Source organism: Eucyclogobius newberryi, unplaced genomic scaffold (genome assembly GCF_026437365.1).
Source record: "Eucyclogobius newberryi isolate DKJ021-1_F unplaced genomic scaffold, fEucNew1.0.hap1 SCAF_2, whole genome shotgun sequence".
Taxonomy (NCBI): Eukaryota; Metazoa; Chordata; class Actinopteri; order Gobiiformes; family Gobiidae; genus Eucyclogobius; species Eucyclogobius newberryi.
This window is the reverse complement of record NW_027315834.1, coordinates 1,775,597-1,847,685: the sequence shown is the minus strand read 5'-3', so window position 1 is coordinate 1,847,685 and position 72,089 is coordinate 1,775,597.

The following is a 72,089-nucleotide window of genomic DNA, read 5'->3' as shown; positions in this document are numbered from 1 at the left end:
TGAATGGTTTGGACGCGAATGCGCTAGACTGATGGTGTGGACGTGAATGGTCTGGACTGATGAATGGTTTGGACGCGAAAGATCAGGACTTATGAATGGTTTAGACGCGAATGATCTGGACTGATAAATGGTGCAGACGCGAATCCTCTGGACTGATGAATGGTGTACACGCGAATGCTCTTGACTGATGAACGGTGTAGACGCGACTTTTCTGAACGGATGAATCGTGTAGAGGCGAATGCGCTGGACTGATGATTTGTGTATACACAAATGCTCTGGACTGATGAATGGTTTAGCTGCGAATGCTTTGAACTGAATGATTGTGTAGAGGCGAATGCGCTTGACAGATGAATGGTGTAGACGCGAATGCTCTGGACTGATGAATGGTGTACGCGCGATTTCTCTGGACTGATGAATGGTGTTCGATTGAATGCTCTTGACTGATGAATGGTTTGGACGCGAATACTCTGGGATGAAGAATGAAGCCTGCGTAAGTTCACCTGGAAGACCTAACCTAAATCTGCGTCGGCCTCCATGGATGGACCCCTCTCCCCAGCGCCATCATCGCACTCAAGCGGGCGTCCGCCTGTCCGTCTGTGAGAGTCAGATCCCTCACTTCACCATGGACTCTCCCAGGTTTCTGCGCTTATCCCAAAGAGGTTATGCAGTTTTTCCCGGCCAAGAAGGATTGGTAAATGGACGGGGGACGTCCGCGTCATGGCCCCTACACCTGCTCCTCATCCCCAATCAACGCTCAGTCACTCCTCCCCGCTCCAATCAACGCACAGGCGGCAGCATTTAAGCGCTCAGGCTGATGGCTCAGTCGCTTCAAACCGTATCTGCGACCCACTACCTCCCCTGCTCCTCCTCTGCATCTATTATTCTTTCTACCTTCTCTCCACATCTACCACCACCAGTCTCCAGGCTCCGGGGGGGAGGTGTCTAATTCCACCGGGGTCTGAGCGCCAAATAAACTTTGCAATAAAGTTTGCTAAAACATCTTTTCTGCTTTTGTGTCTGAGTCTCTCCAGGGTGAAATGCTGTAGACGCGAATGCTCTCGACAGATGAATGGTGTGCGCGCGATTTCTCTAGACTGATGAATGGTGTACGATCGAATGCTCTGGACTGATGAATGGTGTACGCGCGATTTCTCTGGACTGATGAATGGTGTTCGATTAAATGCTCTTGACTGATGAATGCGCTAGACTGATGGTGTGGACGTGAATGCTCTGGACTGATGAATGTCGTGGACGCGAATTATATGGACTGATGAATGGTTTAGAGGCGAAAGATCAGGACTGATGAACTGTTTAGACGCGAATGCTCTGGAATGATGAATGGTGTGGACGCGAATTATATGGACTGATGAATGGTTTAGAGGCGAAAGATCAGGACTGATGAATGGTTTAGACGCGAATGCTCTGGACTGATGAATGGTGTGGACGTAAATGGTTTGGTCTGATTAATGGTTTAGACGCAAATGATCTTTACTGATTAATGGTGTAGACACGAATGCTCTGGACTGATGAATAGTGTAGACGCGAATGTTCTGGCCTGCAGAATGGTGTAGACGCAAATGCTCTGGACTGCAGAAAGGTGTACACGCAAATGCTCTAGACTGATGAATGGTGTAGACACGAATGCTCTGGCCTGCATAATGGTGTAGACGCAAATGCTCTGGACTGCAGAAAGGTGTACACGCAAATGCTCTAGACTGATGAATGGTGTAGACACGAATGCTCTGGCCTGCATAATGGTGTAGACGCAAATGCTCTGGACTGCAGAAAGGTTTAGACGCGAAAAATCTGGATTGATGAGTGGTGTATTCGGAAATGCTCTGGACTGATGAATGGTGTGGACGCAAATGTGCTGGACTGATGAATGCTGTAGAAGCGATTGCTCTGGACTGATGAATGGTGTGGACGCAAATGTGCTGGACTGATGAATGCTGTAGAAGCGATTGCTCTGGACTGATGAATGGTGTGGACGCGAATGGTCTGGACTGATGAATGATGTGGAAGCGAATGCTCTGGACTGATGAATGGTGTACGCGCGAATTCTCTGGACTGATGAATGGTGTACCCGTGAATGCTCTGGACTGATGAATGTTGCGGACGCGAATGCTTTGGACAGATGAATGGTGTACGCGCGAATGCTCTGGACTGATGAATGTTGCGGACGCGAATACTCTGGACCGATGAATGGTTCAGACGCGAATGCGCTGGACTGATGAATGGTGCAGACGAGAGTGCTCTGGACTGATGAATGGTGTGGACGTGAATGTTCTAGACTGATTAATGGTGTGGACGTGAATGCTCTGGACTGCAGAATGTTGCGGGCGCGAATGCTTTGGACAGATGAATGGTGTACGCGCGAATGCTCTGGACTGATGAATGTTGCGGACGCGGATACTCTGGACTGATGAATGGTGCAGACGCGAATGCGCTGGACTGATGAATGGTGCAGACGAGAGTGCTCTGGACTGATGAATGGTGTAGACGTGAATGTTCTAGACTGATGAATGGTTAAGACGCGAATGTTTTGGACTGTTGAATGGTTTAGACGCAAATGCTCTGGACTGATGAATGGTGTAGACGCGAATGCTCTGGACTGATGAATGGTGTAGACGTGAATGCTCTGGACTGCAGAATGGTGTAGACGCGAAAACTCTGGACTGATGAATGGTGTGGACGCCAATGGTCTGGACTAATGAATGGTGTGGACACGAATACTCCGGACTGATGAATGGTGTACACGCGAATGCTCTGGACTGATGAATGGTGTACACGTGAATGCTCTGGTCGGATGAATGGTGTAGACGCGAATGCTCTGGACAGATGAATGGTGTACGCACAAATTCTCTGGACTGATGAATGGTGTACACGCGAATGCTCTGGACTGATGAATTATGTACGCGCAAATTCTCTGGACTGATGAATGGTGTACACGCGAATGCGCTGGACTGATGAATGGTGTACACGTGAATGCTCTGGTCGGATGAATGGTGTAGACGCGAATGCTCTGGACAGATGAATGGTGTACGCACAAATTCTCTGGACTGATGAATGGTGTATACACAAATGCTCTGGTCTGATGAATGGTTTAACTAAGAATGCTTTGAACTGAATGATTGTGTAGAGGCGAATGCGCTGGACAGATGAATGGTGAAGACACGAATGCTCTGGACTGACTAATGGTGTAGACGCGAATGCTCTGTACTGATGAATGGTGTGGACGCGAATACTCTGGGATGAAGAATTCCGTAGACGCGAATGCTCTCGACAGATGAATGGTGTACGCGCGATTTCTCTGGACTGATGAATGGTGTACGATCGAATGCTGTGGACTGATGAATTGTGTTCGATTGAATGCTCTCGACTGATGAATGGTGTAGATGCGAATGCACTAGACTGATGGTGTGTACGTGAATGCTCTGGACTGGTGAATGTCGTGGACGCGAATGTTATGGACTGATGAATGGTTTGGACGCGAAAGATCTGGACTGATGAATGGTTTAGACGCAAATGATCTGGACAGATGAATGGTGTAGACGCGAATGCTCTGGACAGATGAATGGTGAAGACGCTAATGGTTTGGTCTGATGAATAGTTTAGACGCAAATGATCTTTACTGATGAATGGTGTTGACGCGAATGCTCTGGACTGATGAATGTTTTAGACGCGAATGTTCTGGACTGATGAATGGTAGACGTAAATGATATTTACTGATGAATGGTTTAGACGCGAATGATCCGTACTGATGAATCGTGTGGACACGAACGTTCTGGACTGATGAATGGTGTAGACGCGAATGGTCTGTACTGATGAATGGTTTAGACGCGAATACGCAGGACTGATGAATGGTTTGGACGCGAATGCACTGGACTGATGAATGGTGTGGATGCGAATACTCCAGACTGATGAATGGTGTGGACGCGAATGCTCTGGACTGATGAATGGTGTGGAAGCAAATACTCAGGGCTGATGAATGGTGTACGCGCAAATTCTCTGGACTGATGACTGGTGTAAAAGCAAATGCTCTAGACTGACGAAAGTTGTGGACGTGAATGCTCTGGACTGATGAATGGTTTAGACGCGAATGGTCTGGGCTGATGAATGGTGTAAACCCGAATGGTCTGGACTGATGAAATGTGTATACGCAAATGCTCAGGACTGATGAAAGGTGTGGAAGCGAATGCTCTGGACTGATGAATGGTGTACGCGCAAATTCTCTGGACTGATTAATGGTGGAATCGCGAATGCTCTGGACAGATGAATGCTGCAGACGATAATGCTCTGGACTGATGAATGGTTTAGACGCGAATGCTCTGGACTGATGAATGGTGTACGCGCAAATTCTCTGGACTGATTAATGGTGGAATCGCGAATTCTCTGGACGGATGAATGCTGCAGACGATAATGCTCTGTACTGATGAATGGTGTGGACGCGAATACTCTGGGATGAAGAATGCTGTAGACGCGAATGCTCTCGACAGATGAATGGTGTACGCGCGATTTCTCTGGACTGATGAATGGTGTACGATCGAATGCCCTTGACTGATGAATGGTGTAGATTCGAATGCGCTAGACTGATGGTGTGGACGTGAATGCTCTGGACTGATGAATGTCGTGGACGCGAATGTTATGGACTGATGAATGGTTTGGACGCGAAAGATCTGGACTGATGAATGGTTTAGACGCAAATGATCTGGACTGATGAATGGTGTAGACGCGAATGCTCTGGACAGATGAATGGTGAAGACGCTAATCTTTTGGTCTGATGAATAGTTTAGACGCAAATGATCTTTACTGATGAATGGTGTTGACGCGAATGCTCTGGACTGATGAATGTTTTAGACGCGAATGTTCTGGACTGATGAATGGTAGACGTAAATGATATTTACTGATGAATGGTTTAGACGCGAATGATCCGTACTGATGAATGGTGTGGACACGAATGCCCTTGACTGATGAATGGTGTAGATGCGAATGCGCTAGACTGATGGTGTGGACGTGAATGCTCTGGACTGATGAATGGTGAAGACTCGAATGCTCTGGACTGTTGAATGGTTTAGACACAAATACTCTGGACTGATGAATGGTGTGGATGCGAATGGTCTGGACAGATGAAAGGTTTGGACGCGAATGGTCTGGACTGATGAAAGGTTTGGACGCGAATGGTCTGGGCTGCTGAATGGTTTAGACGCAAATGCTCTGGACTGATGAATGGTGTAGATGCGAATGCTCTGGACTGCAGAATGGTGTAGACGCGAATGCTCTGGACTGATGAATGGTGTAGACGCGAATGCTCTGGACTGCAGAATGGTGTAGACGCGAATACTCTGGACTGATGAATGGTGTGGACGCGAATGGTCTGGACTGATGAATGGTGTGGACTCGAATACTCCGGACTGATGAATGGTGTACACGTGAATGCTCTGGACTGATGAATGGGGTACACGTGAATACTCTGGTCGGATGAATGGTGTAGAGGCAAATGCTCTAGACTGATGAATGCTGTGGACGTGAATGCTCTGGACTGATGAATGTCGTGGACGCGAATATTATGGACTGATGAATGGTGTAGACGCGAATGCTCTGGACAGATGAATGGTGTAGACGCGAACGCTCTGGACAGATGAATGGTGTACGCGCAAATTCTCTGGACTGATGAATTGTGTACACGCGAATGCTCTGGACAGATCAATGGTGTAGACGCGACTTTTCTGGACTGATGAATGGTGTAGAGGCGAATGCGCTGGACTGATGAATGGTGTATACACAAATGCTCTGGACTGATGAATGGTTTTGCTAAGAATCCTCGTTGGTTTGGGGCAGAATTCATGGTACCTGACACGTCTTGGTTGGTCTCACGTCTGGCAGGCCTTGGTAGAAACGGTTGAGCTGGTGCGCACTGGGATGCTGTGGTTAACTGGGCAGAAGATACTCCTTTCCGAGCGTTGAGATACTGCACGGCCAACTTAGCAGCGGTAAATCCATCGGCTGGCTCATGTTCCTTCACCCAGGTCCTCACTTCAAAGGGAAACACCCGCAGAAGCTGCTCCATGATGATCGCTTCACCAATTTCCTCCTTGGAGCGTTCATCCGGTCTTATCCAGCGGCGATAGAGTCCTCGGAGGCGATGATAGGTCTCCGTAGGGCTTTCATCATGCGGCAGAGTGCTGGAGCGAAACTGCTGTCGGTAAGTTTCGGGTGAAATGTTAAATTTCGCAAGCAGAGCTGCTTTCAGGTCCATGTAACAGTGGGCTCTGTCTTCATCCATAGCAGAGTAGGCCTCTAGTCCCTTTCCAGTCAATAAGGGTACAAGACGACACGCCCACTCGTCCTCTGGCCACCTCCAGGTTCTAGCTATCCGCTCAAAACGTAGCAGATAATTTTCCATGTCCTCACCACTCTGAAACTGTGGTATTTTCGGCTCATTGTAATGTCTCCACTCTGGTCTCGGCCTGTCCTCAGCTTCCGGTACATGGCGCTGCGGCTCAGCATCATCATCGATCTCCATGCGGCTTCCATGGAACACCAATCTCTGGCCACCAGGGGTTGGCGACTCATGATGTGCAGGCAGGTTTGGCGCTGGGCGAGGTCTCCGAAGAGTCGGCTGCGAAGGGGATGCAGGTTGAGCCCTGCGCTCCACAACAGTAGGAAAAGAGGCTCTCAGTCCCCGGAGTTCGGCCAGCAAACCCTCTTCGCGGCGTTGCTGTCCCGCTAGAAAATCTCTCATCAGCGTCACCATGTCCTGACCTGGTTCAGATGATGGCCCGGGCTTCATGATGGCCCGGGCTTCTGCTCCCACTCTTCATCCTCATCTGTCTCCCATGCTGGGTCTGGAGCTCCTGCCCCCTCTGGCTGTCGATCACCGCCTTGTGATCGCAAACCTGTGCGCTTTGGTTGGCGAGAAACTTTCTTCCGACTTGCCATATCCCACTTCTGACACCAAATGTAGCGGGGCTCTCCCTCAAAAATATGGCGAAGTCAGATTTCAAGTGCTCAGGTGGATTTATTGTGCCAAAACCGAAGTGCAAAAATAGTGCACCAGTGCAAAAATATATACAGTGAGCAAAAAGGTCCAAAAATCCAAAAACATATATTTACAGAGTTCCAACTATGAGTTCAACTTTAACTCGTTCTCTCTTTTAACTCTCTCTCTTTTACTCTCTCTCTCACACTGTTACCTTCTCTGTTGTTGGAGACAGACTCCTCCCACAGCCAAGAGCGGCTTCCTTTATTCCTCACTTGCCCCTCCCACTGAGCAAAATAACTATATAATTCAAATCCCAAATAAACTGACAATAAACTGTTGTGGCCTCTTCCTACAACATAATACATCATTAATTATATACACATGTTCAAAATAAAGCAATATAAACACATAGAATACCCGGTGTCACATGGTCAGCACCACGGCGCGAACAACGCGCATTTAAACTTCCAGGAAGTCCTGGCTCGGTTTCGACCCAACGCGACGCATCGGCGGAGCGCGGCTTCGTGACAAAACAGGAAACAATTGGCGTGTGTGTGCTTAGACTTAACCTAACGCGCGCAAGTGTGCACCCTTGGCGGATTAGTGACGGAGGAGTGCGGGGAAAGATGCGTGTGTGGCGTCTGATGCGAATGAATGAAACAGAGGGAAGCGCGGGGAGCGGGGAATGTATGAGTGTGTGTTGGAAAGTGCTGCTCAGCAAATAAGCGCCGACACCAGTTAAAGACGGACTGGCTCCGTCACAGGACAGAAGCGGCAGTCCACATACCAGACGCCGGCGTTGCTCTAGCCCAATCAAGACGTATTTGAGTCCAGTTTTGTGACCAGATCGCCCCCGTCTGTGGAGCGGGGAAAGCAGAGAAACGGGGCTGTACCTTGGTTGTATGGGGCTGCTTTTCTCCGGGTGGAGCCGGTGCCCCGCTCTCCGTGTCTGCTCCTGTGGCGGGCTGGGGCCACACCTTCGCCCAGGTACAGACCTCCGGGGCTCGTGGCGGTGCGTGCCGCTTGTGGTGGAGCCGGTGATCGGGCGTGGAAACGCCGGCGCAGCGGATGCTCTGGGCTGATGAATGGTGTGGAAGTGAATGCTCTGGACTGATGAATGGTGTGGAAGTGAATGCTCTGGACTGATGAATGGTGTAGACGCGAATATTCTGTACGGATGAATGTTGTGGAAGCTAATACTCTGGACTGATGAATGGTGTTGACGCGAATGGTCTGGACTGATGAAAGGTGTGGACGCGAATGCTCTGGACTGATGAATGGTGTGGAAACGAATGCTCTGGACTGATGAATGGTGTGGACGCAAATGTGCTGGACTGATGAATGCTGTAGACGCGATTGCTCTGGACTGATGAATGGTGTAGATGTGAATGCTCTGGCTGCTGAAACGGTGTACACGCGAATGCGCTGGACTGACTAGTGGTGTAGACGAGATTGCTCTGGTCTGATGAATGGTGTAAGCGCGAATTTTCTGGACTGATGAATGGTGTACGCGCGAATGCTCTGGACTGATGAATGTTGCGGACGCGGATACTCTGGACTGATGAATGGTGCAGACGCGAATGCGCTGGACTGATGAATGGTGCAGACGAGATTGCTCTGGACTGATGAATGGTGTAGACGCAAATGGTCTGGACTGTTGAATGGTTTAGACGCAAATAATCTGGACTGATGAATGGTGTAGACGCGAATGCTCTGGACTGCAGAATGGTGTAGACGCGAATGCTCTGGACTGTTGAATGGTTTAGACGCGAATACTCTGGACTGATGAATGGTGAACGCGCGAATGCTCTGGACTGATGAATGGTGTACGTGCGAATGCTCTGGACTGATGAATGGTGTACACGCGAATGCTCTGGACTGATGAATTGTTTAGACGCGAATACTCTGGACTGATGAATGGTGTGGATGCGAATGGTCTGGACTGATGAATGGTTTGGACGCGAATGGACTGGACAGATGAATGGTTTAGACGAGAATGATCTGGACAGATGAATGGTGTAGACGCGAATGCTCTGGACAGATGAATGGTGTACGCGCAAATTCTCTGGACTGATGAATGGTGAACGCCTAATGCTCTGGACTGATGAATGGTGTACGTGCGAATGCTCTGGACTGATGAATGGTTTAGCTGCGAATGCTTTGAACTTAATGATTGTGTAGAGGCGAATGCGCTGGACAGATTAATGGTGTGAAGGGGAATTCGCTTGACAGATGAATGGTGTAGACGCGAATGCTCTGTACTGATGAATGGTGTGGACGCGAATACTTTGGGATGAAGAACACTGTAGACGCAAATGCTCTCGACAGATGAATGGTGTACGTGCGATTTCTCTGGACTGATGAATGGTGTACGATCGAATGCTCTGGACTAATGAATGGTGTAGACGCGAATGTTCTGGACTGATGAATTGTGTAAACTCGAATGGTCTGGACTGATGAATGGATTGGACGCAAATGCTCTGGACTGATGAATGGTGTGGAAGTGAAAGTTTTGACTAATGAATGGTGTTGACGCGAATGGTCTGGACTGATGAATGGTGTGGACGTGAATGGTCTGGACTGATGAACTGTTTAGAAGCGAATACTCTGGACTAATGAATGGTGTGGACGCGAATACTCCAGACTGATGAATTGTGTGGACGTGAATGGTCTGGACTGATGAAAGGTTTGGACGCAAATGCTCTGGACTGATGAATGGTGTGGACGCGAATGGTCTGGAATGAAAAGGTGTAGACGCGAATGCTCTGGACTGATGAATGGTTTAGAAGCGAATTTTCTGGACAGATGAATGGTGTACGCGCGAATTCTCTGTACTGATGAATGGTGTACACGCGAATGGTCTGGGCTGATGAATGGTGTAAACCCGAATGGTCTGGACTGATGAAATGTGTATACGCAAATGCTTTGGACTGATGAAGGGTGTGGAAGCGAATGCTCTGGACTGATGAATGCTGCAGACGATAATGCTCTGGACTGATGAATGGTTTAGACCCGAATGCTCTGGACTGAAATGGTGCAGACGCGAATGCTCTAGACTGCTAAATGTTGAGGACGCAAATGCTCTGGACTGATGAAAGGTTAGGATGCGAAATCTCTGAACAGATGAATGGTGTAGACTCGAATGCTCTGGACTGATAAATGTTGCAGAAGTGAATAGTCTGGACTGATGAATGGTGTAGACGCGAATGCTCTGGACTGATTAATGGTGTAAACTCGAATGCTCTGGACTGATGAATGGTGTGGACGTGAATAGTCTGGACTGATGAATGGTGTAGACGCAAATGCTCTGGACTGATTAATGGTGTAAACTCGAATGGTCTGGACTGATGAATGGTGCGGACGAGATATCTCTGGACTTATGAATGGTGTAGACGCGAATGCTCTGGACTGATGAATGGTTTAGACGCGAATGCTCTGGACTAATGAATTGAGTGGACGCGAATACTCCAGACTGATGAATGGCGTGGACGTGAATGGTCTGGACTGATGAATGGTTTAGACGCAAATGCTCTGGACTGATGAATGGTGTGGACGCGAATGGTCCGGAATGAAATGGTGTAGACGCGAATGCTCTAGGCTGATGAATGGTGTGGAAGTGAATGCTCTGGACTGATGAATGGTGTGGAAGCGAATGTTCTGGACTAATGAATGGTGTAGACGCGAATGTTCTGTACTGATGAATGGTGTGGAAGGGAATACTCTGGACTGATGAATGGTGTTGACGCGAATGGTCTGGACTGATGAATGCTGTGGACGTGAATGGTCTGGACTGATGAATGGTTTGGACGCAAATGCTCTGGACTAATGAATGGTGTGGACGCGAATACTCCAGTCTGATGAATAGTTAGACGCAAATGCTCTGGATTGATGAATGGTGTATGCACAAATGCTCTGGACTGATGAATGGTGTGGACGTGAATGGTCTGGACTGATGAATGGTTTAGACGCAAATGCTCTGGACTGATGAATGGTGTGGACGTGAATGGTCTGGAATGAAAAGGTGTAGACGCGAATGCTCTAGTCTGATAAATGGTGTGGAAGCGAATGTTCTGGACCAATGAATGGTGTTGACGCGAATGTCCTGTACTGATGAATGGTGTGGACGCGAATACTTCAGACTGATGAATGGTTTGGACGTGAATGGTCTGGGCTGATGAATGGTTTGGACGCAAATGGACTGGACTGATGAATGGTTTAGACGAGAATGATCTGGACAGATGAATGGTGTAGACGCGAATGCTCTGGACAGATGAATGGTGTACGCGCAAATTCTCTGGACTGATGAATGGTGAACGCCTAATGCTCTGGACTGATGAATGGTGTACGTGCGAATGCTCTGGACTGATGAATGGTGTATACACAAATGCTCTGGAATGATGAATGGTTTAGCTGTGAATGCTTTGAACTGAATGATTGTGTAGAGGCGAATGCGCTGGACAGATGAATGGTTTAGAGGGGAATTCGCTGGACAGATGAATGGTGTAGACGCGAATGCTCTGGACTGACTAATGGTGTAGACGCGAATGCTCTGTTCTTATGAATGGTGTGGACACGAATACTCTGGGATGAAGAATGCTGTAGACGCAAATGCTCTCGACAGATGAATGGTGTACGCGCGATTTCTCTGGACTGATGAATGGTGTACGATTGAATGCTCTGGACTGATGAATGGTGTACGCGCGATTTCTATGGGCTGATGAATGGTGTTCGATTGAATGCTCTTGACTGATGAATGGTGTGGTTGCGAATGCGCTAGACTGAAGGTGTGGACGTGAATGCTCTGGACTGATGAATGTCATGGACGCGAATGTTATGGACTGATGAATGGTTTAGACATGAAAGATCTGGACTGATGAATGGTTTAGACATGAAAGATCATGACTGATGAATGGTTTGGACGCGAATGATCCGGACTGATGAATGGTGTAGACGCGAATGCTCTGGACAGATGAATGGTGAAGACGCGAATGCTCTGTACTGATGAATGTTTTGGACGCAAATACTCTGGACTGATGAATGGTGCGGACGTAAATGATTTTTACTGATGAATGGTTTGGACGCAAATGATCTGTACTGATGAATGGTGTGGACACGAATGGTCTGTACTGATGAATGGTTTAGAAGCGAATACGCAGGACTGATGAATGATTTAGACGCGAATACTCCGGACTGATGAATGGTGTGGACGTGAATGGTCTGGACTGATGAATGGTTTGGATGCAAATGCTCTGGACTGATGAATGGTGTGGACGCGAATACTCCAGACTGATGAATGGTGTGGACGTGAATGGTCTGGACTAATGAACTGTTTAGAAGCGAATGCTCTGGACTCATGAATGGTGTGGACGCGAATACTCCAGACTGATGAATGGTGTGGACGTGAATGGTCTGGACTGATGAATGGTTTGGATGCAAATGCTCTGGACTGATGAATGGTGTGGACGCGAATGGTCTGGAATGAAAAGGTGTAGACGCAAATGCTCTGGACTGATGAATGGTTTAGAAGCGAATTTTCTGGACTGATGAATGGTGTACGCGCAAATTCTCTGTACTGATGAATGGTGTACACGCGAATGGTCTGGGCTGATGAATGGTGTAAACCCGAATGGTCTGGACTGATGAAATGTGTTTACGCAAATGCTTTGGACTGATGAAGGGTGTGGAAGCGAATGCTCTGGACTGATGAATGGTGGACACGCGAATGCTCTGGACAGATGAATGCTGCAGATGATAATGCTCTGGACTGATGAATGGTTTAGACCCGAATGCTCTGGACTGAAATGGTGCAGACGCGAATGCTCTAGACTGATAAATGTTGAGGACGCAAATGCTCTGAACTGATGAAAGGTTAGGATGCGAAATCTCTGATCAGATGAATGGTGTAGACTCGAATGCTCTGGACTGATAAACGTTGCGGACGCAAATGCTCTGGACTGATTAAAGGTTTAGATATGAAATATCTGAATAGATGAATGGTGTAGACTCGAATGCTCTGGACTGATTAATCGTGTAAACTCGAATGCTCTGGACTGATGAATGGTGTGGACGTGAATAGTCTGGACTGATGAATGGTGTAGACGCGAATGCTCTGGACTGATTGATGGTGTAAACTCGAATGCTCTGGACTGATGAATGGTGTGGACGTGAATAGTCTGGACTGATGAATGGTGTTGACGCGAATGCTCTGGACTGATTAATGGTGTAAACTCGAATAGTCTGGACTGATGAATGGTGCGGACGAGATATCTCTGGACTTATGAATGGTGTAGACGCAAATGCTCTAGGCTGACGAATGGTGAAGACAAGAATGTTCTTTACTGATAAATGGTGTGGAAGCGAATACTCTGGACTGATGAATGTTGTTGACGCGAATGGTCTGAACTGATGAATGGTGTGGACATGAATGGTTTGGACTGATGAATGGTTTAGACGCGAATGCTCTGGACTAATGAATGTTGTGGACGCGAATACTCCAGACTGATGAATGGCGTGGACGTGAATGCTCAGGGCTGATGAATGGTGTGGAAGTGAATGCTCTGGACTGATGAATGGTGTGGAAGCGAATGTTCTGGACTAATGAATGGTGTAGACGCAAATGTTCTGTACTGATGAATGGTGTGGAAGGGAATATTCTGGACTGATGAATGGTGTTGACGCGAATGGTCTGGACTGATGAATGCTGTGGACGTGAATGGTCTGGACTGATGAATGGTTTAGACGCAAATGCTCTGGACTAATGAATGGTGTGGACGCGAATACTCCGGTCTGATGAATGGTTAGACGCAAATGCTCTGGATTGATGAATGGTGTATGCACAAATGCTCTGGACTGATAAATGGTGTGGAAGCGAATGCTCTGGACTGATGAATGGTGTGGAAGCGAATGTTCTGGACCAATGAATGGTGTTGACGCGAATGTCCTGTACTGATGAATGGTGTGGAAGGGAATACTCTGGACTGTTGAATGGTGTTGACGCGAATGGTCTGGACTGATGAATGGTGTGGACGTTAATGGTTTGGACTGATGAATGGTGTGGACGTTAATGGTCTGGACTGATGAACTGTTTAGACGCGAATGCTCTGGACTAATGAATGGTGTGGACGCGAATACTCCAGACTGATGAATGGTTTGGACGTGAATGGTCTGGGCTGATGAATGGTTTAGACGCAAATGCTCTGGACTGATGAATGGTGAGGACGCGAATGGTCTGGAATGAAAAGGTGCAGACGCGAATGCTCTGGCCTGATGAATAGTGTGGAAGCGAATGCTCCTGACTGATGAATGGTGTGGACGCGAATGGTCTGGACTGATGAATGGTTTGGACGCGAATGCTCTGGACTGATGAATGGTGTACGCACAAATTCTCTGGACTGATGAATTGTGTACACGCGAATGGTCTGGGCTGATGAATGGTGTAAACCCAAATGGTCTGGACTGATAAAATGTGTATACGCAAATGCTCTGGACTGATGAAGGGTGTGGAAGCGAATGCTCTGGACTGATGAATGGTGTACGCGCAAATTCTCTCGACTGATTAATGGTGGAATCGCAAATTCTCTGGACAGATGAATGCTGCAGACGATAATGCTCTGGACTGATGAATGGTTTAGACGGGAATGCTCTGGACTGAAATGGTGTAGACGCGAATGCTCTAGACTGATGAATGGTGTGGAAGCGAATGCTCTGTACTGATGAATGGTGTGGACGCGAATACTCTGGGATGAAGAATGCTGTAGACGCGAATGCTCTCGAGAGATGAATGGTGTACGCGCGATTTCTCTGGACTGATGAATGGTGTGTGATCGAATGCTCTGGACTGATGAATGGTGTACGCGTGATTTCTCTGGACTGTTGAATGGTGTTCGATTGAATGCTCTTGATTGATGAATGGTGTAGATGCGAATGCGCTAGACTGATGGTGTGGACGTGAATGCTCTGGACTGATGAATGTCGTGGACGCGAATGCTCTGGACAGATGAATGGTGAAGACGCGAATGCTCTGTACTGATGAATGGTTTGGATGCAAATGCTCTGGACTGATGAATGGTGTGGAAGCAAATACTCTGGACAGATGAATGGTGTACGCGCAAATTCTCTGGACTGATGACTAGTGTACAAGCAAATGCTCTAGACTGACGAAAGTTGTGGATGTGAATGCTCTGGACTGATGAATGGTTTAGACGCGAACGGGCTGGGCTGATGAATGGTGTAAACCCGAATGGTCTGGACTGATGAAATGTGTATACGCAAATGCTCTGGACTAATAAAAGGTGTGGAAGCGAATGCTCTGGGCTGACGAATGGTGTAGACGTGAATGTTCTGTACTGATGAATGGTGTGGAAACGAATGGTCTGGACTGATGAATGGTGTGGATACGAATGGTCTGGAATGAAATAGTGTAGACGCGAATGCTCTGGGCTGATGAATGGTGTGGAAGTGAATGCTCTGGACTGATGAATGGTGTGGAAGCGAATGTTCTGGACGAATGAATGGTGTAGACGTGAATGTTCTGTACTGATGAATGGTGTGGAAGCTAATACTCTGGACTGATGAATGGTTTAGACGCAAATGCTCTGGACTGATGAATGGTGAGGACGCGAATAGTCTGGAATGAAAAGGTGTAGACGCGAATGCTCTGGGCTGATGAATGGTGTGGAAGCGAATGCTCCTGACTGATGAATGGTGTGGACGCGAATGGTCTGGACTGATGAATGGTTTGGACGCGAATGCTCTGGACTGATGAATGGTGTACGCGCGAATTCTCTGGACTGATGAATTGTGTACACGCGAATGGTCTGGGCTGATGAATGGTGTAAACCCGAATGGTCTGGACTGATGAATGGTGTGGACGTGAATAGTCTGGACTGATGAATGGTGTTGACGCGAATGCTCTGGACTGATTAATGGTGTAAACTCGAATAGTCCGGACTGATGAATGGTGCGGACGAGATATCTCTGGACTTATGAATGGTGTAGACGCAAATGCTCTAGGCTGACGAATGGTGAAGACAAGAATGTTCTTTACTGATAAATGGTGTGGAAGCGAATACTCTGGACTGATGAATGTTGTTGACGCGAATGGTCTGAACTGATGAATGGTGTGGACATGAATGGTTTGGACTGATGAATGGTTTAGACGCGAATGCTCTGGACTAATGAATGTTGTGGACGCGAATACTCCAGACTGATGAATGGCGTGGACGCGAATGCTCAGGGCTGATGAATGGTGTGGAAGTGAATGCTCTGGACTGATGAATGGTGTGGAAGCGAATGTTCTGGACTAATGAATGGTGTAGACGCAAATGTTCTGTACTGATGAATGGTGTGGAAGGGAATATTCTGGACTGATGAATGGTGTTGACGCGAATGGTCTGGACTGATGAATGCTGTGGACGTGAATGGTCTGGACTGATGAATGGTTTAGACGCAAATGCTCTGGACTAATGAATGGTGTGGACGCGAATACTCCGGTCTGATGAATGGTTAGACGCAAATGCTCTGGATTGATGAATGGTGTATGCACAAATGCTCTGGACTGATAAATGGTGTGGAAGCGAATGCTCTGGACTGATGAATGGTGTGGAAGCGAATGTTCTGGAGAGATGAATGGTTTCGACTCGAATGCTCTGGACTGATAAACGTTGCAGACGTGAATGCTCTGGACTGATGAAAGGTTTAGATGCGAAATCTCTGAATAGATGAATGGTGTAGACGATAATGCTCTGGGCTGATGAATGGTTTAGACGCGAATGCTCTCGACTGAAATGGTGTAGACGTGAATGCTCTAGACTGATGAATGGTGACGAAGCGAATGCTCTGTACTGATGAATGGTGTGGACGCGAATACTCTGGGATGAAGAATGCTGTAGACGCGAATGCTCTCGAGAGATGAATGGTGTACGCGCGATTTCTCTGGACTGATGAATGGTGTACGATCGAATGCTCTGGACTTATGAATGGTGTACGCGCGATTTCTCTGGACTGATGAATGGTGTTCGATTGAATGCTCTTGACTGATGAATGGTGTAGATGCGAATGCGCTAGACTGATGGTGTGGACGTGAATGCTCTGGACTGATGAATGTCGTGGACGCGAATGCTCTGGACAGATGAATGGTGAAGACGCGAATGCTCTGTACTGATGAATGGTTTGGATGCAAATGCTCTGGACTGATGAATGGTGTGGAAGCAAATACTCTGGACTGATGAATGGTGTACAGGCAAATGCTCTAGACTGACGAAAGTTGTGGATGTGAATGCTCTGGACTGATGAATGGTTTAGACGCGAATGTGCTGGGCTGATGAATGGTGTAAACCCGAATGGTCTGGACTGATGAAATGTGTATACGCAAATGCTCTGGACTGATGAAAGGTGTGGAAGCGAATGCTCTGGACTGATGAATGGTGTACGCGCGAATTCTCTGGACTGATGAATGGTGTACACGCGAATAATCTGGAGAGATGAATGGTTTAGACTCGAATGCTCTGGACTGATGAATGGTTTTGACGCGAATACTCTAGACTGATGAATGGTGTAGACTTGAATGCTCTGGACTGATAAATGTTGCAGACGTGAATGCTCTGGACTGATGTATGGTTTTGACGCGAATACTCTGGACTGATGAATGGTGTAGACGCGAATGCTCTGGACTGATTAATGGTGTAAACTCGAATGGTCTGGACTTATGAAATGTGTATACACAAATGCTCTGGGCTGACGAATGGTGTAGACGTGAATGTTCTGTACTGATGAATGGTGTGGAAACGAATGGTCTGGACTGATGAATGGTGTGGATACGAATGGTCTGGAATGAAATAGTGTAGACGCGAATGCTCTGGGCTGATGAATGGTGTGGAAGTGAATGCTCTGGACTGATGAATGGTGTGGAAGCGAATGTTCTGGACGAATGAATGGTGTAGACGCGAATGTTCTGTACTGATGAATGGTGTGGAAGATAATACTCTGGACTGATGAATGGTGTTGACGCGAATGGTCTGGACTGATGAATGGTGTGGACGTGAATGGTCTGGACTGATGAATGGTTTAGACGCAAATGCTCTGGACTGATGAATGGTGTGGAAGTGAATGCTCTGGACTGATGAATGGTGTAGACGCGAATGTTCTGTACTGATGAATGGTGTGGAAGGGAATACTCTGGACTGATGAATGGTGTTGACGCGAATGCTCTGGACTGATGAATGGTGTGGACGTGAATGGTCTGGACTGATGAACTGTTTAGAAGCGAATACTCTGGACTAATGAATGGTGTGGACGTGAATGGTCTTGACTGATGAATGGTTTAAATAAAATCAAATCAATTTATTTTTGTAAGGCCCAAAATCACAACAACAGTTGCCTCTGAGGGCCACAGGGAGAAATGAATCAACAATGTCTGTGGTGGCGATGAAGTCAGACAATGTCTGTGGTGGCGAGGGACGATGTCCCAGGGTCCTCTGTCCTTAGACTCTCCTTCTCGGCCAGGAAAAACTACAAAAAAAAACCTCTTTGGGAAAAAAGCGTAGAAACCTGGAGGAATTCCAGTGAAGGAGAGATCCGACTCTCACAGACGGACAGACGGACACGAGGGAGACTGGAGCTGGACCCACTCTTCAGGCAGATGAGGGACCGACTGAGGCGAACTGGAGCCACTCTTCAGGCAGATGAGGGACCGTCGGAGGCGAACTGGAGCCACTCTTCAGACAGATGAGGGACCGTCCACACAGGGCAGGGACCACTTCACCAGGAGAGGGACATCTGGGTCCACAGGTCCTCAGGAGTGAGAGAAAGAAAAAGAAGGCGGTGAACAGTTTGCAAGTGGAATTAAAAAAATAAATATTGTTTGATAGCATAAGTCAGAAGAAGAGGATAGTGCTCAAGCTGTCATACTTCCCCCAGCACAGTTACTCCTAGGGCAGCGTAGCTAAAGCTGTGGATTTATGTTTCTGTTCCTAACTAGTCTGACCATAAGCGATTTCGAAGAGGAACGTTTTAAGCCTGGACTTAAATGAAGAGACTGTGTCAGCATATTTAACATGGGTCGGAGCTGATTCCATAACACAGGAGCTTGGTAGCTAAACGCTCTACCTCCTACAGTACTTTTAGAGACTCTTGGGACCACCAGAAGGCCAGCATTCTGAGAGCGAAGAGCTCTGTTTGGATGATTTGGTTCTATAGCATCTTTGAGGTAGGATGGGGCCATGTCATTTATGGCTTTGCAGGTCAAGAGTAGAATTTTAAATTTGATTCTAAACTTGACGGGGAGCCAGTGAAGAGACTCCAGCACTGGCGTAATGTGCTCTCTTCTTTTTGTTCCTGTTAGTAATCTTGCTGCTGCATTTTGAACCAGTTGAAAGCTTTTTATGGAGCTTTTAGGACACGCTGCAAGCAGGGAGTTACAGTAGTCTAATCTAGTCGTTACAAATGCATGGATAAGTTTTTCAGCATCGTTTTTAGGCAGGATTCTTCTGATTTTGGCTCTTGTTGCGCAAATGGAAATAGGCTGTTTTACAGACTTGATTTATATGAGCTTTAAATGAGAGCTCCTGGTCAAATAAGACTCCAAGGTTTTTTACAGTAGAACTAGAGGCAACACTGACATTGTCCAGTGTGACTATCTGCTCAGATAGAGCATCTCGTAGATGCTTAGGGCCAAGCACAATGACCTCGGTTTTTTCAGGGTTAAGAAGCAGGTAGTTTAGTGTCATCCAGGTTTTTATCTCCTTCACACAAGTACTAAGTCTGTCTACTTGATCGCTCTGATCAGGTTTCATTGATAAATACAGCTGAGTGTCGTCTGCAGAGCAGTGGAAGTTAATGCCATGTGACCTGATCATGTTGCCTAATGGCAGCATATAAAGAGTAAACAGAATTGGACCGAGTACCGAACCCTGTGGCACACCGTAAATTACTTTAGAGCTTGGTGAGGAGCTCTGATTTACATGAACAAATTGGTACCTATCAGATGAATAGGATTTAAACCAGCTGAGGGCTGTTCCTCCAACACTTACATCACATTCTAACCTCTGCAGTAGAATGTTGTGGTCAATGGTGTCAAACGCTGCGCTGAGGTCCAACAGAACCAGGATTGAGACCAGTCCATCGTCAGCGGCTAATAACAAATCATTTGTGACTTTAACTAGTGCAGTTTCAGTGCTGTGGTGGGCTCTGATCCCTGCTGTGGTGGGCTCTGAACCCTGCTGTGGTGGGCTCTGAACCCTGCTGTGGTGGGCTCTGAACCCTGACTGGAAAACTTCCAATAAGTTATTGTCCTGCAGGGGGCGACAAAGCTGTTTTACTACAACTTTTTCAAGGATTTTAGAGACGAAGGGAAGATTTGAAATAGGTCTGTAGTTTAACAATAGGTCGGGATCTAGATGAGTCTTTTTCAGAAGAGGTTTAATGACCTCATGTTTGAAGGACTGTGGAACATAGCCACTTTCGAGTGAAGTATTTATTATATTAAGAATAGGGTCTATAATTAGGGGGAGAATGTCTTTGAGGAGCTTGGAATGGGGTCTAGGACACAAGTTGAGCTTTTAGAGGACATAATGGCTGAAGTTATCTCTGCTTGATCAGCAGCTGTGAACCTTTCTAGGTTTACAGGTGGATTTATATGGGACGTTAGATTTACAGCTTGGGCTAGTTCAGGGCGAATAGCGTGGGTAATTTCATCTAATTTATCTCTGATTGTTTTTATTTTATTGTTAAAAAATAGGAGGAAATCATCAGAGCTAAGTGTAGCTGGGATTGAGGGCTCTACTGCTGTGACAGTTTGTTAGCCTAGCTACAGTGCTGAAAAGGAATTTAGTGTTACTTTTGTTGACTTCTATTAGATGTGAATAATATCTGGTTCTGGCCTCACACAGAGCTGCTTATAGGACAGGAGCAACTTTTCCTGCTTTTAGGGATTCTTCTGTGTGAGAGCGACGAAATAATCCCTCTAACTTTCTAACTCTTTGTTTATGTGAACGCAGTTCTTGGTTGTACCAGGAGGAGGCGCTTTGGCCTAATGACCTTCTGTTTTAACGGCGCGACAACGTCAAGAGCAGACTTCAGAGAATTCATGGTCAAGTCGACAAATTGATCACTTAAACTGGGACTAAAACTGTTCTCAGCAGGATCACATGACATGATCACATGACATGATCACATGAGATGATCACATGACATGATCACATGACATGATCACATGACATGATCACATGACATGTCACTGAATATTGTCTCTATTATTCCATTGAATTTTGAGATAGATTTTTCAGATTTTGTCCTTTTCATTATAACTTTATTTTGTGGGACTGGATGATCTTTAAGAATAAACTGAAGGTAATTAGGAAATGATCTGACAATATTGGGTTTTGAGGGAGGACAATGAGGTCACTAATCTCTGTTCCATACGTTAGGACAAGATCCAGAGTGTTCTTGTGAGTGTGAGTCGCTTTATTTACATTCTGAGTGAAACCAATGCTGTCTAACAAGGCGCTGAAGGCATTACTGAGAGCGTCATCACTCATGTTCACGTGGATATTAAAGGCTCCAGTTATAACTATTTTATCCCAGGCTAACTCTAAGTTTGATATAAGTCAGAAAACTCGGACTAGGACCAGGAGGTCGGTAGATAACTATGAACAAAACTCCTTTTAGGTTTTTCATATTTGGACATGTGATCGACAGCATAAGGCTTTCAAATGAGTGAAATGCATTGTTAGTTTTAGGGCTCATGAGTAGGCTTGAGTGTGAGATCACTGCCACACCACCACCTCGGCCTGTGCTCCTGGCAGTCTGAAAGTTAACATGGGTGGGTGGGGTTAACATGGGTGGGTGGGGTTAACATGGCTGGGTGGGGTGGACTCATTTAGTCTGACGTAGTCGTCTTGTTGAAGCCACGTTTCAGTTAGAGCTAGAAGATCTATGTTATAGTCACTAATTAATTCATTAACTAAGAGCGATTTGGAGGAAATTGCTCTAATGTTTAGCAGTCCACATTTTACGTGTTTATTCATTTGTATATTTGTGTCATTTGTGATTGTTATTTTCCTTAAAGTTATTTGGTCTGACGCCTGAAATTGTTTTTTCTGAGAAGTGACCTTTTGGCATTATTTGTACGAGGGACACGAGGGACACGAGGGACACGAGGGACACACACAGTCTCTATCTGTCTTGAATCTGAACACTTCACATGTGACAGAACGGGCGAGAGTTCAGCGACAGAGGAGCGTCTTAAACTGCTGCTCTGCGCCCGGGGCTCATCCCTAGATGGTCACTTAACACGACTAAGACTATCGGTCAAATTCCGAACTAATAGGGATGTACCCTCCGAAGTCGGATGGATGCCATCCCTGCGTATGAGCCCGGGCTTTCCCCAAAACGCATTCCAGTTATCAATAAAGACAACGTTGTTTTGAGGGCACCATCTGGATAACCAGCTGTTGAATGCTGAAAGACAGCTGTACAATTCAGCATTGATCCGATTGGGCAGGGGACCAGAAAATATTACAGTGTCTTACATCGACTTCGCTAGGTCACACACCGCGGCTACTTGAACTTTGAGCACCTCTGATTGTCTCCGCCGGGCGTCGTTACCGCCTGCGTGAATCACGACTCGCCGGAAACGGGTCCTACTCCGCTTTAAGATCCTAAGGTTTCCTTCGATGTCACCCATTCTGGCCCCCGGGTAACACCTAACGCTAGCAGCTGGCAGCTTCACGTCTCTAACAATAGAACACCTGATTACAAGAGTTTCTCTCGTGTGTTCAGCGGGCGTGTGATCGCTGAGGGGAGAAAACCTATTATAGACGTGAAGCTCACGGTGCTCTAAGGTTCGGCGTTTAGCGCCTTGTCCCCTCCGAACTGTCACAAATTGGTCCCTATTCTGTTCCTGGTCTAGTCCCGGCTGCACGGGAGACGCTGAGGGGCTGAGCTCGGCCTTACTGCTACTGCTAATGCTACGCCCTGTAGCGCAGTCCGGTAGCCCTCGCGCTAAAACCGAACTATAACTGGACTTTAGCTCCTCTAAACAGCGGATCCGCGCTTCTAACTCCGTAACCCTGGCCTCCAAAACTACCACTACACTGCACTTCACACACCTATCATCAGAGAAGGATCCAGGGTTCTGACTCGACATATGACAGCTCAAACAGGTAAAGGTAGGTCCAGCCATGACGCTAGCGGCAAGGCTGCGCTAGGCTAGTTCAAGCTGGAGCTAGAGAGTGAGGAGGGCTTTTAATCCACGAAATACTGAAAAGTGAGCGGTTTGAGGCTCCGGATTGTTTGCGGAGAAATCAAACGCTCACTTTCGTGTATATGATGTGTAAATAGTGTGTATAATTCGTGGATTAATCGGTAAAAGGCTCTAAGAACGAACAGCTCTGAAAACGCGACACACTCACCGGAAATGACGTCCTTTTTTTATCAAGCCGCAAATGCTCTGGACTGATGAATGGTGTGGACGCGAATGGTCTGGAATGAAATGGTGTGGACACGAATGCTCTGGACTGATGAATGGTGTGGAAGCAAATGTTCTGGACTAATGAATGGTGTAGGCGCGAATGTCCTGTACTGATGAATGGTGTGGAAGGGAATACTCTGGACTGATGAATGGTGTTGACGCGAATGGTCTGGACTGATGAATGGTGTGGACGTGAATGTCCTGTACTGATGAATGGTGTGGAAGGGAATACTCTGGACTGATGAATGGTGTTGACGTGAAAGGTCCGGACTGATGAACTGTTTAGACGCGAATGCTCTGTACTGATGAATGGTGTGGACGCGAATACTCTGGGATGAAGAATGCTATAGACGCGAATGCTCTCGACAGATGAATGGTGTACTCGCGATTTCTCTGGACTGATGAATGGTGTACGATCGAATGCTCTTGACTGATGAATGGTGTAGATGCGAATGCGCTAGACTGATGGTGTGGACGTGAATGCTCTGGACTGATGAATGGTGAAGACGCGAATGCTCTGGACTGATGAATGGTGTGGAAGCGAATACTCTGGACTGATGAATGGTGTACGCGCAAATTCTCTGGACTGATGACTGGTGTACAAGCAAATGCTCTAGACTGACGAAAGTTGTGGACGTGAATGCTCTGGACTGATGAATGGTTTAGACTCAAATGGTCTGGGCTGATGAATCGTGTAAACCCGAATGGTCTGGACTGATGAAATGTGTTTACGCAAATGCTCTGGACTGATGAAGGGTGTGGAAGCGAATGCTCTGGACTAATGAATGCTGCAGACGATAATGCTCTGGACTGATGAATGGTTTAGACGATAATGCTCTGGACTGATGAATGGTTTAGACGCGAATGCTCTGGACAGAAATGGTGTAGACGCGAATGTTCTAGACTGATGAATGGTGTACACGCGGATAATCCGGAGAGATGAATGGTTTGGACTCGAATGCTCTGGACTGATAAATGTTGTGGACGCAAATGCTCTGGACTGATGAAAGGTTTAGATGCGAAATCTCTGAACAGATGAATGGTGTGGACTCGAATGCTCTGGACTGATAAATGTTGCGGACGTGAATGCTCTGGGCTGATGAATGGTTTTGACGCGCATACTCTGGACTGATGAATGGTTTAGACGCAAATGCTCTGGACTGATGTATGGTGTGGATGTGAATGCTCTGGACTGATGAATGGTGTTGACGCGAATGCTCTGGACTGATTAATGGTGTAAACTCGAATGGTCTGGACTGATGAATGGTGTGGACGAGATATCTCTGGACTGATGAATGGTGTAGACGCGAATGCTCTGGTCTGATGAATGGTGTAAACTCGAATGGTCTGGACTGATGAAATGTGTATACGCAAATGCGTTGGACTGATGAATGGTGGGGAAGCGAATGTTCTGGACAAATGAATGGTGTGGACGTGAATGTTCTGTACTGATGAATGGTGTGGAAGGGAATACTCTAGACTGATGAATGGTGTCGACGCGAATGGTCTGGACTGACGAATGGTGTGGACGTGAATGGTCTGGATTGATGAACTGTTTAGACGCGAATGTTCTGGACTAATGAATGGTGTGGTTGCAAATACTCCAGACTGATGAATGGTGTGGACGTGAATGGTCTGGACTGATGAATGGTGTAGACTTGAATGCTCTGGACTGATATATGGTGTGGATGTGAATGCTCTGGACTGATGAATGGTGTAGACGCAAATGCTCTGGACTGATTAATGGTGTAAACTTGAATGGTCTGGACTGATGAATGGTGCGGACGAGATATCTCTGGACTGATGAATGGTGTAGACGTGAATGATCTGGGCTGATGAATGGTGTAAACTCGAATGGTCTGGACTGATGAAATGTGTATACGCAAATGCTCTGGGCTGACGAATGGTGTAGACGCAAATGTTCTGTAATGATGAATGGTGTGGAAGCGAATGGTCTGGACTGATGAATGGTGTGGACACGAATGTTCTGGACTGATGAATGGTGTGGACGTGAATGGTCTGGATTGATGAACTGTTTAGACGCGAATGTTCTGGACTAATGAATGGTGTGGACGCAAATACTCCAGACTGATGAATGGTGTGGACGTGAATGGTCTGGACTGATGAATGGTTTAGACGCAAATGCTCTGGACTGATGAATGGTGTGGACGCAAATGCTCTGGGCTGATGAATGTTGTGGAAGTGAATGCTCTGGACTGATGAATGGTGTGGAAGCGAATGTTCTGGACTAATGAATGGTGTGGACCCGAATACTCCAGACTGATAAATGGTGTGGACGTGAACGGTCTGGACTGATGAACAGTTTGGACGCAAATGCTCTGGACTGATGAATGGTGTGGACGCGAATGGTCTGGAATGAAAAGGTGTAGACGCGAATGCTTTGGACTGATGAATGGTTTAGAAGCGAGTTTTCTGGACTGATGAATGGTGTACGCGCGAATTCTCTGGACTGATGAATGGTGTTCACGCGAATGGTCTGGGCTGATGAATGGGGTAAACCCGAATGGTCTGGACTGATGAAATGTGCATACGCAAATGCTTTGGACTGATGAATGGTGTAGACGCGAATGCTCTGGACTGATGAATGGTGTAGATGCGAATGCTCTCGACTGATGGTGTGGACGTGAATGCTCTGGACTGATGAATGGTGAAGACGCGAATGCTCTGGACTGATGAATGGTGTGGAAGCGAATACTCTGGACTGATGAATGGTGTACGCGCAAATTCTCTGGACTGATGACTGGTGTACAAGCAAATGCTCTAGACTGACGAAAGTTGTGGACGTGAATGCTCTGGACTGATGAATGGTTTAGACGCAAATGGTCTGGGCTGATGAATCGTGTAAACCCGAATGGTCTGGACTGATGAAATGTGTTTACGCAAATGCTCTGGACTGATGAAGGGTGTGGAAGCGAATGCTCTGGACTAATGAATGCTGCAGACGATAATGCTCTGGACTGATGAATGGTTTAGACGCGAATGCTCTGGACAGAAATGGTGTAGACGCGAATGTTCTAGACTGATGAATGGTGTACACGCGGATAATCCGGAGAGATGAATGGTTTGGACTCGAATGCTCTGGACTGATAAATGTTGTGGACGCAAATGCTCTGGACTGATGAAAGGTTTAGATGCGAAATCTCTGAACAGATGAATGGTGTGGACTCGAATGCTCTGGACTGATAAATGTTGCGGACGTGAATGCTCTGGGCTGATGAATGGTTTTGATGCGCATACTCTGGACTGATGAATGGTTTAGACGCAAATGCTCTGGACTGATGTATGGTGTGGATGTGAATGCTCTGGACTGATGAATGGTGTTGACGCGAATGCTCTGGACTGATTAATGGTGTAAACTCGAATGGTCTGGACTGATGAATGGTGTGGACGAGATATCTCTGGACTGATGAATGGTGTAGACGCGAATGCTCTGGTCTGATGAATGGTGTAAACTCGAATGGTCTGGACTGATGAAATGTGTATACGCAAATGCGTTGGACTGATGAATGGTGGGGAAGCGAATGTTCTGGACAAATGAATGGTGTGGACGTGAATGTTCTGTACTGATGAATGGTGTGGAAGGGAATACTCTAGACTGATGAATGGTGTTGACGCGAATGGTCTGGACTGACGAATGGTGTGGACGTGAATGGTCTGGATTGATGAACTGTTTAGACGCGAATGTTCTGGACTAATGAATGGTGTGGTTGCAAATACTCCAGACTGATGAATGGTGTGGACGTGAATGGTCTGGACTGATGAATGGTGTAGACTTGAATGCTCTGGACTGATATATGGTGTGGATGTGAATGCTCTGGACTGATGAATGGTGTAGACGCAAATGCTCTGGACTGATTAATGGTGTAAACTTGAATGGTCTGGACTGATGAATGGTGTGGACGAGATATCTCTGGACTGATGAATGGTGTAGACGCGAATGCTCTGGTCTGATGAATGGTGTAAACTCGAATGGTCTGGACTGATGAAATGTGTATACGCAAATGCGTTGGACTGATGAATGGTGGGGAAGCGAATGTTCTGGACAAATGAATGGTGTGGACGTGAATGTTCTGTACTGATGAATGGTGTGGAAGGGAATACTCTAGACTGATGAATGGTGTCGACGCGAATGGTCTGGACTGACGAATGGTGTGGACGTGAATGGTCTGGATTGATGAACTGTTTAGACGCGAATGTTCTGGACTAATGAATGGTGTGGTTGCAAATACTCCAGACTGATGAATGGTGTGGACGTGAATGGTCTGGACTGATGAATGGTGTAGACTTGAATGCTCTGGACTGATATATGGTGTGGATGTGAATGCTCTGGACTGATGAATGGTGTAGACGCAAATGCTCTGGACTGATTAATGGTGTAAACTTGAATGGTCTGGACTGATGAATGGTGCGGACGAGATATCTCTGGACTGATGAATGGTGTAGACGTGAATGATCTGGGCTGATGAATGGTGTAAACTCGAATGGTCTGGACTGATGAAATGTGTATACGCAAATGCTCTGGGCTGACGAATGGTGTAGACGCAAATGTTCTGTAATGATGAATGGTGTGGAAGCGAATGGTCTGGACTGATGAATGGTGTGGACACGAATGTTCTGGACTGATGAATGGTGTGGACGTGAATGGTCTGGACTGATGAACTGTTTAGACGCGAATGTTCTGGACTAATGAATGGTGTGGACCCAAGTACTCCAGACTGATGAATGGTGTGGACGTGAATGGTCTGGACTGATGAATGGTTTAGACGCAAATGCTCTGGACTGATGAATGGTGTGGACGCAAATGCTCTGGGCTGATGAATGTTGTGGAAGTGAATGCTCTGGACTGATGAATGGTGTGGAAGCGAATGTTCTGGACTAATGAATGGTGTGGACCCGAATACTCCAGACTGATAAATGGTGTGGACGTGAACGGTCTGGACTGATGAACAGTTTGGACGCAAATGCTCTGGACAATGAATGGTGTGGACGCGAATGGTCTGGAATGAAAAGGTGTAGACGCGAATGCTTTGGACTGATGAATGGTTTAGAAGCGAGTTTTCTGGACTGATGAATGGTGTACGCGCGAATTCTCTGGACTGATGAATGGTGTTCACGCGAATGGTCTGGGCTGATGAATGGGGTAAACCCGAATGGTCTGGACTGATGAATGGTGTAGATGCGAATGCGCTAGACTGATGGTGTGGACGTGAATGCTCTGGACTGATGAATGGTGAAGACGCGAATGCTCTGGACTGATGAATGGTGTGGAAGCGAATACTCTGGACTGATGAATGGTGTACGCGCAAATTCTCTGGACTGATGACTGGTGTACAAGCAAATGCTCTAGACTGACGAAAGTTGTGGACGTGAATGCTCTGGACTGATGAATGGTTTAGACGCAAATGGTCTGGGCTGATGAATCGTGTAAACCCGAATGGTCTGGACTGATGAAATGTGTTTACGCAAATGCTCTGGACTGATGAAGGGTGTGGAAGCGAATGCTCTGGACTAATGAATGCTGCAGACGATAATGCTCTGGACTAATGAATGCTGCAGACGATAATGCTCTGGACTGATGAATGGTTTAGACGCGAATGCTCTGGACAGAAATGGTGTAGACGCGAATGTTCTAGACTGATGAATGGTGTACACGCGGATAATCCGGAGAGATGAATGGTTTGGACTCGAATGCTCTGGACTGATAAATGTTGTGGACGCAAATGCTCTGGACTGATGAAAGGTTTAGATGCGAAATCTCTGAACAGATGAATAGTGTGGACTCGAATGCTCTGGACTGATAAATGTTGCGGACGTGAATGCTCTGGACTGATGAATGGTGTAGATGCGAATGCGCTAGACTGATGGTGTGGACGTGAATGCTCTGGACTGATGAATGGTGAAGACGCGAATGCTCTGGACTAATGAATGGTGTAGACGCGAATGTTCTGGACTAATGAATGGTGTAGACGCGAATGTTCTGTACTGATGAATGGTGTGGAAGGGAATACTCTGGACTGATGAATGGTGTTGACGCGAATGGTCTGGACTGATGAATGGTGTGGACGTGAATTGTCTGGACTGATGAACTGTTTAGAAGCGATTGCTCTGGACTAATGAATGGTGTGGAAGCGAATACTCCAGACTGATAAATGGTGTGGACGTGAATGTTCTGGACTGATGAATGGTGTGGACGCGAATGGTCTGGAATGAAAAGGTGTAGACGCGAATGCTTTGGACTGATGAATGGTTTAGAAGCGAATTTTCTGGACTGATGAATGGTGTATGCGCGAATTCTCTGAACTGATGAATGGTGTACACGCGAATGGTCTGGGCTGATGAATGGTGTAAACACGAATGGTCTGGACTGATGAAATGTGTATACGCAAATGCTTTGGACTGATGAAGGGTGTGGAAGCGAATGCTCTGGACTGATGAATGGTGTACGCGCAAATTCTCTGGACAGATGAATGCTGCAGACGATAATGCTCTGGACTGATGAATGGTTTAGACGCGAATGCTCTGGACTGAAATGGTGTAGACTCGAATGCTCTGGACTCAAATGGTGTAAACTCGAATGCTCTGGACTGATGAATGGTGTGGATGCAAATGCTCTGGACTGATGAATGGTGTAGACGCGAATACTCTGGACTCAAATGGTGTGGATGCAAATGCTCTGGACTGATGAATGGTGTAGACGCGAATGCTCTGGACGGATGATTGGTGTAGACGCGAACGGTCTGGTCTGATGAATGGTTTAGACGCAAAGGCTCTGGACTGCAGAATGGTTTGGACGCGAATATTCTGGACTGCAGAATGGTGTAGACGCGAATGCTCTGGACTGCAGAATGGTGTGGACGCGAATGCTCTGGACTGATGAATGGTTTGGACGAGATTGCTCTGGACTGATGAATGGTGTAGACGCGAATGTTCTGACTGATGGTTTGGACGTGAATGATCTGGACTGATGAATGGTTTAGAAGCGAATGCGCTGGACTGATGAATGGTGTAAATTCGAATGGTCTGGACTGATGAAATGTTTATACGCAAATGCTCTGGGTTGACGAATGGTGTGGACGCGAATGATCTGTACTGATGAATGGTGTTGACGCGAATGTTCTGGACTAATGAATGGTGTAGACGCGAATGGTCTGGACTGATGAATGGTTTGGACGTTAATGGTCTGGACTGATGAATGGTTTAGACGCAAATGCTCTGGACTGATGAATGGTGTGGACGCGAATGGTCAGGATTGAAATGGTGTAGACGCGAATGCTCTGGGCTGATGAATGATGTGGAAGTGAATGCTCTGGACTTATGAATGGTGTGGAAGCGAATGTTCTGGACCAATGAATGGTGTTGACGCGAATGTTCTGTACTGATGAATGGTGTGGAAGGAAATACTCTGGACTAATGAATGGTGTTGACGCGAATGGTCTGGACTGATGAATGGTGTGGACGTGAATGTTCTGTACTGATGAATGGTGTGGAAGGAAATACTCTGGACTAATGAATGGTGTTGACGCGAATGGTCTGGACTGATGAATGGTGTGGACGTGAATGGTCTGGACTGATGAACGGTGTAGACGCAAATGCTCTAGACTGATGAATGTTGTGGACGCGAATGCTCTGGACAGATGAATGGTTTAGACTCGAATGCTCTGGACTGATAATTGTTGTGGACGCGAATGCTCTGGACTGATGAGAGGTTTAGATGTGAAATCTCTGAACAGATGAATGGTGTAGACTCGAATGCTCTGGACTGATGAATGTTGTGGACGCAAATGCTCTGGACAGATGAATGGTTTAGACTCCAATGGTCTGGATTGAAATGGTGTGGAAGCGAATGCTCTGGACTGATGAACGGTGTACATGCGAATAATCTGGACAGATGAATGGTGTAGACGCAAATGCTCTAGACTGATGAATGTTGTGGACGCGAATGCTCTGGACTGATGAATGGTGTAGACTCGAATGCTCTGGACTGATAATTGTTGTGGACGCGAATGCTCTGGACTGATGAGAGGTTTAGATGCGAAATCTCTGAACAGATGAATGGTGTAGACTCGAATGCTCTGGATTGATGAATGGTTTAGACTCGAATGCTCTGGACTGATGAATGGTGTTGACACGAATGGTCTGGACTGATGAATGGTGTGGACGTGAATGGTCTGGACTGATGATTGGTTTAGACACAAATGATCTGGACTGATGAATGGTGTGGACGCCAATGGTCTGGAATGAAATGGTGTAGACGCGAATGCTCTGGGCTGATGAATGGTGTGGACGTGAATGCTCTGGACTAATGAATGGTGTGGACGCGAAAACTCCGGTCTGATGAATGGTGTGGACGCGAATGGTCTGGAATGAAATGGTGTAGACGCGAATGCTTTGGACTGATGAATGGTTTAGAAGCGAATTCTCTGGACTGATGAATGGTTTACACGCAAATGGTTTGAACTGATGAATGGTGTGAACCCGAATGGTCTGGACTGATGAAATGTGTATACGCAAATGCTCTGGACTGATATAGGGTGTGGAAGCGAATGCTCTGGACTGATGAATGGTGTACGCGCAAATTCTCTGGACTGATTAATGGTTGACACGCGAATGCTCTGGACAGATGAATGCTGCAGACGATAATGCTCTAGACTTATGAATGGTTTAACCGCGAATACTCTGGACTGCAGAATGGTGTAGACGCGAATGGTCTGGATTGAAATGGTGTGGAAGCGAATGCTCTGGACTGATGAACGGTGTAGACTCAAATGCTCTAGACTGATGAATGTTGTGGACGCGAATGCTCTGGACAGATGAATGGTTTAGACTCGAATGCTCTGGACTGATAATTGTTGTGGACGCGAATGCTCTGGACTGATGAGAGGTTTAGATGCGAAATCTCTGAACAGATGAATGGTGTAGACTCGAATGCTCTGGACTGATGAATGTTGTGGACGCAAATGCTCTGGACAGATGAATGGTTTAGACTCCAATGGTCTGGATTGAAATGGTGTGGAAGCGAATGCTCTGGACTGATGATTGGTGTACATGCGAATAATCTGGACAGATGAATGGTGTAGACGCAAATGCTCTAGACTGATGAATGTTGTGGACGCGAATGCTCTGGACTGATGAATGGTGTAGACTCGAATGCTCTGGACTGATAATTGTTGTGGACGCGAATGCTCTGGACTGATGAGAGGTTTAGATGCGAAATCTCTGAACAGATGAATGGTGTAGACTCGAATGCTCTGGACTGATGAATGGTTTAGACTCGAATGCTCTGGACTGATGAATGGTGTAGACTCGAATGCTCTGGACCGATGAATGGTTTGGACGCGAATACTCTGGTCTGATGAATGGTGTGGACGCGAATGGTCTGGACTGATGAATGGTTTGGACGCGAACGGTCTGGACTGATGGATGGTTTGGACGCGAATGCTCTGGACTGATGAATGGTGTGGACGTGAATGGTCTGGAATGAAATGGTGTAGACACGAATGCTCTGGGCTGATGAATGGGGTGGAAATGAATTCTCTGGACTGATGAATGGTGTGGAAGCGAATGTTCTGGACTAATGAATGGTGTTGACGTGAATGTCCTGTACTGATGAATGGAGTGGAAGGGAATACTCTCGACTGAATAATGGTGTTGACGCGAATGGTCTGGACTGATGAATGGTGTGGACGTGAATGGTCTGGACTGATGAACTGTTTAGACGCGAATGCTCTGGACTAATGAATGGTGTGGAGGCGAATACTCCAGACTGATGAATGGTTTGGACGCGAATGGTCTGGAATGAAAAGGTGTACCACGAATGCTCTGGGCTGATGAATGGTGTGGAATCGAATGCTCCTGACTGATGAATGGTGTGGACGCGAATGGTCTGGACTGATGAATGGTTTGGACGCGAATGCTCTGGGCTGATGAATGGTGTAAACCCGAATGGTCTGGACTGATGAATGGTGTGGACGCAAATGCTCTGGGCTGATGAATGGTGTGGAAGTGAATGCTCTGGACTTATGAATGGTGTGGAAGCGAATGTTCTGGACAAATGAATGGTGTTGACGCGAATGTTCTGTACTGATGAATGGTGTGGATGGAAATACTCTGGACTGATGAATGGTGTTGACGCGAATGGTCTGGACTGATGAATGGTGTGGACGTGAATGGTCTGGACTGATGATTGGTTTAGACGCAAATGATCTGGACTGATGAATGGTGTGGACGCCAATGGTCTGGAATGAAATGGTGTAGACGCGAAAACTCCGGTCTGATGAATGGTGTGGACGCGAAAGGTCTGGAATGAAATGGTGTAGACGCGAATGCTCTGGACTGATGAATGGTTTAGAAGCGAATTCTCTGGACTGATGAATGGTTTACACGCAAATGGTTTGGGCTGATGAATGGTGTAAACCCGAATGGTCTGGACTGATGAAATGTGTATATGCAAATGCTCTGGACTGATATAGGGTGTGGAAGCCAATGCTCTGGACTGATGAATGGTGTACGCGCAAATTCTCTGGACTGATTAATGGTTGACACGCGAATGCTCTGGACAGATGAATGCTGCAGACGATAATGCTCTAGACTTATGAATTGTTTAGACGCGAATACTCTGGACTGCATAATGGTGTAGACGCGAATGGTCTGGATTGAAATGGTGTGGAAGCGAATGCTCTGGACTGATGAACGGTGTAGACGCAAATGCTCTAGACTGATGAATGTTGTGGACGCGAATGCTCTGGATAGATGAATGGTTTAGACTCGAATGCTCTGGACTGATAATTGTTGTGGACGCGAATGCTCTGGACTGATGAGAGGTTTAGATGCGAAATCTCTGAACAGATGAATGGTGTGGACTCGAATGCTCTGGACTGATGAATGTTGTGGACGCGAATGCTCTGGACAGATGAATGGTTTAGACTCGAATGGTCTGGATTGAAATGGTGTGGAAGCGAATGCTCTGGACTGATGAACGGTGTACATGCGAATAATCTGGACAGATGAATGGTGTAGACGCAAATGCTCTAGACTGATGAATGTTGTGGACGCGAATGCTCTGGACCGATGAATGGTGTGGACGTGAATGGTCTGGAATGAAATGGTGTAGACACGAATGCTCTGGGCTGATGAATGGGGTGGAAATGAATGCTCTGGACTGATGAATGGTGTGGAAGCGAATGTTCTGGACTAATGAATGGTGTTGACGTGAATGTCCTGTACTGATGAATGGAGTGGAAGGGAATACTCTCGACTGAATAATGGTGTTGACGCGAATGGTCTGGACTGATGAATGGTGTGGACGTGAATGGTCTGGACTGATGAACTGTTTAGACGCGAATGCTCTGGACTAATGAATGGTGTGGAGGCGAATACTCCAGACTGATGAATGGTTTGGACGCGAATGGTCTGGAATGAAAAGGTGTACCACGAATGCTCTGGGCTGATGAATGGTGTGGAATCGAATGCTCCTGACTGATGAATGGTGTGGACGCGAATGGTCTGGACTGATGAATGGTTTGGACGCGAATGCTCTGGGCTGATGAATGGTGTAAACCCGAATGGTCTGGACTGATGAATGGTGTGGACGCAAATGCTCTGGGCTGATGAATGGTGTGGAAGTGAATGCTCTGGACTTATGAATGGTGTGGAAGCGAATGTTCTGGACAAATGAATGGTGTTGACGCGAATGTTCTGTACTGATGAATGGTGTGGATGGAAATACTCTGGACTGATGAATGGTGTTGACGCGAATGGTCTGGACTGATGAATGGTGTGGACGTGAATGGTCTGGACTGATGATTGGTTTAGACGCAAATGATCTGAACTGATGAATGGTGTGGACGCCAATGGTCTGGAATGAAATGGTGTAGACGCGAAAACTCCGGTCTGATGAATGGTGTGGACGCGAATGGTCTGGAATGAAATGGTGTAGACGCGAATGCTCTGGACTGATGAATGGTTTAGAAGCGAATTCTCTGGACTGATGAATGGTTTACACGCAAATGGTTTGGGCTGATGAATGGTGTAAACCCAAATGGTCTGGACTGATGAAATGTGTATATGCAAATGCTCTGGACTGATATAGGGTGTGGAAGCCAATGCTCTGGACTGATGAATGGTGTACGCGCAAATTCTCTGGACTGATTAATGGTTGACACGCGAATGCTCTGGATAGATGAATGCTGCAGACGATAATGCTCTAGACTTATGAATTGTTTAGACGCGAATACTCTGGACTGCAGAATGGTGTAGACGCAAATGGTCTGGATTGAAATGGTGTGGAAGCGAATGCTCTGGACTGATGAACGGTGTAGACGCAAATGCTCTAGACTGATGAATGTTGTGGACGCGAATGCTCTGGACAGATGAATGGTTTAGACTCGAATGCTCTGGACTTATAATTGTTGTGGACGCGAATGCTCTGGACTGATGAGAGGTTTAGATGCGAAATCTCTGAACAGATGAATGGTGTGGACTCGAATGCTCTGGACTGATGAATGTTGTGGACGCGAATGCTCTGGACAGATGAATGGTTTAGACTCGAATGGTCTGGATTGAAATGGTGTGGAAGCGAATGCTCTGGACTGATGAACGGTGTACATGCGAATAATCTGGACAGATGAATGGTGTAGACGCAAATGCTCTAGACTGATGAATGTTGTGGACGCGAATGCTCTGGACCAATGAATGGTTTGGACGCGAATACTCTGGAATGATGAATGGTGTGGACGCGAATGGTCTGGACTGATGAATGGTGTGGACGCAAACGGTCTGGACTGATGGATGGTTTGGACGCGAATGCTCTGGATAAATGAATGGTGTGGACGCGAATACTCCGGACTGATGAATGGTGTGGACGCGAAGGGTCTGGTCTGATGAATGGTTTAGACGCAAATGCTCTGGACTAGTGAATGGTGTGGATGCGAATGCTCTGGACTTATGAATGGTTTAGACGAGATTGCTCTGGACTGCAGAATGGTGTAGATGCAAATGCTCTGGACTGCAGAATGGTGTAGACGCGAATGCACTGGACTGATGAATGCTGTAGAAGCGAATGCTCTGGACTGATGAATGGTGCGGACGTGAATGGTCTGGACTGATGAATGGTGTGGACGCGAATGGTCTGGTCTGATGAATGGTGTAGACGCGAATGCTCTGGACTGATGATTGGTGTATACGCAAATGTTCTGGACTGATGAATGGTGTGGACGCAAATTTGCTGGACTGATGAATGGTGTGGAGGCGAATGCTCTGGACTGATGAATGGTGTAAACTCGAATGGTCTGGACTGATGAATGGTTTAGAAGAGATTGCTCTGGACTGATGAATGGTGTGGACGCGAATGTTCTCGACTGATGGTTTGGATGTGAATATTCTGGACTGATGAATGGTTTAGACGCGAATGATCGGGACTGATGAATTGTGTGGACGCGAATGATCTGGACTGATGAATGGTGTAGATGCGAATGCTCTGGACTGCAGAATGGTGTAGACGCGAATGCGCTGGACTGATGAATGCTGTAATCGCAAATGCTCTGGACTGATGAATGGTGTTGAAGCGAATGCTCTGGTTTGATGAATGGTGTAAAGGCGAATGCTCTGGACTGATGAATAGTTTAGACGCGAAAACTCTGGACTGATGAATGGTGTGGACGCGAATTCTCTGGACTCATGAATGGTGTGGACGCGAATGGTTTGGACTGATGAATGGTTTAGACGCAAATGCACTGGACTAATGAATGGTTTAGACGCGAAATCTCTGGATTGATGAATGGTGTAGACTCGAATGCTCTGGACTGCAGAATGGTGTAGACGCGAATGCGCTGGACTGATGAATGGTTTAGATGCGAATACTCTGGACTGATGAACTGTGCGGACGCGAATGGTCTGGGCTGATGAATGGTGTAGACTCGAATGCTCTGGACTGATGAATGGTGTGGACGCAAATTTGCTGGACTGATGAATGGTGTAGACGAGATTGCTCTGGACTGATGAATGGTGTAGACGCGAAGGCTCTGGACTGATGAATGGTGTAAACTCGAATGGTCTGGACTGATGAATGGTGTGGACACGAATGCGCTGGACTGATGAATGCTTTAGACAATGATGCTCTGGACTTATGAATGGTGTAGACGCGAATGCTCTGGACTGATGAATGGTTTAGACGCGAATGCTCTGGACTGATTAATGGTGTAGACGCGAATGCTCTGGACTGATGAATGGTGTAAACTCAAATGCTCTGGACTGATGAATGTTGTAAACTCGAATGCTCTGGACTGATGAAGGGTGTATATCTCGGTGATCTTTGTCAATTTAATGAGGTTTCGATGAAATTCTGTCAAAGTGCGCGAAAGAACGTGGAGTTTCGGAAATTTTCCGGACCAGGGCTCGGCAGCCAATCAGAACCAAGCACACAAATTGCGTCGACCAATCTGCGCGCAGCACGCAAATTTTCACTTGTAAATTTGTAAGCTGTTCCCCACCCGATTTAATGATAATATTCCCTTTTCTAAAATGTATTAATAAAAATGATCCCGTCCTTGCACTTGAAAATGCCCCATCCAAAATACAGGAAGACGGCCCTCTATTTAAAAGCATGGCTGTAGGCTCCCCCGTCAGCTGTAGGCCCCTGTCAGCTGTAGGCCCCCGGCAGCTGTAGGCCCCCGGCAGCTGTAGGGCCCCCGGCAGCTGTAGGCCCCCCGGCAGCCAAACACCAGCAGTTTTTTGTAACATTGGTGTTTTTTCTTCTTTGGTGTTTTTTGGCAGCTGGTTTGATGGTTTTATGGCGGTTGCATGATACTTTATGACATCACAAAGCACTCCATCATGTTGTTGTTGTTGTTGTTGTTTTATGGCGGTGAATGGTCTGGACTGATGAATGGTTTAGACACGAATGCTCTGGACTAATGAATGGTGTGGACGCAAATACTCCAGTCTGATGAATGGTGTGGAGGTGAATGGTCTGGACTGATGAATGGTTTAGACGCAAATGCTCTGGACTGATGAATGGTGTGGACGCGAATGGTCTGGAATGAAATGGTGTAGACGCGAATGCTCTGGACTGATGAATGGTTTAGAAGCGAATGCTCTGGACTGATGAATGGTGTAGACGCGAATGCTCTGGACTGATGATTGGTGTAGACGCGAATGCTCTGGACTGACGAATGGTGTGGACGCGAATGCGCTGGACTGATGAATGCTGTAGACGCGAATGCTCTGGACTGATGAATGGTTTAGACGCAAATGCTCTGGACTGATGAATGGTGTAGACTCGAATGCTCTGGACTGATTAATGGTGTAGACGCGAATGCTCTGGACTGATGAATGGTGAATACGCAAATGCTCTGGACTGACGAATGGTGTGGACGCGAATGCGCTGGACTGATGAATGCTGTAGACGCGAATGCTCTGGACTGATGAATGGTTTAGACGCAAATGCTCTGGACTGATGAATGGTGTAGACTCGAATGCTCTGGACTGATTAATGGTGTAGACGCGAATGCTCTGGACTGATGAATGGTGTAAACTCGAATGCTCTGGACTGATGAATGGTGTAAACTCGAATGCTCTGGACTGATGAATGTTGTAAACTCTAATGCTCTGGACTGATGAATGTTGTAAACTCGAATGGTCTGGACTGATGAAGGGTGTATATCTCGGTGATCTTTGTCAATTTAATGAGGTTTCGATGAAATTCTGTCAAAGTGCGCGAAAAAACGTGGAGCTTCGGAAATTTTCCGGACCAGGGCTCGGCAGCCAATCAGAGCCAAGCACACAAATTGCGTCGCCCAATCTGCGCGGAGCACGCAAATTTTCACTTGTAAATTTGTAAGCTGTTCCCCACCCGATTTAATGATAATATTCCCTTTTCTAAAATGTATCAATAAAAATGATCCCGTCCTTGCACTTGAAAATGCCCCATCCAAAATACAGGAAGACGGCCCTCTATCTAAAAGTATGGCTGTAGGCCCCTGTCAGCTGCAGGCCCCCGTCAGCTGTAGGCCCCCGTCAGCAGTAGGCCCCCGTGAGCCGAACACCAGCAGTTTTTTGTAACATTGGTGTTTTTTGGCAGCTGGTTTGATGGTTTTATGGCGGTTGCATGATACTTTATGACATCACAAAGCACTCCATCATGTTGTTGTTGTTGTTGTTTTATGGCGGTGAATGGTCTGGACTGATGAATGGTTTAGACGCGAATGCTCTGGACTAATGAATGGTGTGGACGCAAATACTCCGGACTGATGAATGGTGTGGACGTGAATGGTCTGGACTGATGAATGGTTTAGATGCAAATGCTCTGGACTGATGAATGGTGTAGACGCGAATGCTCTGGGCTGATGAATGGTGTGGACGCGAATGTTCTGTACTGATGAATGGTGTTGACGCGAATGGTCTGGGCTGATGAATGGTGTGGACGTTAATGGTCTGGACTGATGAATGGTTTAGACGCGAATGCTCTGGACTAATGAATGGTGTGGACGCTAATACTCCAGTCTGGTGAATGGTGTGGACGCAAATGGTCTGGAATGAAATGGTGTAGACGCGAATGCTCTGGGCTGATGAATGGTGTCGAAACGAATGTTCTGGACTAATGAATGGTGTAGACGCGAATACTCTGGACTGATGAATGGTGTTGACGCGAATGGTCTGGACTGATGAATGGTGTGGACGTGAATGGTCTGGACTGATGAATGGTTTAAACGCGAATGCTCTGGACTAATGAATGGTGTGGACGCGATTACTCCAGATTGATGAATGGTGTGGACGTGAATGGTCTGGACTGATGAATGGTTTAGACGCAAATGATCTGGACTGATGAATGGTGTGGACGCAAATGGTCTGGAATGAAATGGTGTAGACGCGAATGCTCTGGACTGATGAATGGTGTGGACGTGAATGGTCTGGACTGATGAATGAATTAGACGCGAATGCTCTGGACTAATGAATGGTGTGGACGCGAAAACTCCGGCCTGATGAATGGTGTGGACGTGAATGGTCTGGAATGAAAGGGTGTAGACGCGAATGCTCTGGACTGATGAATGGTTTCCACGTGAATGGTCTGGACTGATGAATGGTGTAAATCCGAATGGTCTGGACTGATGAAATGTGTAAACGCAAATGCTCTGGATTGATGAAGGGTGTGGAAGCGAATGCTCTGGACAGATGAATGCTGCAGACGATAATGCTCTAGACTTATGAATGGTTTAGACGCGAATACTCTGGACTGCAGAATGGTGTAGACGCGAATGGTCTGGATTGAAATGGTGTGGAAGCGAATGCTCTGGACTGATGAACGGTGTAGACGCAAATGCTCTAGACTGATGAATGTTGTGGACGCGAATGCTCTCGACTGATGAATGGTTTAGACTCGAATGCTCTGGACTGATGAATGGTGTGGATGCAAATGCTCTGGACTGATGAATGGTGTAGACGCGAATGCTCTAGACTGATGAATGTTGTGGACGCGAATGCTCTCGACTGATGAATGGTTTAGACTCGAATGCTCTGGACTGATGAATGGTGTGGATGCAAATGCTCTGGACTGATGAATGGTGTAGACGCGAATGCTTTTGACGGCTGATTGGTGTAGACGCGAATGGTCTGGTCTGATGAATGGTTTGGACGCGAATGCTCTGGACTGCAGAATGGTGTAGACGTTAATGCTCTGGACTGCAGAATGGTGTAGATGCGAATGCTCTGGACTGATGAATGCTGTAGACGCGAATGCTCTGGACTGATGAATGGTTTAGACGAGATTGCTCTGGACTGATGAATTGTGTAGACGCGAATGTTCTGACTGATGGTTTGGACGTGAATGATCTGTACTGACGAATGGTTTGGACGCGAATGCGCTGGACTGATGAATGGTGTAGATGTGAATGCTCTGGACTGCAGAATGGTGTAGACGCGAATGCGCTGGACTGATGAATGGTTTAGATGCGAATACTCTGGACTGATGAATGGTGCGGACGCGAATGGTCTGGACTGATGAATGGTTTGGACGCGAATGGGCTGGTCTGATGAATGGTGTGGACGCGAATGCTCTGGACTGATGAATGGTGTATACGCAAATGTTCTGGACTGATGAATGGTGTGGACGCAAATTTGCTGGTCTGATGAATGGTGTAGACGAGATTGCTCTGGACTGATGAATGGTGTAGACGCGAAGGCTCTGGACTGATGAATGGTGTAAACTCGAATGGTCTGGACTGATGAATGGTGTATACACAATTGCGCTGGACTGATGAATGCTGTAGACGCGAATGCTCTGGACTGATGAATGGTTTAGACGAGATTGCTATGGACTGATGAATGGTGTGGACGCGAATGTTCTCGACTGATGGTTTGGATGTGAATGTTCTGGACTGATGAATGGATTAGACGCGAATGATCTGGACTGATGAATTGTGTAGACACGAATGCTCTGGACTGATGGTTTGGATGTGAATGTTCTGGACTGATGAATTGTGTAGACGCGAATGGTCTGGACTGCAGAATGGTGTAGACGCGAATGCACTGGACTGATGAATGCTGTAAATGCGAATGCTCTGGACTGATGAATGGTGTGGACGCGAATACTCTGGACTGATGAATGTTGTGGAAGCAAATGCTCTGGACTGATGAAAGGTTTAGACGCGAAATCTCTGGATTGATGAATGGTGTAGATTCGAATGCTCTGGACTGATGAATGGTGTAGACGCGAATGCTCTCGACTGATGAATGGTTTAGACTCGAATGCTCTGGACTGATGAATGGTGTGGATGCAAATGCTCTGGACTGATGAATGGTGTAGACGCGAATGCTTTTGACGGCTGATTGGTGTAGACGCGAATGGTCTGGTCTGATGAATGGTTTGGACGCGAATGCTCTGGACTGCAGAATGGTGTAGACGTCAATGCTCTGGACTGCAGAATGGTGTAGATGCGAATGCTCTGGACTGATGAATGCTGTAGACGCGAATGCTCTGGACTGATGAATGGTTTAGACGAGATTGCTCTGGACTGATGAATTGTGTAGACGCGAATGTTCTGACTGATGGTTTGGACGCGAATGATCTGGACTGACGAATGGTTTGGACGCGAATGCGCTGGACTGATGAATGGTGTAGATGTGAATGCTCTGGACTGCAGAATGGTGTAGACGCGAATGCGCTGGACTGATGAATGGTTTAGATGCGAATACTCTGGACTGATGAATGGTGCGGACGCGAATGGTCTGGACTGATGAATGGTTTGGACGCGAATGGGCTGGTCTGATGAATGGTGTGGACGCGAATGCTCTGGACTGATGAATGGTGTATACGCAAATGTTCTGGACTGATGAATGGTGTGGACGCAAATTTGCTGGTCTGATGAATGGTGTAGACGAGATTGCTCTGGACTGATGAATGGTGTAGACGCGAAGGCTCTGGACTGATGAATGGTGTAAACTCGAATGGTCTGGACTGATGAATGGTGTATACACAATTGCGCTGGACTGATGAATGCTGTAGACGCAAATGCTCTGGACTGATGAATGGTTTAGACGAGATTGCTCTGGATTGATGAATGGTGTGGACGCGAATGTTCTCGACTGATGGTTTGGATGTGAATGTTCTGGACTGATGAATGGATTAGACGCGAATGATCTGGACTGATGAATGGTGTAGACACGAATGCTCTGGACTGATGGTTTGGATGTGAATGTTCTGGACTGATGAATTGTGTAGACGCGAATGGTCTGGACTGCAGAATGGTGTAGACGCGAATGCACTGGACTGATGAATGCTGTAAATGCGAATGCTCTGGACTGATGAATGGTGTGGACGCGAATACTCTGGACTGATGAATGGTGTGGACGCGAATACTCCGGACTGATGAATGTTGTGGAAGCAAATGCTCTGGACTGATGAAAGGTTTAGACGCGAAATCTCTGGATTGATGAATGGTGTAGATTCGAATGCTCTGGACTGATGAATGGTGTAGACGCGAATGCTCTGGACTGATGATTGGTGTAGACGCGAATGCTCTGGACTGATGAATGGTGAATACGCAAATGCTCTGGACTGACGAATGGTGTGGACGCGAATGCGCTGGACTGATGAATGGTTTAGACGCGAATGCTCTGGACTGATGAATGTTGTAAACTTGAATGGTCTGGACTGATGAAGGGTGTATATCTCGGTGATCTTTGTCAATTTAATGAGGTTTTGATGAAATTCTGTCAAAGTGCGCGAAAAAACGTGGAACTTCTGAAATTTTCCGGACCAGGGCTCGGCAGCCAATCAGAGCCAAGCACACAAATTGCGTCGACCAATCAGCGCGCAGCACGCAAATTTTCACTTGTAAACTTGTAAGCTGTTCCCCACCCGATTTAATGATAATATTCCCTTTTCTAAAATGTATTAATAAAAATGACCCCGTCCTTGCACTCGAAAATGCCCCATCCAAAATACAGGAAGACGGCCCTCTATCTAAAAGCATGGCTGTAGGCCCCTGTCAGCTGCAGGCCCTTGGTCAGCTGTAGGCCCCCCGTCAGCTGTAGGCCCCCCGCGTCAGCTGTAGGCCCGCCGTCAGCTGTAGGCCCCCCGTCAGCTGTAGGCGCCCCCGTCAGCTGTAGGCCCCCCCCCGTCAGCTGTAGGCCCCCCGTCAGCTGTAGGCCCCCCGGCAGCTGTAGGCCCCCCCGGCAGCTGTAGGGCCCCCGGCAGCTGAAGGGGCCCCGGCAGCTGTAGGGCCCCCGGCAGCTGTAGGCCCCCCGGCAGCTGTAGGGCCCCCGGCAGCTGTAGGCCACCGGCAGCTGTAGGCCCCCCGGCAGCTGTAGGCCCCCCGGCAGCTGTAGGCCCCTCGTTAGCCAAACACCAGCAGTTTTTTGTAACATTGGTGTTTTTTGGCAGCTGGTTTGATGGTATTATGGCGGTTGCATGATACTTTATGACATCACAAAGCACTCCATCATGTTGTTGTTGTTGTTTTATGGCTGTTGGCATCAGAGTGTTGCATCACCGCCAGACGTTATTCCTCAGACTTTGTCGTAGTCCTTAAAAGTTCTTCTTCCATCATGTAACCGCCATGATAGAGTGCTTAGACTTTGGACTTTATTCTTCAGACCCCCCTTGCACTTGGGACGTTCAGCTTCAGGGAGGTGGACTTTATGACATTACAGGAAATAAAGCTGTGTGAGCACTCGCCATAATAAAAGCCAATAGTGAATCAGAAATATGAGAAGAGGGGGAAGATGGAGGGGCATAAAACACTGAAGAAGAAGAAATGCAAAACGATTATACAGCGCTTGTGGCGAGCGTGTGCGACCTTCCCCTTCTCTTTTGTGATGAATAACGGGTGAAACAGAAGTAAAGCCGTTTTTAAACTGATATACTGCAACTTGAAGTATTTTAAGTACAGGTAGCGTATTCGTAATACAGTATTGAGCCTAGTGACAGCATTGTATTCAGTATTTTGTATAAATACATTTTAAGTAGGCTATACTTCCCAGCAAAGTCCAGGCAAGTGTCTACAATAAATATGCTTCTTGAAAAAAGTCGTAAAAGCGCAAAATGTAGAACTCCTTTATTATCAAGTTATGTCAATAATATTATTAAAACATTTAAATTTAATGTATGCACTATTGAGACAAAAACATCTGTATCAAAGTTTCCAATTCATGGGAAAAAACGGCTACATTTGTCTTTTCACTCATGAATTGTGAGGAAAGTGCAAAGGGTCACAGTGATCGGCCACCAGTGCATTGTGGGAAATATACTGAGCCGACTATGGACAAGTCTCTGTGGACTGAGACACCACCAAGGACAGATACACGTGTCCTGCTGTCAGAGCGCCACTCGCCGGGGGACAAACAGGGCCACTCGCCGGGGGACAAACAGGGCCACTCGCCGGGGGACAAACAGGGCCACTCGCCGGGGGACAAACAGGGCCACTCGCCGGGGGACAAACAGGGCCACTCGCCGGGGGACAAACAGGGCCACTCGCCGGGGGACAAACAGGGCCACTCGCCGGGGGACAAACAGGGCCACTCGCCGGGGGACAAACAGGGCCACTCGCCGGGGGACAAACAGGTCCACTGGTCACTGTCCAAATCGCAAAGAAACAAACGCTCTTGGTTTTAGACAATACTTTAAAGACAAAATAGTGGTTTGTTTACAATGTTATGAAAGTTCTAAAACTGTTCAGGAAACTATTAAGTCCTGTTTGCATTATCCTCACTTAACGAGCTTCTAATTTCAATACAACACTGATCGATGCTATCGGTGCTCGTAAGCATCGGTGCTCGTAAGCATCAGTGCTCGTAAGTATCAGTACTCGTAAGTATCAGATAGTATCAGTACTCGTAAGTATCAGATAGTATCAGTACTCGTAAGTATCGGTACTCGTAAGTATCAGATGGTATCAGCCTCGCAAACTTAGTTTGGGACCAGGTGAGAGGCGAGGGGGGATGGGTGGTGGGGCTTTTGTTGGTGTAGTCGGCTTGTGCAGGGAAGAGTTGATAAGTATTGACATAACCCTTGATCTTGCTATATTGGGCGTGAGTGGAGCCATCTTAATGCCTGTATTGATCAGACTTTCAAAATGGCTGGGAAGGCCCATGGGTGAGAGTGGAAATGAGAAGGAGAATGATGAATCTGTAGTGGGAGTAGATGTTGCAGGGGGAACCCAGGGCTGGCCTGAAGGCAGGGGCGATGACAGGGATGTTGTTGGGCTTGTCACAGATGGGTCCAAGGCCTTTGAAGATTGTTGTGGTGCTGTTGCTGATGAATCCTTCGCTGGAGGCAGTGGAGGTGAATGTGGAGCAGCTGGAGCTGAATCCTTTGCTGCTGGTGGTGGAGCGGCTGCTGATGGATCCTTTGGTGGAAGCTGAGGTTGTGGTGCTTTTGATGTTGAAACATTGGCTGATGGAGCAGGAATTCTTCTCTCATTCCTTTCTTCTCTAACTATCTGCTCAGGACCCTGTCCAGGCCCAGTCCAATGCCTCAGAGCGTGGAGCAGGTTCTCTGTCAGCACCCTCACTCCACCTCTGCATAGGTGGGGGCCATTTCTCTTAAACAGGTCCTCTCGTTTCCAGAATAGATAGAAGTTCTCAATGTAGTGTAGTCCTCTCGGGGAACACTCTTTGGACAGCCATGTGTTCAGCTGAAGAAGCCGGCTAAACTTGTTTATCTTTCTGTCGATGTTTGGAAGAGGTCCACTTATGAATGTTTTGATTTCCATTTTATCAAGCACGTCGAATAACTTCAAGAAGTCTTTTTTCAAAACTTCAGTCTGTTCCCGCTGTTTAGCTCCTCCATGCTTAGCCATAATATTTGGAAGGAGTGACGTTATCTCAGAAACAGTGGCGCTTGGAAAAGAATGTGTGTTTATCTTTTCATGCGTCACGTGACTTATCGCGCCGTCCCCAACTAAAACAATCTCCGTGACCTTGGCTCCTGGCACAGATCCTCCTCGCTGTATTTTGGCCACGTCATCTTTCCTTTTTTCATTTAATTCCATCTCTGAAAGTGGTAAAAATCTGTTGGTGAGCTGTATTTTAGGTGACTTCACGTTATCTTTGTATCGTTTAGGCTTTGCTCCAAGTTTGTTCCAAGAAACAGCCTGGTCTTTCTGGTTTTTAGACAGTTTTAGAAACGACACAGAGTCACTGCGGTTTAGGTTGAAAGTAGCAGTTTTTCTTGTAAAAAGTGTGCTCTTCTTACCGTCGGTTGACACAGGAATGGTATCGTGAAGAACTTTTTCAGATTCCAAAACAAATATCCGTGTTTTCAGCTCATTAATTTCTTGTTGATATTTCCGACAGCGTTCAGTCTTTCTCCCTTCTTCTCCCGGACATGTCGCTGGCGTCAGATATGTCGTTAAAACTGGAAAAATGTTCTTAAAATCCTTGGTTTACCTGAAAAAGTCATAAGCAAAAATTGTTTGGAAGACAAAAACTGATTAAAAAGCAAAATAAATAAGGAAAGCAGCGATAGCAAGCGGAGCGAGCGAGAAAGCGTGTGCACTCTTCGGAAGCAGGAAGTACAGTAACATGTGACGGAAACTAAACACAAGCAGAAGAACATGTGACGAGACGAGACCACGAGACACGTAAGTTGTGTTTGTTTGTCATTCCTCACATTTAACACATCGTTCCATGTGAAGTGTAAAACAACGATTACACAGTTAACACAAGTTAACACGAGCTAACACGAGCTAACACAAGCTAACACAAGCTAACACGAGCTAACACGAGCTAACACGAGCTAACACGAGCTAACACAAGCTAACACGAGCTAACACGAGCTAACACGAGCTAACACAAGCTAACACAAGCTAACACGAGCTAACGTTTAGCTACACAAAGATGCATTGGAACAACACGCCGTGATGGCTCATGACTTCTGCAAATAAATAACTCATTATTATTATAGACAAAAGGTTAAGCACAGATCAAGGAAAACTAGAGAAAGAAGGGGAAATTTTCAATTCAAAAAATACCAACAATTCAAATATAACGTGCTGAAATGCGTAACATCTTACATATATAAATGTAAAGTGACAGTGGTGACTCACAGGGGCTGATAAGACGACATTTAAGGTTTTATTACATATTTCATAATGACGTGTTTAAACAGCAAAGCACACGCTTGTTTTCTATATGAATGTCATGGATTTACTTCCATGTAGAGATTTAGCAAACATTTCAGTTATGTTCTAACTTCTAAGGTTTAAACTTATGCAAAAGTAAATGACTTTTGGTTCTAGCTTTAAAAATGACTGTGAAAAGAGGAACTTTTGTGTTACAGAGCGAAATGTAAATCTGTCAATAACATATTCCAGCTTTTCTCTGTTAAATGTGCAGAATATATCAATGTTCAAATGAGTATCTTTCTCATCTTCAGAGCGCTGACCAGTGAGTTTAGTCTATCTGTGCTGTCCAGAGCTCTACAGGTCACTACAGGTCACTACAGGTCACTACAGGTCACTACAGGTCACTACAGGTCTCTACAGGTCACTACAGGTCACTACAGGTCTCTACAGGTCACTACAGGTCACTACAGGTCTCTACAGGTCACTACAGGTCACTGCAGGTCTCTACAGGTCACTACAGGTCACTACAGGTCACTACAGGTCACTACAGGTCTCTACAGGTCACTACAGGTCACTACAGGTCTCTACAGAGCTCTACAGGTCACTGCAGGTCACTGCAGGTCTCTACAGAGCTCTACAGGTCACTACAGGTCACTACAGGTCACTACAGGTCTCTACAGGTCACTACAGGTCACTACAGGTCACTACAGGTCTCTACAGGTCACTACAGGTCACTACAGGTCTCTACAGAGCTCTACAGGTCACTGCAGGTCACTGCAGGTCTCTACAGAGCTCTACAGGTCACTACAGGTCACTACAGGTCACTACAGGTCTCTACAGGTCACTACAGGTCACTACAGGTTACTACAGGTCACTACAGGTCACTACAGGTCTCTACAGGTCACTGCAGGTCACTGCAGGTCACTACAGGTCACTACAGGTCTCTACAGAGCTCTACAGGTCACTACAGGTCACTACAGGTCACTACAGGTCACTACAGGTCTCTACAGGTCTCTACAGGTCACTACAGGTCACTGCAGGTCACTACAGGTCACTACAGGTCACTACAGGTCTCTACAGGTCACTACAGGTCACTACAGGTCTCTACAGGTCACTACAGGTCACTACAGGTCACTGCAGGTCACTACAGGTCACTACAGGTCTCTACAGGTCACTACAGGTCACTACAGGTCACTGCAGGTCACTACAGGTCACTACAGGTCACTACAGAGCTCTACAGGTCTCTACAGGTCACTACAGGTCACTACAGGTCACTACAGGTCTCTACAGGTCACTACAGGTCACTGCAGGTCACTGCAGGTCACTACAGGTCACTACAGAGCTCTACAGGTCACTACAGGTCACTGCAGGTCACTGCAGGTCACTACAGGTCACTACAGAGCTCTACAGGTCACTACAGGTCACTACAGGTCACTACAGGTCACTACAGGTCTCTACAGGTCACTACAGGTCACTGCAGGTCACTACAGGTCACTACAGATCACTACAGGTCACTACAGGTCACTACAGGTCACTACAGGTCACTACAGGTCACTACAAGTCACTACAGGTCTCTACAGGTCACTACAGGTCACTACAGGTCACTACAGGTCACTACAGAGCTCTACAGGTCACTGCAGGTCACTGCAGGTCACCGCAGGTCACTACAGGTCACTACAGGTCACTGCAGGTCACTACAGGTCACTGCAGGTCACTACAGGTCACTACAGGTCTCTACAGGTCACTACAGGTCACTACAGGTCACTGCATGTCACTACAGGTCACTACAGGTCACTGCAGGTCACTACAGGTCACTACAGAGCTCTACAGGTCACTGCAGGTCACTACAGGTCACTACAGGTCACTGCAGGTCACTACAGGTCACTACAGAGCTCTACAGGTTACTGCAGGTCACTACAGGTCACTACAGAGCTTTACAGGTCACTACAGGTCACTACAGGTCACTACAGGTCACTACAGGTCACTGCAGGTCACTACAGGTCACTACAGGTCACTGCAGGTCACTACAGGTCACTACAGGTCACTGCAGGTCACTGCAGGTCACTGCAGACACAGAGTCATCTCAAGTAAACTCCTGACGACTCCAAAGCAAAAGGTATTTTACTAATAACTTGTGCCTCGACTAAAAGTAAACAGTAGAATCAGTACTTTGAATTTATAAAATGTCTGTTAGTTTTATTATGACCAAAAAAACTAAATGATAATTGTTCTTCAAAAGAGAAACTGCTGTGTCACATGTGAAGTGTATGTTATATGACTTGTATAAATCTAAACATGTGAAGTGTATGTTATATGACTTGTATAAATCTAAACATATGAAGTGTATGTTATATGACTTGTATAATCTAAACATGTGAAGTGTATGTTATATGACTTGTTTAATCTAAACATATGAAGTGTATGTTATATGACTTGTATAATATAAACATATGAAGTGTATGTTATATGACATGTATAAATCTAAACATATGAAGTGTATGTTCTATGACTTGTATAATCTAAAGCTGTGACATGTTCTGTTTCTCTCAGTCATACGATGGAGCTGAACGGTGCAGTTACTGAAGTACAGAAGACTGTAACCATGGAAACAAAGTCTTGTTAAATACTGAGATATTCAGTATTTAACACAATAATGTCACATTCATGTGCATATAACTGATGTAAAAAGAGTGTTTATTTTACCATTGTTATTAGTATTATTTTGTCTTACGCTGTTTTTATTTTATCTTTATCTTTATTTTTCCCTCCATTCCTTATTAAGGTATGAGAGGTTCTGTTTATAGGAGATTTTGTTTATAAGAGTTCTTCTATTAAGAGTGTTTTTTAAACTTCCTATAAGTGATCTGTCCTTTTCCTCTGAATCTACTGTGTTGCAACAACACAATTTCCTCATGTGTGGACAATAAAGGAATATTTTATCTTATTCAGTTTGTTCTATTTGACTTATACAGGTTGTTTTATCATTGTTACTGTTTTTATGTTGCACTGAATCACCAAAGCAAGTTCCACTGTTTGTGAATTCTGTTCTTTGACAATGGAATAAACCTTTTCTGATTCTATTAATGATGATAATAATAATGAACAGTACAGACTCCAAAACCCCTTAATAAGGAGACAATTTAACCACATAGTAGCTTTAAAACTCATTGGAGCTTTAAAACTCAACTAAAACTGTGGCTAAAATCAATTTATCATTTGTAGTTATAAACAGATTTACATTTATTGAACAAGTTCATTCATGTTCATTATTCTTATTAAATACAGTAATAAACAAATGTGTTTTGTATTTATTAAAGATTGACATGATACAAAAACGACACAAAAGGAAACTGAATATAATTAAATACTGCTTAACTCAATTATGTAACAGATTTGATGATTATATTTTATATTTCTTCTCATCTGATTAAAAAAAATGCATATTGGCCAAATTATATTATGTAAATAAATAACTGAAAAGTTAATAACAAAATAAATACCCAAACCAAAAACTACAGAAAATGATGAGGACGTTATTCCACCTCTAAATGTAATTCATTGTCATTAAACCAGACTTTTTATCTTAACACTTCTTAAATATCAGAGCTTTACAACATGATACATGTATATTTATAGATGGATATAACAATACATCATTATACGTTACGTAAACAGAATATTTCAAGCCGAATCATTCCAAAAGTCCGTGTTGACTCTTCTCAGTCTTTCACGCTGCTGTGACGTGCTCGCTCCCGACGCCAAAGCCTCACGGCGATGACCTCACAAAAGTGGGAGGAGTTATACCAGTATTCAGGAAGTAATGCGGAACTAAAACACTTTTTTGGAACCATGAGCCAATGAGCAGCTCCGTAGGTTTCAATGGCGGCCATCTTGGCTTCCGGGGGCTTGTCTCCGCCCCTCACCTGCCGTCTGTTACTTCCTGGATTTCCCAGTCTCCTCCCACCACACCTGCTGTCAGTCTTCTCATGACCTTAATTAGTTTCTCCTGCCACTTGTTTGTTTCCCACAATCACCTGCTTCTCTGTGTGTGTTTAACTTCTGTGTCTGTTGGTCACTTGATGTCTGCCCTGCTCCTGCCCTGCTCCTGCCCTGCCCTGCCCTGCTCCTGCCCTGCTCCTGCCCTGCCCTGCCCTGCTCCTGCCCTGCTCCTGCCCTGCCCTGCTCCTGCCCTGCTCCTGCCCTGCCCTGCTCCTGCCCTGCCCTGCTCCTGCCCTGCTCCTGCCCTGCCCTGCTCCTGCCCTGCTCCTGCCCTGCTCCTGCCCTGCCCTGCTCCTGCCCTGCTCCTGCCCTGCCCTGCTCCTGCCCTGCTCCTGCCCTGCCCTGCTCCTGCCCTGCTCCTGCCCTGTTTACCTGCCTTTTTGGACTTTTGGACATTTTGAGCCTTTGCCTTTGGATTTTGAACTGTTGTTAATAAATTCTAATTTGCCTTTGGACTGCGATTGGGTTTTTTGCCACCGGGATCTTGACATAAATGATTTCTGAAATGTGTTTGTATTCATTTATAAGTTCATGTTTCAGTTTTTGGTCCTGGACATGTTTAAAATGTGTAAATCAAGCTTGATTTTAAAAGTAAAAAGTCTGGCAAATGTATCAGCAAAAAATAAATCAAATCACTTACCACTGGAACAAAGTCCACGTGGGATTTGTTTAGGTATTTAATGGCACCTGGAAATCAGAAAGAACGTCAAATACGACTGAAAATCTACTTGAAATATTTGCAATTGTATTTATAATAAATCAACAAATTGTTATTCTTAAGCATCTTTTTTATTTATTTTTTTTTCATTGTTTTTGAAGCAGATGTTTCAGTCAGACTGCTTTTAATGCACATAATTTAAGGGGAAAATACAAATTAAAGCAGTCAGATGTCATCAAGTTCAAAAGTAATATCTGACTAAATCAATAAATGCAGTGATCTTCTCAAAATGAGCTGAATATTCTGAATTCAAAAAGGTGCACGATGTACGTTTCCTTGTCAAGTGTCAGCCTGACTGTTTCCATGGAGATGTTTTGTAGTCAGACTTGTTTCCCTTTCAACAGGTCTCGTTTGTTGTAGACAGTTAGTAGTCACAGGACTCCAGCGAACACACTCCCAAATCCTCCTCCTCCATCTTCTTGTGCTTCTTGTGCTTCAGCGGAAAGTCTGAGATGAAATCACTGAACAAAAGTCGACATTATTATCATGAAAACACTTCTAACAGTCACAAAGAGGTGTCCTGCCCAAGAGCACAAGAACAGTGTTTGTTTTACGTCTAATTTAGGCTGATTTACTGGTTTAGTCCTGGTTTAATCCTGGTTTAGTCCTTGTTTAGTCCTTGTTTAGTTCTGGTTTAGTCCTGGTTTATTCCTTGTTTAATCCTGGTTTAGTCCTGGTTTATTCCTTGTTTAGTCCTGGTTTAGTCCTGGTTTAGTCCTGGTTTATTCCTTGTTTAGTCCTGGTTTAGTCCTTGTTTAGTCCTTGTTTAGTCCTGGTTTAATCCTGGTTTAGTCCTGGTTTAGTCCTGGTTTATTCCTTGTTTAGTCCTGGTTTATTCCTTGTTTAGTCCTTGTTTAGTCCTTGTTTAGTCCTGGTTTAATCCTGGTTTAGTCCTGGTTTAGTCCTGGTTTATTCCTTGTTTAGTCCTGGTTTAATCCTGGTTTAGTCCTGGTTTAGTCCTGGTTTAGTCCTGGTTTAATCCTGGTTTAGTCCTGGTTTAGTCCTGGTTTATTCCTTGTTTAGTCCTTGTTTAGTCCTTGTTTAGTCCTGGTTTAGTCCTGGTTTAGTCCTGGTTTATTCCTTGTTTAGTCCTGGTTTAGTCCTGGTTTAGACCTGGTTTAGTCCTGGTTTATTCCTTGTTTAGTCCTGGTTTAATCCTGGTTTAGTCCTGGTTTAGTCCTGGTTTAGTCCTGGTTTAATCCTGGTTTAGTCCTGGTTTAGTCCTGGTTTATTCCTTGTTTAGTCCTTGTTTAGTCCTTGTTTAGTCCTGGTTTAGTCCTGGTTTAGTCCTGGTTTATTCCTTGTTTAGTCCTTGTTTAGTCCTTGTTTAGTCCTGGTTTAGTCCTGGTTTAGTCCTGGTTTAGTCCTGGTTTAATCCTGGTTTAGTCCTGGTTTAGTCCTGGTTTATTCCTTGTTTAGTCCTTGTTTAGTCCTTGTTTAGTCCTGGTTTAGTCCTTGTTTAGTCCTGGTTTAGTCCTGGTCCTGGTGCTACTTTCCTCCTCCATCTGTCGCTCTCTTAAACTCGTCCAAAACATTCTCCTCTTTCCTCCATCTGTCGTTTTCCTCGTTTTCTGCTGAAAACTCAGAATCCCAAAGGTCATGGTCACTGGCCTGTTGTTCCTGACCTTTGGGATGGTTGGGGTCACTGGCCTGTTGTTCCTGACCTTTGGGATGGTTGGGGTCACTGGCCTGTTGTTCCTGACCTTTGGGATGGTTGGGGTCACTGGCCTGTTGTTCCTGACCTTTGGGATGGTTGGGGTCACTGGCCTGTTGTTCCTGACCTTTGGGATGGTTGGGGTCACTGGCCTGTTGTTCCTGACCTTTGGGATGGTTGGGGTCACTGTCCTGTTGTTCCTGACCTTTGGGATGGTTGGGGTCACTGGCCTGTTGTTCCTGACCTTTGGGATGGTTGGGGTCACTGTCCTGTTGTTCCTGACCTTTGGGATGGTTGGGGTCACTGTCCTGTTGTTCCTGACCTTTGGGATGGTTGGGGTCACTGTCCTGTTGTTCCTGACCTTTGGGAGTCCCAGGTTTAGCACAATCTGGTCTAAACCTGGTTTAGTCCAGTAAATGCACTTTTACCTGCTTCAATCACACAGAAAAAACCTTTTACTTGTACTTATTCTCATGTTTGGATCAGTATTTTTGAACCTGTTCTTGCATAACACATTTTAAAGTAACAAAACTACAACTTTAGTTACTCAACAAAAAGTCAAAAAAATCGTGCTCATCGCGCTCATCGCGCTCATCGCGCTCATCGCGTTCATCGCGTTCATCGCGCTCATCGCGTTCATCGCGCTCATCGCGTTCATCGTGCTCATCGTGTTCACTTCCATCGCTCTGAACAGTGAAACATCTGACCCAACTGTCCAGGAGCAATGTGGGCGTGGCCTTATGACATCATCATGGCCACTGTACTGCCATTGGTCACTGAGAGACTTGTGGGGGGAGGGGTAAAGTCAAAAGTCTGTAGCTGCAGGTCACATGATGCTGCAGGTCACATGATGCTGCAGGTCACATGTTGCTGCAGGTCACATGTTGCTGCAGGTCACATGTTACATGATGCTGCAGGTCACATGATGCTGCAGGTCACATGTAGCTGCAGGTCACATGATGCTGCAGGTCACATGATGCTGCAGGTCACATGTTGCTGCAGGTCACATGTTGCTGCAGGTCACATGTTACATGATGCTGCAGGTCACATGTTGCTGCAGGTCACATGTTGCTGCAGGTCACATGTTACATGATGCTGCAGGTCACATGATGCTGCAGGTCACATGATGCTGCAGGTCACATGTAGCTGCAGGTCACATGATGCTGCAGGTCACATGCTGCTGCAGGTCACATGTAGCTGCAGGTCACATGATGCTGCAGGTCACATGTAGCTGCAGGTCACATGATGCTGCAGGTCACATGTTGCTGCAGGTCACATGATGCTGCAGGTCACATGATGCTGCAGGTCACATGATGCTGCAGGTCACATGTAGCTGCAGGTCACATGTTACATGATGCTGCAGGTCACATGATGCTGCAGGTCACATGATGCTGCAGGTCACATGTTGCTGCAGGTCACATGTTGCTGCAGGTCACATGTTACATGATGCTGCAGGTCACATGATGCTGCAGGTCACATGTAGCTGCAGGTCACATGTAGCTTCAGGTCACATGTAGCTTCAGGTCACATGATGCTGCAGGTCACATGTTACATGATGCTGCAGGTCACATGTTGCTGCAGGTCACATGTTGCTGCAGGTCACATGTAGCTTCAGGTCACATGATGCTGTAGGTCACATGTTGCTGCAGGTCACATGTTGCTGCAGGTCACATGTTACATGTTGCCGCAGGTCGCATGTTGCTGCAGGTCACATGTTGCTGCAGGTCACATGATGCTGCAGGTCACATGTTGCTGCAGGTCACATGATGCTGCAGGTCACATGATGCTGCAGGTCACATGATGCTGCAGGTCACATGTTGCTGCAGGTCACATGTTGCTGCAGGTCACATGTTACATGTAGCCGCAGGTCACATGTTGCTGCAGGTCACATGTTGCTGCAGGTCACATGTTACATGTAGCCGCAGGTCACATGTTGCTGCAGGTCACATGTTGCTGCAGGTCACATGTTGCTGCAGGTCACATGTTGCTGCAGGTCACATGTTGCTGCAGGTCACATGTTGCTGCAGGTCACATGTTGCTGCAGGTCGCATTTTGCGAGGACTTTCATATTCTGATCGTGACATCATCATCGTCATGACAACCGTACAGAATATGAAAGTCCTCTACTTTTTCATGTATTCATATTTTCTATTGGGTGAATAAAAGTGTTGCCAGTCTTTCCTGTGCAAACCAAGAGAGGCCCGTTCATTAAGACCAGAGCATTGTTTAGTCCTGACTCTGGCACCAGCAGGAGGCCGCTCCATGTTTAGTCCTGACTCTGGCACCAGCAGGAGGCCGCTCCATGTTTAGTCCTGACTCTGGCACCAGCAGGAGGCCGCTCCATGTTTAGTCCTGACTCTGGCACCAGCAGGAGGCCGCTCCATGTTTAGTCCTGACTCTGGCACCAGCAGGAGGCCGCTCCATGTTTAGTCCTGACTCTGGCACCAGCAGGAGGCCGCTCCATGTTTAGTCCTGACTCTGGCACCAGCAGGAGGCCGGTCCATGTTTAGTCCTGACTCTGGCACCAGCAGGAGGCCGCTCCATGTTTAGTCCTGACTCTGGCACCAGCAGGAGGCCGCTCCATGTTTAGTCCTGACTCTGGCACCAGCAGGAGGCCGCTCCATGTTTAGTCCTGACTCTGGCACCAGCAGGAGGCCGCTCCATGTTTAGTCCTGACTCTGGCACCAGCAGGAGGCCGCTCCATGTTTAGTCCTGACTCTGGCACCAGCAGGAGGCCGCTCCATGTTTAGTCCTGACTCTGGCACCAGCAGGAGGCCGCTCCATGTTTAGTCCTGACTCTGGCACCAGCAGGAGGCCGCTCCATGTTTAGTCCTGACTCTGGCACCAGCAGGAGGCCGCTCCATGTTTAGTCCTGACTCTGGCACCAGCAGGAGGCCGCTCCATGTTTAGTCCTGACTCTGGCACCAGCAGGAGGCCGCTCCATGTTTAGTCCTGACTCTGGCACCAGCAGGAGGCCGCTCCATGTTTAGTCCTGACTCTGGCACCAGCAGGAGGCCGCTCCATGTTTAGTCGGGTAAACTGACCCTGGTCCGGTTCATGACCCGCGTGGTCAATGGTCACATTTATATAGCGCTTTTCTATATAAATGTCCATCAAGGTACTGGAAGCACTTGACCCATTTAATGATGTAGTTTGATGCAATATAGTGGTACATTCCAGGCAATAACAGGCTCATTGGAGCGTCGAAAGGTTCCACACCTTTAGTGTGACTGATGTTTGCTCGTACCTTTGGACAGGCCCCTCGGGAGCAGCAGGATCCCCCACATTCATGTTTCTGTTGTGAACTGGAAGTGGTGGGAGCAGCGCCCCCTCCTGCCACACGGAGGTAGGACCAGCGCAGTCATTCATAAAGAGCGCCCCCTCCTGCCACATGGAGGTAGGACCAGCGCAGTCATTCATAAAGAGCGCCCCCTCCTGCCACATGGAGGTAGGACCACTAAGAGTATGGAGCCTGAAATAAAGGGGAAAATACAGCTTTGTTAATATGTCAGCTAAAACTGATGAATCATTGAAATAGAACATTTGAACATATGTAGGATTAAAAGACTGTTTCACATTAAGGAATAGAAAAAAATCATGTATTTGACATATTTGAAAGCACTCTGACAGGTCAGACCACTCACTGAACTAAAACACAATTAAGATGAATATATTTGGAATTTTGCTAAAATATTATAAACATTTAACATTTCTAGATTAATTATTTCACTTCCTGTTTGTACTTGATGACATTACACTAGGAAATTACCCAGCAAACACTGGGCCAAAACTTATTTGATGTTCTTTTTTATTTGACAAATAAAAATATATGAAAGTGACTTAATTTTGTTGAATTCATGTTTAGATTTGACTGGAATGATTGTCCCTGGTGTGATGTCACTTCCTGTATGATTGTCCCTAGTGTGATGTCACTTCCTGTATGAGCGTCCCTAGTGTGATGTCACTTCCTGTATGATTGTCCCTAGTGTGATGTCACTTCCTGTATGAGCGTCCCTGGTGTGATGCCACTTCCTGTATGAGCGTCCCTGGTGTGATGTCACTTCCTGTATGATTGTCCCAAGTGTGATGTCACTTCCTGTATGAGTGTTCCTGGTGTGATGTCACTTCCTGTATGATTGTCCCAAGTGTGATGCCACTTCCTGTATGAGCGTCCCTGGTGTGATGTCACTTCCTGTATGAGCGTCCATAGTGTGATGTCACTTCCTGCATGAGTGTCCCTGGTGTGATGTCACTTCCTGTATGAGTGTCCCTAGTGTGATGTCACTTCCTGTATGATTGTCCCTAGTGTGATGTCACTTCCTGTATGATTGTCCCTAGTGTGATGTCACTTCCTGTATGATTGTCCCTAGTGTGATGTCACTTCCTGTATGAGCGTCCCTAGTGTGATGTCACTTCCTGTATGATTGTCCCTAGTGTGATGTCACTTCCTGTATGAGCGTCCCTGGTGTGATGCCACTTCCTGTATGAGCGTCCCTGGTGTGATGTCACTTCCTGTATGATTGTCCCAAGTGTGATGTCACTTCCTGTATGAGTGTTCCTGGTGTGATGTCACTTCCTGTATGATTGTCCCAAGTGTGATGCCACTTCCTGTATGAGCGTCCCTGGTGTGATGTCACTTCCTGTATGAGCGTCCCTAGTGTGATGTCACTTCCTGCATGAGTGTCCCTGGTGTGATGTCACTTCCTGTATGAGTGTCCCTAGTGTGATGTCACTTCCTGTATGATTGTCCCTAGTGTGATGTCACTTCCTGTATGATTGTCCCTAGTGTGATGTCACTTCCTGTATGAGCGTCCCTGGTGTGATGCCACTTCCTGTATGAGCGTCCCTGGTGTGATGTCACTTCCTGTATGAGCGTCCTTAGTGTGATGTCACTTCCTGTATGATTGTCCCAAGTGTGATGTCACTTCCTGTATGAGTGTTCCTGGTGTGATGCCACTTCCTGTATGAGCGTCCCTAGTGTGATGTCACTTCCTGTATGAGCGTCCCTAGTGTGATGTCACTTCCTGCATGAGTGTCCCTGGTGTGATGTCCCTTCCTGTATGAGTGTTCCTGGTGTGATGCCACTTCCTGTATGAGCGTCCCTAGTGTGATGTCACTTCCTGTATGAGCGTCCCTAGTGTGATGTCACTTCCTGCATGAGTGTCCCTGGTGTGATGTCACTTCCTGTATGAGTGTCCCTAGTGTGATGTCACTTCCTGTATGATTGTCCCTAGTGTGATGTCACTTCCTGTATGATTGTCCCTAGTGTGATGTCACTTCCTGTATGAGCGTCCCTGGTGTGATGTCACTTCCTGTATGAGCGTCCCTAGTGTGATGTCACTTCCTGTATGAGTGTCCCTAGTGTGATGTCACTTCCTGTATGAGTGTCCCTAGTGTGATGTCACTTCCTGTATGAGCGTCCCTAGTGTGATGTCACTTCCTGTATGAGCGTCCCTGGTGTGATGCCACTTCCTGTATGAGCGTCCCTGGTGTGATGTCACTTCCTGTATGAGTGTCCCTAGTGTGATGTCACTTCCTGTATGAGTGTCCCTAGTGTGATGTCACTTCCTGTCATTTTCTACAGATTTGTCAACGTTTTTGGCACAAATACCTGCTCCATCAGTGTAAAAGTATCATTTATATGTACAAAAGGTATAAATACACCAGATATAGTCCAAATGAGAAGATGGTAAAAAGCTCAGTGCTCGTGTCGTTACTTCCTGTCAAACTCTATTTCTCTGGGGTTCCTGCTCTAAATACTCGAGTAGAAGGCAGTAATGTAACATGTTCAAGACGCACAGATGACAAGACTTCATCAGAACACTCTTCTCTGTTGGTCAATGCTATAATCTCAGGTCCAGAGGGACAGTGGGCTGTGATTGGTCAGTCGTGGTGATGACAGTTAAGGGGTCATTCATGAGTAAAGAAGGTTCTGGTTTGGTTAGGAACAGGAACAGTTATGTTTAGTTCACACATTGACAGCAGGAACTTTCAAAAGAAATGTGTCGCCTCCTTTAGCCTTTTCTTACACCAAAAACATAACAGTCCAAAATATAACAGTTTAGGCAACAGAAGTGAACACATTACTGTGAAACCACTACTACTACTGCTACTGCTACTACTACTACTACTGTTACTGCTACTACTACTACTACTGTTACTGCTACTACTGCTACTACTGTTACTGCTACTACTACTACTACTACACCCCAGATGTACGCAGACACTGGGGGGCAAGTTGGGTTAAGTGTCTTGCCCAATGACACAACGGCAGTATTCACATGAGGCGATCGCACCGCCAACCTGCGGGCCAGTGGATCTGACCGCTCTGACTGAGCGGGGAGTCGAACCGCCGACCTTTGGATCAGAAGACGAGCACTCTACCACTGAGCTACTGCCGCCCTACTACTACTACTACTATTACTACTGCTACTGCTACTGCTACTGCTACTACTGTTACTGCTACTACTACTACTACTACTACTACTGCTACTACTACTACTACTACCACTACTACTACTACTACTACTACTACTACTACTACTACTACTACTACTACTACTACTGTTACTGCTACTACTACTTCTACTACTACTACTACTACTACTACTACTACTACTACTACTACTACTACTACTACTACTACTACTACTACTACTGCTACTACTACTACTACTACTGTTACTGCTACTACTACTACTACTACTGCTACTACTGCTACTACTACTACTACTACTACTACTACTGCTACTACTACTACTACTACTACTGTTACTGCTACTACTACTACTACTACTACTACTACTGCTACTACTACTACTACTACTACTGCTACTGCTACTACTACTACTACTACTACTACTACTACTACTACTACTACTACTACTACTGTTACTGCTACTACTACTTCTACTACTACTACTACTACTACTACTACTACTACTACTACTACTGTTACTGCTACTACTACTACTACTACTACTACTACTGCTACTACTACTACTACTACTACTGCTACTGCTACTACTACTGTTACTACTACTACTACTACTACTACTACTACTACTACTACTACTGTTACTGCTACTACTACTTCTACTACTACTACTACTACTACTACTACTACTACTACTACTACTACTACTACTACTACTACTACTACTACTACTACTACCACCGGACCGGACGCTGTGTCTGGACCAGGAGCTTTTCCATTTGAAGGTGAAGCTCCACCAGCGCCTCCACCACCTGCTGCACCATCACCTCCAGGACAAGAAGAGCAAAGAAACAAGTAAGAAACTAAGCACGATTACAAATAAGATTCCTACAGAAGAGTGACGTGAATGGCTTTTTTTCTCTACCGAGATCAGCAGTTCTCAAACTTTCACATCAAGAAAAAAAGAGTTCAGAAAAGATCGATCTAAACAGGACTGTGCTCTACTAAACTCTGTGCTCTGAACTCTGCTAAACCAAGTGTCTTCCTTCTTTGGGTTTAAGGACAAAATTAGACTCAAATCGTTCTAAATTAAACAAACACCTCGAGCTTATCACCAGTACAAGCGTGAAAAAACATAATCCATATTTGAATTATGAGGGGGAAAAGATGAGATAATAACTCAAATTAAGATTTATTTTCTATATTCAACTAAAATATAGTCAAATTTAAAATGTTGAATTTGAATTTATGTCCTTCTATTTCTACCGAAAATGGAATTGATGCTATTTTAGAGTTCTTGGCTTCTTCTCATAGATTTTGTGTTTTGTCTTTAATTTTTAATCATTTTATCACTTTTGGGATGAGTGTTTTTTCTCTGAGGAGCTCTCTGCACCAGGAGCGGTCAGCTGCGGCTGCTGGGGCCTGGCTTGAGGGCCCCTGGTGGGAGATTTGGTGCCTGGTCTCTCCTCGGGCCCCTGTGTCTTCCGGCGACTCTCTGCTCCTGGTGCAGACGGCTCCACTGATGGCGTTTCTACAACTGGTTCCTCTGTCCTCGGCCTCATGTATTGGGTGTGTGACTGTCTGTCAGTGGCTTCTGTGGTCACGTGTGTCAGGTGGTCAGGGTGTGGTCACCTGTGTCAGGTGGTCGTGGTGTGTGACTGTCTGCCAGTGGCTTCTGTGGTCACGTATGTCAGGTGGTCAGGGTGTGGTCATGTGTGTCAGGTGGTCAGGGTGTGGTCACGTGTGTCAGGTGGTCGTGGTGTGGTCATGTGTGTCAGGTGGTCGTGGTGTGGTCACGTGTGTGTCAGGTGGTCAGGGTGTGGTCATGTGTGTCAGGTGGTCAGGGTGCAGTCATGTGTGTCAGGTGGTCAGGGTGTGGTCATGTGTGTCAGGTGGTCAGGGTGCAGTCATGTGTGTCAGGTGGTCAGGGTGCAGTCATGTGTGTCAGGTGGTCGTGGTGTGGTCACGTGTGTGTCAGGTGGTCAGGGTGTGTGACTGTCTGTCAGTGGCTTCTGTGGTCACGTGTGTCAGGTGGTCATGGTGTGGTCATGTGTGTCAGGTGGTCGTGGTGTGGTCATGTGTGTCAGGTGGTCGTGGTGTGGTCACGTGTGTGTCAGGTGGTCGTGGTGTGGTCATGTGTGTCAGGTGGTCAGGGTGTGGTCATGTGTGTCAGGTGGTCAGGGTGTGGTCATGTGTGTCAGGTGGTCGTGGTGTGGTCACGTGTGTGTCAGGTGGTCAGGGTGTGGTCATGTGTGTCAGGTGGTCAGGGTGCAGTCATGTGTGTCAAGTGGTCGTGGTGTGGTCACGTGTGTGTCAGGTGGTCGTGGTGTGGTCATGTGTGTCAGGTGGTCGTGGTGTGGTCACGTGTGTGTCAGGTGGTCGTGGTGTGGTCATGTGTGTCAGGTGGTCAGGGTGTGGTCATGTGTGTCAGGTGGTCAGGGTGTGGTCATGTGTGTCAGGTGGTCGTGGTGTGGTCACGTGTGTGTCAGGTGGTCAGGGTGTGGTCATGTGTGTCAGGTGGTCAGGGTGCAGTCATGTGTGTCAAGTGGTCGTGGTGTGGTCACGTGTGTGTCAGGTGGTCGTGGTGTGTGACTGTCTGTCAGTGGCTTCTGTGGTCACGTGTGTCAGGTGGTCATGGTGTGGTCATGTGTGTCAGGTGGTCGGGGTGTGGTCATGTGTGTCAGGTGGTCGTGGTGTGGTCACGTGTGTGTCAGGTGGTCGTGGTGTGGTCATGTGTGTCAGGTGGTCGTGGTGTGGTCATGTGTGTCAGGTGGTCATGGTGTGGTCACGTGTGTGTCAGGTGGTCGGGGTGTGGTCACGTGTGTCAGGTGGTCAGGGTGTGGTCATGTGTGTCAGGTGGTCGGGGTGTGGTCATGTGTGTCAGGTGGTCGGGGTGTGGTCATGTGTGTCAGGTGGTCGGGGTGTGGTCACGTGTGTCAGGTGGTCAGGGTGTGGTCACGTGTGTCAGGTGGTCAGGGTGTGGTCACGTGTGTCAGGTGGTCGCGGTGTGGTCACGTGTGTCAGGTGGTCAGGGTGTGGTCATGTGTGTCAGGTGGTCGGGGTGTGGTCATGTGTGTCAGGTGGTCGGGGTGTGGTCATGTGTGTCAGGTGGTCGGGGTGTGGTCATGTGTGTCAGGTGGTCGGGGTGTGGTCATGTGTGTCAGGTGGTCAGGGTGTGGTCACGTGTGTCAGGTGGTCAGGGTGTGGTCATGTGTGTCAGGTGGTCGGGGTGTGGTCATGTGTGTCAGGTGGTCGGGGTGTGGTCATGTGTGTCAGGTGGTCGGGGGGATGTGTTTGATGCTCTCTAAAACACTTTTTGTAAGAGTTTATGTATAATCTCAAGATAATCTACTTAAAGTCTATGTTATGTAAATGGAAAACCTGAAATGTTCCCTGGTCTGGCATTAAACTCATTATCTCCATGGAGACAAGCAACTGACATGAGCAATTACAGGTCAGATCTGCGGAAAAATCCCTGCTCAAGTTTTTCAAACAAAAAAAGACTCAATTTTCGAAATAAACCCAATGTGGATCAGTTCAATGCTGCAGTGCGGAACATTCAGGGCGACGCCACAAGTGACACGCCCCTTTAACCTTTGACCTTTGTTTGCCTTTCAGACAGCGGCCCACTTTCCCGAACGTCATGGTAAAGATCTTCAGAAGGAGTCGGTCGTTCCATGACCAGAACGATGTGGCCCTGGTCCAGGCTGAACCAGTCCAGGAGAGACACTGCAGGGTCCAGCCCGACCGACTCCCGACCGACTCCCGACCGACTCCCGATCGACTCCCGATCGGGGGCGGCTTTGGTCAGCACGAGGAGCTCCACGGGACATCGCACACCTCATTGTTGCAAGACAAACGTCAGTTCACGATCAGAAAGAACAGCCAGAAAAACACAAACATCATGATTTCAGTTTGAAAAGTTCTATAAATGTCTCGGCAGACGCCACGATGTCCTGCGTCTTGTAGAAGACAAAAACTGCAAATCCTGTCGTTTTTGACTAAATTGTTCGTATCCGCTCTGCACAGACTCCATTTCCCATGTGCCCCTTGTGTTTGTCAGGTGCTCCCATGGGTGTTTCTGTGTCTCCGCCCCTGGTAAAAACAGGACGAGCAGAGCCTCTGCAGAGCCCGCCCCTCTCCCTCTTTAGCCACGCCCCTCTCCCTCTTTAGCCGCGCCCCTCTCCCTCTTTAGCCACGCCCCTCTCCCTCTTTAGCCACGCCCCCGGACATCGCTCTCTTCCCTTTTACCTCACTTACCTTTACGTTCTCCACCGCAGGTACACGACTGAGCCCAGTTCCGTCCTTCTTTTCCAAGGACCCACCCCCGAGAATAGGACCACCCCCGAGAATAGGACCACCCCCGAGAATAGGACCACCCCCGAGAATAGGACCACCCCCGAGAATAGGACCACGCCTGGACAGGACCACGCCAGGACCGGACCAGCTCGTGGCCTTCATTTGCAGAAGTGGCACGTTTTGGGTTTTCTGGCGTAACTTTCCCCTTCATCCACGTCCCAGCGACACTCACAACATCGATAAAGTTTAATCGAAGCCAAAACTTCAGTTGAACAGAATCCTGCTTCTGGAAACTCAAGTCATGATTTCACCTGTTTAGAAACTCTGGAGATTCAACTTGACCGATTGAACTGATCTGATGAAAAAACCACAAAAAACAATTCTGATCCAAGTACAGAAGGTCAATGAACCAAGACTCTGTGTGTGTGAGGCGCTCTGTGTGAGGCGCTCTGTGTGTGTGAGGCGCTCTGTGTGAGGCGCTCTGTGTGTGTGAGGCGCTCTGTGTGTGTGAGGCGCTCTGTGTGAGGCGCTCTGTGTGTGTGAGGCGCTCTGTGTGTGTGAGGCGCTCTGTGTGAGGCGCTCTGTGTGTGTGAGGCTCTCTGTGTGAGGCACTCTGTGTGTGTGAGGCGCTCTGTGTGAGGCGCTCTGTGTGTGTGAGGCGCTCTGTGTGAGGCGCTCTGTGTGTGTGAGGCGCTCTGTGTGTGTGAGGCGCTCTGTGTGAGGCTCTCTGTGTGAGGCGCTCTGTGTGTGTGAGGCGCTCTGTGTGAGGCGCTCTGTGTGTGTGAGGCGCTCTGTGTGTGTGAGGCGCTCTGTGTGTGTGAGGCTCTCTGTGTGAGGCGCTCTGTGTGTGTGAGGCGCTCTGTGTGAGGCGCTCTGTGTGTGTGAGGCGCTCTGTGTGTGTGAGGCGCTCTGTGTGTGTGAGGCGCTCTGTGTGAGGCGCTCTGTGTGTGTGAGGCGCTCTGTGTGTGTGAGGCGCTCTGTGTGTGTGAGGCGCTCTGTGTGTGTGAGGCTCTCTGTGTGAGGCACTCTGTGTGTGTGAGGCGCTCTGTGTGAGGCGCTCTGTGTGTGTGAGGCGCTCTGTGTGAGGCACTCTGTGTGTGTGAGGCTCTCTGTGTGAGGCACTCTGTGTGTGTGAGGCGCTCTGTGTGTGTGAGGCGCTCTGTGTGTGTGAGGCGCTCTGTGTGAGGCGCTCTGTGTGTGTGAGGCGCTCTGTGTGTGTGAGGCGCTCTGTGTGAGGCGCTCTGTGTGTGTGAGGCTCTCTGTGTGAGGCACTCTGTGTGTGTGAGGCGCTCTGTGTGAGGCGCTCTGTGTGTGTGAGGCGCTCTGTGTGTGTGAGGCGCTCTGTGTGAGGCGCTCTGTGTGTGTGAGGCGCTCTGTGTGAGGCGCTCTGTGTGTGTGAGGCGCTCTGTGTGTGTGAGGCGCTCTGTGTGAGGCGCTCTGTGTGTGTGAGGCGCTCTGTGTGAGGCGCTCTGTTTGTGTGAGGCGCTCTGTGTGAGGCGCTCTGTGTGTGTGAGGCGCTCTGTGTGAGGCGCTCTGTGTGTGTGAGGCGCTCTGTGTGAGGCGCTCTGTGTGTGTGAGGCGCTCTGTGTGTGTGAGGCGCTCTGTGTGTGTGAGGCGCTCTGTGTGAGGCGCTCTGTGTGTGTGAGGCGCTCTGTGTGTGTGAGGCGCTCTGTGTGAGGCGCTCTGTGTGTGTGAGGCGCTCTGTGTGAGGCGCTCTGTGTGTGTGAGGCGCTCTGTGTGAGGCACTCTGTGTGTGTGAGGCGCTCTGTGTGTGTGAGGCGCTCTGTGTGTGTGAGGCGCTCTGTGTGTGTGAGGCGCTCTGTGTGAGGCGCTCTGTGTGTGTGAGGCGCTCTGTGTGAGGCGCTCTGTGTGTGTGAGGCGCTCTGTGTGAGGCGCTCTGTGTGTGTGAGGCGCTCTGTGTGAGGCGCTCTGTGTGTGTGAGGCGCTCTGTGTGAGGCGCTCTGTGTGTGTGAGGCGCTCTGTGTGAGGCGCTCTGTGTGTGTGAGGCGCTCTGTGTGTGTGAGGCGCTCTGTGTGAGGCTCTCTGTGTGAGGCGCTCTGTGTGTGTGAGGCGCTCTGTGTGAGGCGCTCTGTGTGTGTGAGGCGCTCTGTGTGTGTGAGGCTCTCTGTGTGAGGCACTCTGTGTGTGTGAGGCGCTCTGTGTGAGGCGCTCTGTGTGTGTGAGGCGCTCTGTGTGTGTGAGGCTCTCTGTGTGAGGCACTCTGTGTGTGTGAGGCGCTCTGTGTGAGGCGCTCTGTGTGTGTGAGGCGCTCTGTGTGTGTGAGGCGCTCTGTGTGTGTGAGGCGCTCTGTGTGTGTGAGGCTCTCTGTGTGAGGCACTCTGTGTGTGTGAGGCGCTCTGTGTGAGGCGCTCTGTGTGTGTGAGGCGCTCTGTGTGAGGCGCTCTGTGTGTGTGAGGCGCTCTGTGTGTGTGAGGCGCTCTGTGTGAGGCGCTCTGTGTGTGTGAGGCGCTCTGTGTGTGTGAGGCGCTCTGTGTGAGGCACTCTGTGTGTGTGAGGCGCTCTGTGTGAGGCGCTCTGTGTGTGTGAGGCGCTCTGTGTGTGTGAGGCGCTCTGTGTGAGGCGCTCTGTGTGTGTGAGGCGCTCTGTGTGAGGCGCTCTGTGTGTGTGAGGCGCTCTGTGTGTGTGAGGCGCTCTGTGTGAGGCGCTCTGTGTGTGTGAGGCGCTCTGTGTGAGGCGCTCTGTGTGTGTGAGGCGCTCTGTGTGAGGCGCTCTGTGTGTGTGAGGCGCTCTGTGTGAGGCGCTCTGTGTGTGTGAGGCGCTCTGTGTGAGGCGCTCTGTGTGTGTGAGGCGCTCTGTGTGAGGCGCTCTGTGTGTGTGAGGCGCTCTGTGTGTGTGAGGCGCTCTGTGTGTGTGAGGCGCTCTGTGTGAGGCGCTCTGTGTGTGTGAGGCGCTCTGTGTGTGTGAGGCGCTCTGTGTGAGGCGCTCTGTGTGTGTGAGGCGCTCTGTGTGTGTGAGGCTCTCTGTGTGAGGCACTCTGTGTGTGTGAGGCGCTCTGTGTGAGGCGCTCTGTGTGTGTGAGGCGCTCTGTGTGTGTGAGGCGCTCTGTGTGTGTGAGGCGCTCTGTGTGTGTGAGGCGCTCTGTGTGAGGCGCTCTGTGTGTGTGAGGCGCTCTGTGTGAGGCGCTCTGTGTGTGTGAGGCGCTCTGTGTGTGTGAGGCGCTCTGTGTGAGGCTCTCTGTGTGAGGCGCTCTGTGTGTGTGAGGCGCTCTGTGTGAGGCGCTCTGTGTGTGTGAGGCGCTCTGTGTGTGTGAGGCTCTCTGTGTGAGGCGCTCTGTGTGTGTGAGGCGCTCTGTGTGTGTGAGGCGCTCTGTGTGTGTGAGGCGCTCTGTGTGTGTGAGGCGCTCTGTGTGTGTGAGGCTCTCTGTGTGAGGCACTCTGTGTGTGTGAGGCGCTCTGTGTGAGGCGCTCTGTGTGTGTGAGGCGCTCTGTGTGAGGCGCTCTGTGTGTGTGAGGCGCTCTGTGTGTGTGAGGCGCTCTGTGTGAGGCGCTCTGTGTGTGTGAGGCGCTCTGTGTGTGTGAGGCGCTCTGTGTGAGGCACTCTGTGTGTGTGAGGCGCTCTGTGTGAGGCGCTCTGTGTGTGTGAGGCGCTCTGTGTGTGTGAGGCGCTCTGTGTGAGGCGCTCTGTGTGTGTGAGGCGCTCTGTGTGAGGCGCTCTGTGTGTGTGAGGCGCTCTGTGTGTGTGAGGCGCTCTGTGTGAGGCGCTCTGTGTGTGTGAGGCGCTCTGTGTGAGGCGCTCTGTGTGTGTGAGGCGCTCTGTGTGAGGCGCTCTGTGTGTGTGAGGCGCTCTGTGTGAGGCGCTCTGTGTGTGTGAGGCGCTCTGTGTGAGGCGCTCTGTGTGTGTGAGGCGCTCTGTGTGTGTGAGGCGCTCTGTGTGTGTGAGGCGCTCTGTGTGAGGCGCTCTGTGTGTGTGAGGCGCTCTGTGTGTGTGAGGCGCTCTGTGTGTGTGTGAGGCGCTCTGTGTGAGGCGCTCTGTGTGTGTGAGGCGCTCTGTGTGAGGCGCTCTGTGTGTGTGAGGCGCTCTGTGTGTGTGAGGCGCTCTGTGTGAGGCGCTCTGTGTGAGGCGCTCTGTGTGTGTGAGGCGCTCTGTGTGTGTGAGGCGCTCTGTGTGTGTGAGGCGCTCTGTGTGTGTGAGGCTCTCTGTGTGTGTGAGGCGCTCTGTGTGAGGCGCTCTGTGTGTGTGAGGCGCTCTGTGTGTGTGAGGCGCTCTGTGTGTGTGAGGCGCTCTGTGTGAGGCGCTCTGTGTGTGTGAGGCGCTCTGTGTGTGTGAGGCGCTCTGTGTGTGTGTGAGGCGCTCTGTGTGAGGCGCTCTGTGTGTGTGAGGCGCTCTGTGTGAGGCGCTCTGTGTGTGTGAGGCGCTCTGTGTGTGTGAGGCGCTCTGTGTGAGGCGCTCTGTGTGAGGCGCTCTGTGTGTGTGAGGCGCTCTGTGTGTGTGAGGCGCTCTGTGTGTGTGAGGCGCTCTGTGTGAGGCGCTCTGTGTGTGTGAGGCGCTCTGTGTGTGTGAGGCGCTCTGTGTGAGGCGCTCTGTGTGTGTGAGGCGCTCTGTGTGTGTGAGGCGCTCTGTGTGAGGCGCTCTGTGTGTGTGAGGCGCTCTGTGTGAGGCGCTCTGTGTGTGTGAGGCGCTCTGTGTGAGGCACTCTGTGTGTGTGAGGCGCTCTGTGTGTGTGAGGCGCTCTGTGTGTGTGAGGCGCTCTGTGTGTGTGAGGCGCTCTGTGTGAGGCGCTCTGTGTGTGTGAGGCGCTCTGTGTGAGGCGCTCTGTGTGTGTGAGGCGCTCTGTGTGAGGCGCTCTGTGTGTGTGAGGCGCTCTGTGTGAGGCGCTCTGTGTGTGTGAGGCGCTCTGTGTGAGGCGCTCTGTGTGTGTGAGGCGCTCTGTGTGAGGCGCTCTGTGTGTGTGAGGCGCTCTGTGTGTGTGAGGCGCTCTGTGTGAGGCGCTCTGTGTGAGGCGCTCTGTGTGTGTGAGGCGCTCTGTGTGTGTGAGGCTCTCTGTGTGAGGCACTCTGTGTGTGTGAGGCGCTCTGTGTGAGGCGCTCTGTGTGTGTGAGGCGCTCTGTGTGTGTGAGGCGCTCTGTGTGTGTGAGGCTCTCTGTGTGAGGCACTCTGTGTGTGTGAGGCGCTCTGTGTGAGGCGCTCTGTGTGTGTGAGGCGCTCTGTGTGAGGCGCTCTGTGTGTGTGAGGCGCTCTGTGTGTGAGGCGCTCTGTGTGAGGCGCTATGTGTGTGTGAGGCGCTCTGTGTGTGTGAGGCGCTCTGTGTGAGGCACTCTGTGTGTGTGAGGCGCTCTGTGTGAGGCGCTCTGTGTGTGTGAGGCGCTCTGTGTGTGTGAGGCGCTCTGTGTGAGGCGCTCTGTGTGTGTGAGGCGCTCTGTGTGAGGCGCTCTGTGTGTGTGAGGCGCTCTGTGTGTGTGAGGCGCTCTGTGTGAGGCGCTCTGTGTGTGTGAGGCGCTCTGTGTGTGTGAGGCGCTCTGTGTGAGGCGCTCTGTGTGTGTGAGGCGCTCTGTGTGAGGCGCTCTGTGTGTGTGAGGCGCTCTGTGTGAGGCGCTCTGTGTGTGTGAGGCGCTCTGTGTGAGGCGCTCTGTGTGTGTGAGGCGCTCTGTGTGTGAGGCGCTCTGTGTGTGTGAGGCGCTCTGTGTGAGGCGCTCTGTGTGTGTGAGGCGCTCTGTGTGTGTGAGGCGCTCTGTGTGAGGCGCTCTGTGTGTGTGAGGCGCTCTGTGTGTGTGAGGCGCTCTGTGTGTGTGAGGCGCTCTGTGTGAGGCACTCTGTGTGTGTGAGGCGCTCTGTGTGAGGCGCTCTGTGTGTGTGAGGCGCTCTGTGTGTGTGAGGCGCTCTGTGTGTGTGAGGCGCTCTGTGTGAGGCGCTCTGTGTGTGTGAGGCGCTCTGTGTGAGGCGCTCTGTGTGTGTGAGGCGCTCTGTGTGTGTGAGGCGCTCTGTGTGAGGCTCTCTGTGTGAGGCGCTCTGTGTGTGTGAGGCGCTCTGTGTGAGGCGCTCTGTGTGTGTGAGGCGCTCTGTGTGAGGCGCTCTGTGTGAGGCGCTCTGTGTGTGTGAGGCGCTCTGTGTGTGTGAGGCGCTCTGTGTGTGTGAGGCGCTCTGTGTGTGTGAGGCGCTCTGTGTGAGGCGCTCTGTGTGAGGCGCTCTGTGTGTGTGAGGCGCTCTGTGTGTGTGAGGCGCTCTGTGTGTGTGAGGCGCTCTGTGTGAGGCGCTCTGTGTGAGGCGCTCTGTGTGTGTGAGGCGCTCTGTGTGTGTGAGGCGCTCTGTGTGTGTGAGGCGCTCTGTGTGTGTGAGGCGCTCTGTGTGAGGCGCTCTGTGTGAGGCGCTCTGTGTGTGTGAGGCGCTCTGTGTGTGTGAGGCGCTCTGTGTGTGTGAGGCGCTCTGTGTGTGTGAGGCGCTCTGTGTGTGTGAGGCGCTCTGTGTGAGGCGCTCTGTGTGTGTGAGGCGCTCTGTGTGTGTGAGGCGCTCTGTGTGTGTGAGGCGCTCTGTGTGAGGCGCTCTGTGTGTGTGAGGCGCTCTGTGTGTGTGAGGCGCTCTGTGTGTGTGTGAGGCGCTCTGTGTGAGGCGCTCTGTGTGTGTGAGGCGCTCTGTGTGAGGCGCTCTGTGTGTGTGAGGCGCTCTGTGTGTGTGAGGCGCTCTGTGTGAGGCGCTCTGTGTGAGGCGCTCTGTGTGTGTGAGGCGCTCTGTGTGTGTGAGGCGCTCTGTGTGTGTGAGGCGCTCTGTGTGTGTGAGGCGCTCTGTGTGAGGCGCTCTGTGTGTGTGAGGCGCTCTGTGTGTGTGAGGCGCTCTGTGTGTGTGAGGCGCTCTGTGTGAGGCGCTCTGTGTGTGTGAGGCGCTCTGTGTGTGTGAGGCGCTCTGTGTGAGGCGCTCTGTGTGTGTGAGGCGCTCTGTGTGAGGCGCTCTGTGTGTGTGAGGCGCTCTGTGTGAGGCGCTCTGTGTGTGTGAGGCGCTCTGT